This window comes from Primulina tabacum, chromosome 11, assembly GCF_025594145.1.
Source record: "Primulina tabacum isolate GXHZ01 chromosome 11, ASM2559414v2, whole genome shotgun sequence".
Taxonomy (NCBI): domain Eukaryota; kingdom Viridiplantae; phylum Streptophyta; class Magnoliopsida; order Lamiales; family Gesneriaceae; genus Primulina; species Primulina tabacum.
Window position 1 is genome coordinate 1,518,925 of NC_134560.1, and position 51,411 is coordinate 1,570,335.

At 34.6% G+C, this 51,411-nt stretch overlaps 7 protein-coding genes across 13 annotated transcripts; 5 read left to right on the forward strand and 2 right to left on the reverse strand.

The window, feature by feature from the left end:
* The first annotated feature begins 1,625 nt into the window (after positions 1 to 1,625).
* On the forward strand, positions 1,626 to 3,212 carry LOC142518423 (uncharacterized). 2 transcript variants are annotated; one of them, XM_075621208.1, is made up of 3 exons: positions 1,626 to 2,002; positions 2,115 to 2,188; positions 2,377 to 3,212. In XM_075621208.1, exon 3 carries the CDS (start codon positions 2,390 to 2,392, stop codon positions 2,954 to 2,956), a length of 567 nt encoding a protein of 188 aa, XP_075477323.1. In that variant the 5' UTR covers positions 1,626 to 2,002; positions 2,115 to 2,188; positions 2,377 to 2,389; the 3' UTR covers positions 2,957 to 3,212. The 2 variants fall into 2 exon arrangements, with proteins under 2 accessions (XP_075477323.1, XP_075477322.1); XM_075621207.1 differs by lacking the exon at positions 2,115 to 2,188 and having other exon boundaries at positions 1,628 to 2,002.
* Positions 3,213 to 8,134: 4,922 nt separating this feature from the next.
* On the forward strand, positions 8,135 to 13,294 carry LOC142517722 (arogenate dehydratase/prephenate dehydratase 1, chloroplastic-like). 2 transcript variants are annotated; one of them, XM_075620112.1, is made up of 11 exons: positions 8,135 to 8,866; positions 9,597 to 9,664; positions 9,746 to 9,838; positions 9,927 to 10,127; positions 10,530 to 10,622; positions 10,684 to 10,779; positions 11,335 to 11,412; positions 11,480 to 11,569; positions 11,665 to 11,732; positions 12,302 to 12,383; positions 12,977 to 13,294. In XM_075620112.1, exons 1-11 carry the CDS (start codon positions 8,608 to 8,610, stop codon positions 13,031 to 13,033), a joined length of 1,185 nt encoding a protein of 394 aa, XP_075476227.1. In that variant the 5' UTR covers positions 8,135 to 8,607; the 3' UTR covers positions 13,034 to 13,294. The 2 variants fall into 2 exon arrangements, with proteins under 2 accessions (XP_075476227.1, XP_075476228.1); XM_075620113.1 differs by having other exon boundaries at positions 8,136 to 8,866; positions 10,542 to 10,622.
* Positions 13,295 to 13,984: 690 nt separating this feature from the next.
* On the forward strand, positions 13,985 to 16,715 carry LOC142517721 (glucan endo-1,3-beta-glucosidase 1-like). Its single transcript, XM_075620110.1, has 4 exons — positions 13,985 to 14,417; positions 14,525 to 15,805; positions 16,272 to 16,299; positions 16,418 to 16,715. The coding sequence occupies exons 1-4, from the start codon at positions 14,351 to 14,353 to the stop codon at positions 16,566 to 16,568; spliced, it is 1,527 nt and encodes a 508-aa protein (XP_075476225.1). The 5' UTR covers positions 13,985 to 14,350; the 3' UTR covers positions 16,569 to 16,715.
* A 1,101-nt stretch (positions 16,716 to 17,816) lies between these two features.
* On the forward strand, positions 17,817 to 20,977 carry LOC142519052 (uncharacterized). The gene is made up of 4 exons (XM_075621944.1): positions 17,817 to 18,665; positions 19,582 to 19,742; positions 19,830 to 19,940; positions 20,166 to 20,977. Exons 1-4 carry the CDS (start codon positions 18,020 to 18,022, stop codon positions 20,757 to 20,759), a joined length of 1,512 nt encoding a protein of 503 aa, XP_075478059.1. The 5' UTR covers positions 17,817 to 18,019; the 3' UTR covers positions 20,760 to 20,977.
* Positions 20,978 to 25,183: 4,206 nt separating this feature from the next.
* Positions 25,184 to 30,175, forward strand: LOC142518916 (uncharacterized). 2 transcript variants are annotated; one of them, XM_075621774.1, is made up of 6 exons: positions 25,184 to 25,679; positions 26,257 to 26,913; positions 28,433 to 28,891; positions 29,171 to 29,343; positions 29,453 to 29,636; positions 29,882 to 30,175. In XM_075621774.1, exons 1-6 carry the CDS (start codon positions 25,284 to 25,286, stop codon positions 29,972 to 29,974), a joined length of 1,962 nt encoding a protein of 653 aa, XP_075477889.1. In that variant the 5' UTR covers positions 25,184 to 25,283; the 3' UTR covers positions 29,975 to 30,175. The 2 variants fall into 2 exon arrangements, with proteins under 2 accessions (XP_075477889.1, XP_075477890.1); XM_075621775.1 differs by having other exon boundaries at positions 25,185 to 25,679; positions 26,257 to 26,895.
* Positions 30,081 to 32,597, reverse strand: LOC142518918 (uncharacterized). Of its 4 annotated transcripts, none has more exons than XM_075621777.1 (7): positions 32,168 to 32,597; positions 31,610 to 32,002; positions 31,386 to 31,505; positions 31,144 to 31,302; positions 30,875 to 31,047; positions 30,431 to 30,536; positions 30,081 to 30,294 (listed from the first exon to the last, which is right to left on the reverse strand). In XM_075621777.1, exons 2-7 carry the CDS (start codon positions 31,853 to 31,855, stop codon positions 30,265 to 30,267), a joined length of 834 nt encoding a protein of 277 aa, XP_075477892.1. In that variant the 5' UTR covers positions 31,856 to 32,002; positions 32,168 to 32,597; the 3' UTR covers positions 30,081 to 30,264. The 4 variants fall into 4 exon arrangements, with proteins under 4 accessions (XP_075477892.1, XP_075477894.1, XP_075477893.1 ...); XM_075621779.1 differs by having other exon boundaries at positions 32,436 to 32,596; XM_075621778.1 differs by having other exon boundaries at positions 32,296 to 32,596.
* Positions 32,598 to 41,112: 8,515 nt separating this feature from the next.
* On the reverse strand, positions 41,113 to 43,777 carry LOC142518952 (putative WRKY transcription factor 31). Its single transcript, XM_075621815.1, has 6 exons — positions 43,226 to 43,777; positions 42,990 to 43,091; positions 42,748 to 42,912; positions 42,332 to 42,655; positions 42,116 to 42,229; positions 41,113 to 42,009 (listed from the first exon to the last, which is right to left on the reverse strand). The coding sequence occupies exons 1-6, from the start codon at positions 43,541 to 43,543 to the stop codon at positions 41,317 to 41,319; spliced, it is 1,716 nt and encodes a 571-aa protein (XP_075477930.1). The 5' UTR covers positions 43,544 to 43,777; the 3' UTR covers positions 41,113 to 41,316.
* Between the last annotated feature and the right edge of the window lie 7,634 nt (positions 43,778 to 51,411).

Consider the following 51,411-nt stretch of genomic DNA (forward strand, 5'->3'; position numbering starts at 1 on the left):
TTGTTGTGATTTACAGGGTCATCTCAGCAATAATTCCAAGAACCCAGGACAGGGGAGCATTCAAGAACAAGGCATAAGAAGTTGACTCACAGTTTGATCTAACCAATAAAACACACAAACCCAAATCTCGATGTGCATGCGTTTTAAATTTTTATCCATTCTATCTTTGAGTAACTTTTAGTGGCTTCGCCTCTCGAACTCTTGGATATGTGTAATATAATTAGGAATATATAACCTTCAATGTTAGGGGTTCTCGAGAAGTACTCGTTGACAGCTGTAGGACTGTGGAAGTGGCTATTTTAGGAGTAGCTCTTTTATGTTTTGACCAATGAATGCGCGGGGAGGGGATTTGATCTGTCAACTCTTAGTTTACAAGGGGAAAAAAAAAAGAAGCCACGCCATCCACACTAGAAAGTGTTGGCTGTCGGCTGATTCGAAACAAACACCTGTATATGTAAATTTTAAACTAAAGAATTCGATTTCACGACTTTTTCTCAAAATCCACGGTGAAAATGAACACAGCACACTTTTATGTGGATGGTAATGACTGAACTTTCACATAGCCGCATAGGCGTTCTCGATAAAGTTGAGTGTTTATCTACTACCTACACTGTAATATATGCTGATACCCTCGGGATAGCCCGGGTTGTGCCCGAGTCATGGACGATTCTTGTGTCCGGAGCATGGACGACTCAGGATACTAAATGGATGGCCAGAATCAGGACAAGTCGGCAGGAAGGGTTCATCAGGAGCCGGGCGGGTGAATGCCCGTGACGCCTCCTTCCCGGGCCACCGGACGCCCGGGCTCTCGTTCAAGCTCCCGGGAACTTTCTACCCGGACCACCTCGATATGAGCACCACACTCGAGTATACTAGCAGAATAGGATGTGGGCGACTGTCCCATATCTGACACCAGGCCGATGGGTTGACAAAATCAGATGGGCTGGATGTGACCAGTATGAGATTTGACATGTCAAAATATAGGGTGTGCTCAGCCGTCCTACTATAATTAGTAGGTAGCACGGAGAACGAGGTCATCACTACTTCTCCTACTATAAATATCAGGTTCTCTCTTTACATTTACATTCATTCATTCACATCAATATCGCAACCATCACTTGGTTACATTGGTTCTTGTCTTGAATCATTCACTGACTTAAGCATCGGAGTGGCTACGCCGGACACCCCTCCGGCGCCCATTCACGTAGGTTACCTTCTTGAGTGCAGAAATCCTCTCCGCCCGGGGAAGAAGCTTCTGGTTCAGATATCTACATTACTCTTATTTCCTTCATCATTTTGATAGCAGATCCGATGGAACACACGACCCTGCTCATTCATTTTACCCGGATCGCATCAGTATCTGCTTTTAATACAGGCGTACTGCCCGAATGAGTGTCATCATAGCTTGGACAAGGTTTACAGAAATCAGTGAGGTTAGCTGGGATCAATCGTTTTCTTCCACATTTCCCAATCAAAATCCAGCCTTTTATGAAACTTCTGAGGAACTTTTTGTCTATTTATTTATTTATATAATAAACAACCCATACACCCACAAATATATATCAATATATATCATGTGTGCGTATAAATTTAAAACCACTTTCGGAAAATCTTTATAACTATGACATCTTCTATTTTTTAACCAGAAGGGGAAAAATGGGATCTTGACATGTTTGTTTTTATGAGTTCATTCATAAAGTCCCAAGGAGAACAGTGACCCCAACTTACTCTCTCTCCTTTATCTCAATCACATACTTTCTGTGGGCGTTTTGGACTTTATTCCCGTACAAGAAAAAACCCACCTTTCAGATTCAACCCATATTTGCAGATAAGAGTGAATAAATCCACAGAGCGGTCGTATTGAAACGCATATTATCATTTTAGAAGGCCATTACTTTTAATTTGTTTTGGCCATTTTCTTTGCAGTTCCTGCTTTGAGGGCCAAGGAGAGTTAAAGCCTCTGTCGCGTATATCCCTCAGGATTTTGTCTTTTTCCCGTCAGGTGCTGCGACAGACTCGTTTTTTAAGTTCTTGATATTTGTATTTTTCTTTGGAAGTTTGCATTTGTTACAGGGAATTTTACACGATTTATTCCCACTTTTTGCCTTTTGGAGGGCTAACCAATCACAGTGCAAATTTGAGATAAAAATTGCGCAAAGACGTGTTCTTTTCGAGTTATTAACCAAAGGTGTGATTGATTGTTCCTCATCATATCCTCTTTACGCTTGCACCCCCACCGTCTTGTTTCTCTCATATAAAGTGAAAGACTGAAATAAACGGCCTGCTTTTTTGTCTATATATAATTACTGGATTTGTTGATTCGAGTTGCGCGCATTTGAGGATTTCGCTCCCACTGTTTGGCACTGGTCTTTGCAGCTGTAGCGGCGGCATGGCAGACTTGTATGGTGGTAGAAAGCCATTATTTAAAGATGAAGACCTTCAAGAAGAGGAGGTGTGGCCTCTGGTGGAAGCAAGAGAAGATTCGAACTCAAAACCCCGAAAGAACCATTTTTCCGGTTCTTCATCATCAAATGCATGGCGCAGCGCCGCTCCGCGGGCCATCAGAAGGGCCGACGACGGCGGATCCTCTACAGCGTGGACCGAGCCTCAGCAGTCATCGGCTCCTGTGGACATTCCGGACTGGTCCAAGATTTCGAAGAGAATGTCTAACAAGAACTTGTGGGATGATGCATCTGGTTCACATGACAATGATAACGATGATGATTATATGGAAAGGAAGAATCGCCATGGTTTAGTTTTTGATGCAGATAATTATGATGATGATGATGAAGAGGGTAATGAAATGGTCCCACCACATGAATATTTGGCAAGAAGGCTTGCTAGTACTCAGATTGCTTCATTCTCCATGTGTGAAGGTGTTGGAAGAACTCTCAAAGGAAGAGATCTCAGCAAATTAAGGAATGCCATTTTAACCAAAACTGGATTTCTGGGATGAGTTTATTCATAACTTTTTAAAAATATGAAATTTTGCAAAAGATATCCCTGTTTTACAGTATTATCCTTCATTAGCCTTGCATGATCAATCTTTGTCAACAGTAGCGAGTGAAAATGTGAAATGTTTCTACCCTTCTAAAGTATTTTTAGTGAATATTTTATAATCATTCACTCAATTGTTCCAGAGCATAATTTTCTGTTGTCAGACTGGCCCTCTCCTTTTTGGGATTTTTGTTTCCCTTGGTGGTGGTAATGTAAAATGTGTTGCATATGATATATATATATATATATATATTTAAGGCACTGAGATTTGTATGGAAGATTTTTGTTCTGGGCTTCTGTCTGTGTTTCGAACTACATTATGTCATCATTCTTCCATTACCATACTGTCTGATAAAAATTATGTTGCTTTGCCTATGGCTTGTGGGTTCTGTTATGTTTGTGTTTCTTTTTTGGTTTTACAGTTAAAAGATCAACGATGATATATATTACTAGAGAAAACATTATTGCGGCTAGACTTCAAAACGTGATTGGAAAAATTTTCACATTAAGAATGATAAATAATTTTTCCAAGACAAATACAAAGTTGTTCCATGAATTCCCGACGTCCTGTAGTGTCCTGCTCTATTTTAATTTCTAATCACAAACGCGCGGCTAAACCTCGATGTTTAATATAGTTATTAATGGCAAATAGTCAAATATGAATTGGATTATTTTTTGTCCAAATTCAATGATCTTGGTCCTCATACAGTCATTTTTTTAAAGTAGTCTACGACAGTTTAACTATTACATGGAATTGCATGTTGTAAGTGCTTGATGTGATGAAATTCAATAAATTTGGAAAGATAAAATCTTCTGTCTCAGGAGGATTATTCTCTTTATAATTTGAGCCATGCTATTTGCCGATGCAAATTAATGCAAATCCTTTTTGTGAAGCCTTCCAAAGACAGAAGATTATTTCGCAGCCGCATTGTGTTAGTTTTGATATATATTTGCTATCTTGCGTTGTGTATTGGTCATGTTTAGAAAGTCCAGGCCCAACCTTTTATATAAGCGTAAGCGCACAAGAAATGATAAGATGGACCAGAAAATATGAGTCTAAGAAAAAATGGTATGCGACGGGTCTGCTTTTTCCCTATTCAGTTTTGCTATTGGATTGCTTGTACGTACGGTGCTTAGGAACAGAATAAAGGGTATCTCTCTGGAAAAGATGGTTGCTCTTTTGAAGTGACAATAACAAAAAGATGTATTCTTTCACGTACCTCCAACGCTTTCTTCAAAAGTTTAGGTAGAGATGAGTAAATGCATCGAGGAAGTTTCTTTACTTCCTTTTGTTTTCTTTGTATTTTTGAATCTGTTCACATAAATGAAACAACCATAGTGGAAGAAAATAGATATGTAGGGAAGTAAAGTATAGCGACTTGCGATTTACAACTTTGCGAACTGGTACGTAGCTACCGTAAATGCTCTACTGGGGCAGAATTACTGGTGCACTAGGTTTGTGGTAAAAATGAAAAATAAAAAATTCCTCCATTCTTGAAATGAGGCGTCTGCCCTGATCGCGCTGCTGGGTTTGCTCTATCAAATGTGATTATAGGCAGATCAGAATGTACCTTCTTCATCTGTTGTACGTAACTATGCGACATGAAGCCGATTGTGAGGTGTTTACCTGTGACATTCAGGAAATAAATGTTAATATCATATAGAAGCTAGTTATAGTTAAAGAAAAACAAACCATTAACTTAAATAGTCCCAGGATTTGAATTCCAATGTATCTGCACAGGCATCCTGATTTTGTGAACGTGATATTGGCACGGCTCAATCAAATAACCGAGCTCTACATTGCTAGAACAACGGCTTTCTAATTGAACTGGACCAATATCTCGTATTAGTATACCATAAGGCTTCTGTCACTCTACCATTCTCTGTCTTGTCTGGCTTATAGATACCTCATTCCAAATGGTATCGATCATCATCTCATAGACAACAGAATACACAAAACACAGGCCATCGATTTTCAACCAAATGAACATTGGATTATCAGTTAAATATAATCGGTGATTACACAAAGAACTAAACTTTTATAAAGTCACTCCATGAAATGCAGCCGCTATATATAGGAGGAGAGACGGAAATAGAACTAAGTTGAAATGAGTGCATTGGGTGGGGTTGTTATTTACAGAACAGAAGTAAGCAGGCATTGAATTTGCCAACAACCCAAGAACAAAAAGGAGGGTATATTTACTCAAAAGCTAAGTAACCAAGAAAAAGCTCACTGGAGCTAATCTGTAGCCTCCATGAATTTGCATTTATGAGGTGCTGAAAAGTCTTGCTAGCACCTGCATTTAAATTTCCAATGGCAATAGTATTTCCTCTGTTTTCTTGGTTTTAAAGGTCTCATCTTTATCTAAACAACACCGAATTGTTTCTGTGAAAGACAACGTTGTATCTACAATTGAACCATTTAATTCAAGAGAGAGTGTACGCGAACCATTTCATTGATTCATTCCATCCTAGATGAATTGTCACCTTCTACACATTTTTACACCTTCAATCCCAGTGGGTTTGTATCTGATACTGCTACATAACCATCTATCTGGTTTTTACACCCCCACTTTGTACTGCTTTCACGGGAAAATATAGTGAACTGTGAAAAGCATTAAATTGGCTTTGCCCCACATTTCATACCTAAACTCAATTAGCATTTATTCATTTATCACACACTAGCCCGACATTGAAAATTGCATAATTTATTATATGTATACCGAATATTTGATGTATTAAAATGTTATATTTAACTAGTCCGTGGTGCCACACATGCCAAATAAATAATATTGTGATCTGTAAAAAATTAGAAGAAAATAATTTTTACAAAAAATTTAAAGTTATTGATTTTTTAAATTCAAATATTAAAAGAAATGATGAATATATATTATCTATTCTATTCCTTAATGGATAAATATTACTATTTATGGAAGGAAAAAAATGAAAAGGTAAACTAGTACATAAAGATAACTTTCTACCTAAAATTACATCAAATTATTCTAAAAATCCGTGTGCGGAGAAATAATACATTTGTGTCAAAGAAAAGAAGATGAATTTAGTTGCAGTGTGAGAATCTATGCGGTCTACAAGATGAGACAACAAGCTTTAAATCTCTTTTTTTTTTTAAATATAAAATAAAATATACAAAACATTAAAAGTAATGGATTTGTATTTTATCTTATTCTCACCCTATTTATTACATTCAATTGTTTTTTTATTTATAGAAAACAAATTCATAGAGAAGAATCTACAATGTCTTTGATCACACGACAACCAAATAAATAAATTGTCATTAGATTGTTAGAACGTCGATTCCAACTAAAGATTTTTGCGAACTAAAATATGTACGACACTGTTGACACATCTTCGTATATGTTGTAATGATAAAAATTACATTCAAATTGTTGACCATTAATTAAAATCTGTAAACCGTCGCACACCATCTACTTGTAAATTAAGTTTTTACATATAATAAAATTTTATATATATAATAAATTTTATGTGAAATATAATGAGATTTGGGGTGATTTTTATTTAAAGTTAACATTTCATTTTTTATTTAAAGTTAATAAATGTTTGTCACTCCTTAATCTCATATATGTACTCTAAATTTTCTTTTCGTTTCTCTTAAATATAATATAGTTTCTATATTTAATATTATTTTACCTGCTCTTTTACCAATATACATCTATTTAATTTTCTCTTTAATTACTAATTTGTTCATTTAAAGGATAAAATAAGAAATTTATTTTTGACATTTATTTTTTGGTAAATTTCATTATCTATGTGAAAAACACACAAAATCTTAAATTCATATACATGATATAGAAAGAATATTTTACACACATTTTTTGTGTAAGCCTGTGGTAGTGAATTTTATTTTTATTTATTAATAGTCATTTAATTAAGCAAACGTTTGCGAGCATAATTTAAATTTCATGGTTTTACGTATAATACCATTAACTAAAGAAAACTTATAAAGAAATATAAAATAATATTTAAAATACGAAGTTGACAGAAAATGTATTTTAGAACATTGAAAAAAAAAACATATCAAAAGACTGAAATATTTTAAATCTCTCTTTTTTTATATTTTACTAGTCATTGTATACATACAGATATGTCTACGGAGTATAAAAAAAATTCAATAAATTTTTATAAAACTATAGAAAGATATAATCGATTGAGACCATATATTTCATACATTAAACACAAATTATTAAGGAAACTGAAAACTTGAACAACCTTTTATTTCTTACAAGATCATGTGACGTTAATGGGTAGTTGATGGTTCAATTATCGGACAATCACTCCTTAACTAAAAAATATATTATATAGATTTATTTGAATTAAAAAAAAATTACTTTTTATCTTCAAATTTTATATATGTAAATAGATATTACAAATATTTAGACATTTTATATTTTATTATGTCCTTGTCATTATTAAAATACAGGGATATTCCATAAGGTCATGCATTGTTAATCAGGCTGCATTTCCACCCTTTTGATAGAGTGTTAAATCATAAATTAGTATTATAATTTAATTTTCTCGAAAATTAACAAAATTATGTATAGCAATTTATCAACTTCAGGGGAAATTGATTATTTGTGATGTGTGTGTTTTTTTTCGAATATGTCTCTTGTGAGACGGTCTCACGAATATTTATCTGTTAAACGGGTCCACTCTATCGATAATCACAATAAAAAGTAATACTCTTACCATAAAAAGTAATATTTTTTCATGGACGACCCAAATGAGAGATCCGTCTCACAAAATACTACTATCCGTGAGACCGTCTCACACAAGTTTTTGTCTTTTTTTTTGCGATTTTATTTATATTATCAAATTTTAATATTGATTCATTATATTTATTATTATTATTATTATTTTAATAAGTTATATTCATGTGATATCAATGAAACGCTGACGTAACAATTTTTTTTTCATAAAAAATAATTAAAATAATTAAAAATAAGATATCAAATACTGTAATTTGATAAGAAAGAATTAAATATTCATGATAATTTTTTTGTTTTTAGTTGACTCGTTTTTTTAAAATTAAATATGTTTCTTTCTCTAGTATAATATAATTCCCCGACTATGATTATTATTGAAAAAGAGAGAAATAAGACAACAGTAGGGTCTCAGAGCTTGGGCCTCGCGATGGCCACGACGCTGCCAGATGATCACCAACCATCTCATCCCTTCCTTACTCCGCCGCACCCTTCTGCTTCAAGATACCCACCTCTATTGTCCATCCCCATGTCCATCCGCCAACACTTGAGCTGGCGGAAATGATACATCGATGCTCACGAGGAGTATAAAACGTGTAACCAACACTGTTTACCTACTCCTCTTTTCTTTTCCTGCCCGCTTTTCAAGATTTCCCAACAAATCATTCAATGTTCTTGTTGCGGGGAATTCGAGAAACCGAACTTTTCTGACTACATTTCCATTGAACAATTCAAAACCCATCTGAGAAGAGAAATTTCTTTACAATCCCGTCAAGACTCTGTTAGTTCTGTTGGTTATTTTCTGTTTTTCTCATGAATTTTGTTCATTCACACACAACACTTTGGATTGGGTTCAGGACCGCGAAAGTACATGGCTTTGAAGGCTGCGCCGATTGTTTGTGGTTGTAATAGCGAGAAGTCTACCACGTGCCCTCAAATAGGCGTTTCGTATTCCTTGCATAGGCAGTCTACTTTCTTGAATTTGAGGAGTCAGAGGAAATGGGAATGTTTGTCTCACAGGGCAATCACCCCCGTGGAAGGTGAGATTCCCTCAACTCCTGCGGCTGTTGAAGGGGCCACTGAAGTTTCCGTCGCTGTGGGATTTCACCATGATTTAAATTATCTTCCAAGTAAGTGCATCCCTTTTTATGTGAAAATAGTATCTTGAGCATAGGTTTGTTGGATTCGTTTGAAAACCTCATTCTTGTCATTGGCGGAGGTATCCGATTGGTATTTTGTGTAGATTTCGAATTAATTAGTGGAAAACATGTGACTTCCACGAAATTTATCAATGTTTTGGGTAAGTTTGGCATTGTAATGTTGGATGGATCTATTTTTCCACTAACTTCTGGTTTGTAATGTTTATCTGATTGTAGTTGTAATATTGATTTTCAAACTGTGTGGTACCAGGCCTGTGGATTTTGTTTATGTGTCAAGAGGAAATATGCTGCTTGGACTGCTTTTTGCTCGTAGTATTTAGCAGACATTACCCTGCCCGTTACTGACATGCTTTGATTGCCATTGGGATGTTCGGTTGCTGATTCTAATCATATTCATGCGCACATAATAGAGAAGACCAAGCGAAATGATTCCACGACAATAATGACATTGACATTTTATTTTTAAAATTAAACAAAGAAGTTATTTCCTTCTCGAGCCAGATTGATCCTCATTTTTGGGAATATTTTATTAAGGGTGATGATTATTGAAGTCTAGGATTATGTGAACTGTCTTTATACCTATTCAATATAGAAATGCCACAACCATCACATGTTCCAGGTTGATTTTGTTCTACATTGATGACCATTTGGGTTATACTGTTTCTTTGCATGCACTATATGAATTATGTTTCAAATGCAGAACCTTTGTCTGCTAGTAAAGCTCTTTCTTCTTCTAGTGATGGATCAAAAGTTCGTGTTGCATATCAGGTAATGTTAGCTATAATTCAATCCATAACTTGCTTGGATTTGTAGTCTTTTATTCTTTGAAAGATCTACTTTCTTAAATAGGGGATTCCAGGAGCATACAGTGAGGCTGCTGCATTAAAAGCATATCCGAAGTGCGAGACTGTTCCTTGCGACCAATTTGAGGCTGCATTCATGGTTATGATGCTTTTCAACTTATCATTTTACTTCCTTACAATCAAGTAACTTTCCTCTTGCCTTCACGTTGCTGAGTTCTATTTCATAGGCAGTTGAACTGTGGTTGGTCGACAAAGCAGTTCTTCCTATTGAGAATTCTGTTGGTGGTAGCATCCATCGGAACTATGACTTGTTGCTTCGGCATCGGCTTCACATTGTCGGGGAAGTTCGGTTAGTTGTCAATCATTCCCTTCTAGGCTTGCCTGGGGTCAGAAAGGAGGAGCTAAAGTGCGTCTTGAGTCATCCACAGGTGATAATTTCTTCATTTTTTCTACATTCATGAATTCATGTGCTTTATCTGCATTGTACTACTCTTCAAAATCTTTGGTTGGGTGCAAACAAGTCAAGTGCGGTAATGGATTCCAAGATTAACTGGAGTTATTTCATCACTCGGTTTTATGTGAAGATAAAAATGTTTCAAGTAGGCAATGTAATAGAAAAAACCATAAATTTAAATAGCTTTAACAAATTAAGTTTCTTAAGCTGATAGAGAAAGTCTGACTCTTGTATCGTGCAAGGAAAATTTTTTCTTTGTTTTTTTTCCTGATTTACATTCGATACCATGAGCCATCTGTTTCCTGGAAATTTAAGCAAAAAGTTGTTAGATGTTGTTTCAGGCCCTTGATCAGTGTGAGATGTAAAAAGTTGTTAGATGTTGTTTCAGGCCCTTGATCAGTGTGAGATGTATCTGAACAAGTTGGGTGTAACCAGACTTAGCACAGATGATACCGCCGGTGCTGCTCAGGTACTCTTTTGAGATTTGTTTGTTTGCAAATTTATTTGATTCTGCATTGACACGATGACAGATTATAGCGTCCGAAGGTTTTAGAGAGACTGGAGCTATTGCAAGTTCTCGAGCCGCAGAAATCTATGGACTGAATGTTCTCTCTGAAAGAATACAGGTGAAGTTTTGGTTTAGAATCTTGTCGAACAGGCCCTTTAATCGAGTCATGTCATGGTTTGTTTTCAGAATTCTATTCAACACTTTTGAACTTTGGTCTCTGAACCCAAAATGGTATGATGCACTTTTAAAAAAAATTGTATGACATGCCATCAAGGAGTTTGATCGAAACATTAATTGGTCGTGTATTGGCCTATGATATATATGCATATGAGCACACTGTTAATGTATTGCTTTTTGAAATCAAAATGACTGCTTTGTTTGATATTACTTGTTTGTTTCCTTATGGAATCTTCTGCCAAAGGGTGCATGGCACATGAATTGTTTGATTGGGATTGAAAGAATCATGATGATGGTGATGAAATAATGAGATTTAATTTAATCATGAGTTGCTGATATTCAAAGCGAAACTCGGTCTTTAGATGAAATTTTGATGAGCACACGCCCACTGCATTTGTTCTTCCTTCTCCCGCTCTTTTATTTCTTCCTATAAAAATAATAGATGATTATGCCAAAAATTATCCAGTAAGAGTTATTTACGTGATCTGCCAAACAGGATCATTCAGACAACATTACTCGTTTTCTAATACTTGCAAGGGAACCTACAATCCCTGGAACAGATCGACCTTATAAGGTATTATTTCTTTAATCAGCCTCTGACTCTCTGTTGGTTGATCAAACATTTCAGTCTTTCTTTATAGACTAGCATTGTGTTTACTCTGGACGAAGGACCTGGAGTTCTATTCAAAGCCTTGACAGTCTTTGCTTTGAGGGGTATTGATTTGTCAAAGGTAAATTGTAGGTGTGATTTTCTTTGCAGTCCTTGTGCCTTTTTCCTGTTTATTAAATTATGATAATTGCATTTGATTTTAACTATAATCTACAGATTGAGAGCCGGCCACAGAAAAGACGGCCTTTGAGGGTCGTTGATGACTCTAACAGGGGGAGTGCCACGTGAGTACCACTTTATTTATTTAAGTAAAAACTCTTATTAAGTCATGTATATGATTGCACACTTAATGCTAGAAAATTGTCTGGTCAGCTTCCCGAGCTCTTTAAGATGATTACTAATTTCTAATAAGGATCTTGGTTGGTTGATGTTAACTCGGCGCTTAAAATTGGTTTATATTCTTTTTATTTGTCCACACATGATCTTGGTTGGTTGTGTTTGACAAATAAAAATTTCAAATTATCTTTTGCAAATGTTTTTAATCCCCAAACCATGCTATTTTTTTTATTCCTTCTGTTGCTATGTCTAGCTGGGATCGGCTGAACGTATGTTTATTCCTCATTGCATATTCCATTTTCGGATATAATTCTCTTGTATAAACGCGTTAAATATTTTTCTCATCCTAAAGAACGACTAATGAATATCATCAGAGCTATATATTACACAATATACTCTGTAATCCTTGTAATTCATTTTCGACATTCAAATCACTTTCGTATTTCCGTAGTGGATTGTTTCCTTTCTAAAACTTAACATCATTCTCCACGTAGACATGACAAAATCCTAATTGCAGATACTTTGACTACCTCTTTTACATTGATTTTGAAGCTTCAATGGCTGAACCTCGCGCCCAGTACGCACTTGGCCATCTTCAGGTCTGTATTACGTGTTGTTCGTGATTTGCATTACATGCATTTAACTTGGTTGAATATAAGATTGGTAAACAAAGAAAACGTTATGGTGGCATTTCTTTGTTGGTAAACTGCGTAATCCAAGGCTTTCTGCGCTTGCTATTCTTTATGTTCATATTAGGGGTTTAAACCAGTTGAATCGAGTAGAATATAAAAAAATTAAGGTTCGAATTAGATAGCTCGAACTCGACTCACTCAATGTTTGAGAAGTTTACATTTTTTTGCTCGAATTGGAACTCGAGCTCGAGTTCGGATTCAACTTAAGATACAAACATGTTTGAAAGCTATTTGAACCAACACTCGAAAATAAATACTCACTGTCAAAACATCAAGCCAGATATTCGAATTCGGGTTCGGCTCGAAGACAGTTAGAGTGTTTTTTAGTTCAGCTTGGAATTCTATAATTTCATATATTAATAAACTATTCATCAACCTAACTCGAAAAATTCGCGAGCTAGCTCGATTCGTTTACACATCAGTCCACTTACACGAAATAGTTTTCCAGTACTATCTAAATGCTAAAAAGACCCGTGTGTTTTTGTTGTTTCATGATGTAGGAGTTTGCAAGGTTTCTTCGAGTTCTTGGCTGTTTTCCGGTAGATACAGACCCATGAAAAATCAGCAAAGTTATTCACTTTTAACTTCGCAGAACCGCCACATTTCTAATGATGGATCACAAGACGAACATTGCGTTATTGTTTTACCTTGATGACTATCAACGCGATCGTTTCAGTTTGGACCTGTAATTTCTGTACTTTGCTTAGTAGAATAACGTCCATTCTACGTTTCTTATGCTACTGAATCACTACTTCAAAGTTCAAATGTGATACCTATAGTCCTTGAAAAGAGTAAGCGAAATGTGTGACTTCATAATGTTTTTTTTCTTCCAATTATGTTGCTATGTCAGCCATATTACCATATCGATTGAATTTATCAAACTTTAGGAATGACACCCATGATAGGAAAAATTTGTTCTGGGTAATCTACAATTGGCGTGATATCATAAAATATATTGGGAAGCAAATCTTTGGGAGTTTGAAATCTTGGACATTTCTGTGAAGGTAACGTGCAATATATGTTGATTGAGTTTCTAAGTAACAATCACTAAACTATTATGATACTTTTTGGTCCACGCATAAATTTTTTTTTTTGCTAAGTCACAAAGCATTTTGTTGGCAAAATAAAACCAACCCCATTCCTTAAATAAGACTCTTTCAATTCCTCCACCAAAATCCTTGGTCGAACAAAGTCTCAATTATAATAACCTCTCACTGGACCATTGCACCAATTTGCTATATAGTTCAAAAAGATAGGTGAGCAGTGCAAGATTCTGTAGAAAGGGCCTTGTTGCCTTTTCGCGGTTAAGACAAAATAATCTCAAGGATACAGCCTGGAAGTCTTTTATAAGGAGAGATCCCCACCATAAGCTGACACCTGAACTCTAGAAAAAGTGTCCGCCTTCATATACAAGTATATATACAAATAAAATGGAATCCAAATAATGACTTATATATTATATTCATATTAAACACTTGTTTCCTTATGTTCGTTTTGATCTGTTTGACCTCGCATTTACTTTGCAGGGACTGTTGGAACTTTCTATACCAGAACCCACCAAAAAGTAATTTCCATAATGTGGATCAAGAATTTTATTGTCGGTTCAGGAGGACATTATAGTCATTTGGGACTTCAGCTCACTGTCCAAACTGCAAATCTAGCCTACTCAATACTAAAGTCACTTTCTTTCACCAATTCTCATCAATGCTTTTTATTATATTTTATGCTTTGAGCCGTATAGTTTGCCAACTCAAAACTACCATGCTTTATTTTTAGTTTATAGAAATTTCAAATCTGTAGAAATTTGCAAACTAAATGCCGTTAGTCTTGGCTGGTAGTACAGAACCAGAAGATGATTCAAGAAACCATTTTTAATGGAAAATCCTAAGTTCTTCTTCTTCTTTGTTCTTCTGAGCATTCTACGTTTTCTACTTTTCTCAGGTAAGATGATTTTTTGATTCAAAGTTCAATTCAAGAGACTTATTTTCTTTCGTTATATTGTACATAAATAAAGCTCATGGATGTGTATTTTTTTGTCCTGTGCGCAGAAATTAATGCGCAGCAAAGCAAAGATGAGCCATATATAGGAGTTAACATCGGCACAGATGTGTCAAATTTGCTATCGGCTACAGATTTAGTGGCATTTTTGCAGTCGCAAAAGATTACTCATGTCAGGCTCTATGATGCCGACGCCGAAATCCTCAAGGCGCTTGCTAATACCAAGATTAGGGTCATTGTCAGTGTGCCCAATAGCCAGCTTCTTGCCATTGGCTCCTCCAACGCCACTGCCGCCACCTGGATTGGCTCCAATGTAGCAGCGTACTACCCTGAAACTCTGATCACCGGCGTGGCAGTTGGGGATGAAATCTTCACCACCGTTCCTAGTTCAACACCTTTGCTCATGCCAGCAATTGAGTCACTCTACAGTGCTCTCGTGGCTGCAAATCTGCATACCCAAATCAAGATTTCAACTCCCAATTCTGCTTCCATAATTATTGACCCTTTCCCACCTTCCCAGGCCTATTTTAATCAGAGCTTGGGCCCTGTTATTACCCAGTTGCTGCAGTTCTTGTCCAGGACACAGTCACCTTTGATGATGAATTTGTATCCTTACTATGTGTTTATGCAGAATAAAGGGGTTGTTCCTTTAGATAATTCCCTTTTCAAGCCATTAACACCCTCCGAAGAAATGGTTGATCCTAACACATTGCTGCACTACACCAATGTGTTTGATGCCATGCTTGATTCTGTGTATTTTTCTATGAAGAATCTCAATGTTACTGATGTGGTCGTTCTTGTTTCCGAGACTGGGTGGCCTTCGAGGGGAGACTCAAAGGAGCCTTATGCTACAATTGATAATGCGGATATGTATATTTCAAATTTGATTAAGCATTTTATAGATCGTAGTGGGACGCCTTTGCACCCCGAAATTTCTTCTAATGTGTACATATATGAATTGTTCAACGAGGACTTGAGGTCACCCCCGGTATCTGAGGCCAGTTGGGGGTTGTTTTACGCGAATGCAACGCCGGTTTACTTGCTTCATGTGTCGGGAAGTGGCACATTTTTGGCTAATGATACAACAAATCAAACTTATTGTATTGCCACTGATGGTTTGGATGTAAAGATCTTGCAAACGGCTTTAGATTGGTCCTGTGGACTGGGGAGGGCGAATTGCTCGGAAATCCAACCAGGGGAGAGTTGTTACCAGCCTAATAATGTTAAGAACCATGCTTCATATGCATTTGATAGCTATTATCAAAAGGAAGGGAAGTCCCCTGGATCTTGTGATTTCAAGGGTGCTGCCACGATTACAACTACTGATCCTAGTAAGTAAATTCACTTTAAAATTGCTGATATATTTACTTGTTTCAATGAAGAAATTCAGGGCATTGTCTCTATTTGGTGCGTATTTTCGATTAATGATTCATTTAGTATTAAGCCGAGATTTAGTGTTTGTTAATAAGCTTGTTTCATCCATGACAAAAAATATCGTTTAATTTCTAAGACTTCGTCGACTAAGCTTGCACGGCCAAGATTTTGACGATGTTCCAATTCAGGAGAAAAACATTATCTCATTTGAAACCGAGGGAAGGAAAAACAGTGAGGCAAATTCTTTTGTACACTGATTGTGCAAATTATAATGTGGATTCTGTTGTTTTCACATGTTCTATAATTATAGAAAGTTTGTCGCGAAGCAGCCACGTGTGGCTCCACATGTTCTGTATGCTCTCCCAGCTCTGATAAACTATAACCTGAACCATTTTCCTTTTTATTTGTGGGGATGATTTGCAGGTCACGGGAATTGTATATTTCCTGGAAGGTATGCATGATTCGTGTTACTTTATTCGTACTCTATTGTCTATTTTATTTCCCATTTCCCAATGAAAATGAGTTGGATTTGAATCCACCCAAGTGATTTCTTCTTTTAATGGATGCAGCAAAATGATAAGCAATAAGACTAGCCAGGTTGTGAACTCAACACAAGCAAGCAGTGGTAATGGAGTGAGATTTATTGCCTTTCGTTTCAAGATTTTGCATCTGATATGGGCCTTCACTTCTTGCCTGTTTTATTATTCATTCGTTTCATGATAATGTGTATACGTATTACCAAATAAACTTCTGGTTTAAAGGAAATAATTTTTAGTTTTGCTAGTCGTCGTTGGACTGCTATTTTTGGTGTTACTGTACAAATTATGTCGGAACTTGTGAATCATTCATTGGACGGGGAAACTATTTCGTCATTGTACCAATATATACAACTAATAAAAAAAATAATGTATGAAGATAATTTCTACTAAAGAAATAGTTGCAAATAATTTAATTTTCACTAAAAAAAATTTGTGAGAAGGTCTCGCGAGTTAATTTGTGAGATATACATCTTATTTGTTTCATCGATGAAAAAATATTATTTTTATATAAAAAATATTACTTATTATTGTAAATATGAATATAATTAGACCGTTTCATGGGTAAAGATACGTGTGAACATAGCTACTATAATTTTTATGTCTAAATTATTACTTATAGATAGAGTTGAACTTGTGAAGAACATACTAATTGATTTTATACAAGATAATTTCTACTAAAAAAATAGTTGCGAATAATTTGATTTTATACTTGGATAAGGATACTTCAGCTTGCTTGTTGACTATTCATAAACGATGAATACATCATATATCTATCAGTTTATCACAATTAGAAAAAAGGTCAAACCAAACAGGAGATTAAATAATTTAATTCTAGATTCGTCGATGGATACACGAGTTCCATGTTATAGAGAATAGTTTTTTTTGTAGTATATACTAAATCACATGCAAATTTACAAAAAAATTCATTTCAGATCATCTCACGGTTATTGAGACGGATTTCTATTTTATGTCGAGTATAAAAACTGTTTTGGTCCAACTTCATTATCCAAATATCAAATTAGATATATAACTTAGAAAATTACTCATTCTTTCCTGTTGTTTATTGACAAAATGATCAAAAAATAACATAAACATACACACGATCACGTTTTTTGCTTCCTCTACACGTAATCCATGTTTCTTTCTATTGTTATTCTTCTTCTGATTTTCTTTCGAATGAAATTTTTTTATTTGTAACAAGTTGTCGTGTTATTTTTTCATCTTTACGTTGTTGTGTTATGTCTAAAAATAACATCATGTTATTTGCCGTTAATAAAAAAATTTGACTGCATAGCAAAGATGGCAGTTTTAGATTTAATGTTTGGTGAGTTGAGCAATGTTTGTTTCATCAAGTTCGAAATTTGGATTTTGTTAGCATTTGAAATTCTTCAATTAGTTTATTATTACAAATCACCTAAACAATTAATAGTCGACCATAAAGTGAAGAGTAAATGGAAGTTTGAACACAGAAGGAATAGGGAAACATAAGTTTCTCTCGAAAAGCGGCAACCATCACCGGTGGTTTCGATTTCAAAATCGTACTACTTTCATTGCTTAACGTAGTAAATCCAATCGTCTTCCTCTCCCATCTCCATCGTAATCGCCGAAACCTTTCAAAAAACCCTATATTTGATGATAAAAACAATGTCTTGGACGTGCTCCAAGTGCACATTCAAGAACCCAGCTTCCCGGAAGTCACACTGTCAAATCTGTCTCACCCCAATACCACAGTCTCTATTGTCATCGTTATCGTGTTCATCAAAACCTAAGTGGTCATGCGCCGGCTGCACCTTCTTGAACCCGTATGGCAGCACAACCTGCGAAATTTGCGGCACCAGGGTTTCAGCTTCTCTGTTGTCCACTCTCGAAGTCGACGACGATGATCTTGATCATGGTCTTTTGGGTTCTTCCATTGGCAGCGTCTTCTTGCCCTTGAAAAGTTGTAACGGTATCAAGAAAGGAAAGAATGAGAATGCTTCTTTCGGTAACGATGACACTGGTTGCTCTGGTCAGTCAAAAGATGACATTTTTTCGCCTTCGCTGCGTAGCGATATTGGTGGTTTGGGAAGTAGGGAGAGCCCATTTGTGGAAATTGGTGTTAATAGGGGCGGTAACTCTGGAGATAAAAAAGTTATCTTGCCAGTAGTTCGCCCTTGCAGTAATAAGCGGAAAGATCGGGAAGGCTCAAGTGCGGATGGTGGTTGGGGTAATGCGGGTGGTTCTTCTGGGTTTAGGGCCGTGAAACCTGCAAATGAGGCATTGGAAGTAGAATTATCTGGTATGTTCTAGAACTTTTTTATGATTCTTAATCTCCTGTCTTGCTCTTTCGCTAGGAGTCTTATTCATCCGCCATTTCCTTTTTGAAGGTTTTATTAAATCGTTTGAATTTCACATCGCATTATGTTATTAAATGACGATGTCGATTCTGTTTTTAAAGTTTGATAGAGTGAACGTATTCGGTTTAAAATGCATGCATATTGGAGTGTCTATGTTCAGTTAATCCGAGTTAAAGCAGCGACATTCACGCAGTGATCCATTGTATGTATGCAACGTACTTTGTGCAAGTTGAGAAGAATTGGATCTCACCACTACAGAAACATGAGGAATCTGTAGCATTTGGAATCTCACGTGTCTCGAGACACATGTAAATGGAATTAACATAATGAATATGCGACATTTCTCATGGAGGATATCATTTTGGCACCTATATAATGAGGCTTGCAGGTCTCAAATTTTGTAATTGGTTCTAAGTAACACACAAAACAACTGAAAGAATAAACTGAGGGAACCTGGTGTGCAGAAATATTTTCTATCAGTGAATCTACAGTTAAAAATATAATGTTGGAAGGTTATTTACTAATTCAGCTTTTATCTTTGTATGTTATTATGAAGGAATTTGGTTTTGTTGTGTATTCTTTTTGAAAATATAGTTGGAAGTTGGAACTATGCCCTTTTTGTCAAACCAGAGCATGAAATGTAGCAACTGAATAATTCTTCTGATTTCGCTGCTCCCTTTTGATAAATTGTGTTGAAATTTCATTGATATTATTAATTCATTGGATGCAAAAAAAATTGTTTGCTGCTCTTGCATTGGCCTCGCTCTGCAGAAGTCTCTAATTTGTTGATCGTGTTGCTTCTTCCATTTTCCCTTGTATTGCTAGAATTTGGAATTATAACATAACAATTCTGTACAGCAGTGCTTGTTTCTGGTGGGACTCATCTGGCTTCAGAATCTAAAACATGGAAGATTTTGAGTTATAATGTTTGGTTTCATGAAGATCTTGAGATGCACGAGAGGATGAAAGCGCTGGGCAACCTTATTGAACTGCACTCACCGGATATTATATGTTTTCAGGTTTTCTTTCCTTAATAATTATTTTTATTTCTTAAAATCCCATTATTTTTCATGTTTGTCACCGGTTGTGCCTAAGTACTTCTACAGGAGGTTACCCCCAGTTTCTATGGAATTTTCCAGCAATCGAGTTGGTGGAAGGAGTACCGGTGCTCAATTTCAAATGATATGGAGTTTCCAGGACCATATTTCTGCATGCAGGTGATCCAAAGAAGAAATTATTAAATAATGTATAGGCAGGGAACTCTACTTTGATTTTTGATGATGTTTCATGTTTCATATAGTCATAAATTCTCAATTGCCAAAATTATTTTGTGTTGTTCGCGCGTTGGATCCATATCACCAGGAACCATTTGGACTAAAAATTTCAGTTTTCCGCTCATCACACTCTCAATTGAGGCACTTACAGCGATAAATCTTTTGCAGTTATGTAAACTGACTGTTAAATCCTATAGCTGCAAACCATTCCGAAACTCCATCATGGGGCGGGAACTTTGTGTTGCGAAGGTTGAAGTGCTGCCAGATGTAGCACTGGTTGTTGCTACAAGCCACTTAGAAAGCCCTTGCCCAAGCCCGCCAAAATGGGATCAGATGTTCAGCAAAGAACGTGTCGATCAAGCCAAGGAAGCTGTTAAATTTCTTGATGAAAATCTAAACGTAATCTTTTGTGGGGACATGAACTGGGATGATAAATTGGATGGTGGGTTCCCTTTAGCTGATGACTGGATAGATGCCTGGACAGAGCTACGGCCTGGAGAAATTGGATGGACATATGACACAAAATCAAACAAGATGTTGAGTGGTAACAGAACTCTGCAAAAACGGTTGGATCGATTTGTTTGTAAGTTGAAAGATTTCAAGGTTAAGGAAATTGAAATGATAGGGATGGATGCTATTGAAGGTCTGTCGCATATCAAGGAAAAGAGAGTGAAAGGGCAGGTCACTAAGTTGGTGCTTCCTGTTTTACCCAGTGATCACTACGGACTTCTGTTAACAATATGTCACAACATATCTCAGTGATCCAACTAAGAACTTGGTGCTTCATCAGAATCGATGTCATGACTTCTTTTGTGCCTTTTTACTTTCTCTCTTATTGCTTCCGTGCTTGCTGCAAAATATTGTGCCTAGAACTGAACCAATGAAGGGCTATTTGTACTTCTGTGAGCATTTTGTTGACTGTTTTCTGCAGTCCTTCTTCAAGGGAATGAAGTGATTGTTTATAAAATGTCATTTTTCTGTCTAAGTTATTATGATACATGGACTTGAGTTAAATTGTGAAGGAGTCAGCCCAGACTCTTGACATTCACCTGCCCCTCCGAAACTGATGGACCGAACAGATATTCATCAGTACTAGTTTCAGTGTTTTAAATTTGTTGGTGGTGAATTGTTCAACGATCTGAATAGCTAGTAAAAAAAATTAAGCCTACAACAGCTTGCTTCTTTTTTAACTTTCACAAATCATCCAAGTGACCAAGTGTTTGAGCGGTTAAGCACTGCCGACTGCGTACAGATAATGGAAAGAGAATAAAAAATTTGATATTTGCACTCGGGGTCTCATATGAAATTAAGCGTTTTTGCTTGTATGATGTACATTTTCAGTTCTTTCTATTAACTCTGTTGTGTTGGTGGAGCTTCCAGCCTCATATAGTCATAAAGAATTCCACAAATGCATCTCCATCCCTCGCTTGGTTAAGAGATATGCAGCTGTCACCTTCAATTAAAAGAGGCGCGGAAATATCAGCACTGTAAAGCTGATAGAGCCCATGAATTCCTTGTCTGCAAACTGCATTATCTGCTCCTAAATTCAGCAACTGCAATACGAGCTGTTTGCCATTCATTTGGTTAGCATGCACCTGCAAACACCAGTTTTGATCGCGGAGTTTAAGTAAATTTGATCAATCGTTATATGCAGTCTTCTTTTAAAAAATAACAATAATAACGGGTGCTAGCTCTAGGGATGGCAAGACCTCTAAGTCAGAACGGGCGGCTGATGCTATAGACAATCTCAACTTGTAAATTCCACTAGCTACCGAGTTGAGGTCAAATCTGCGGCCCTCCTGTATAACAACATGAATCATGCTAAATTTCCCCATGGTTTTTGAAGTTTGAACTTGCATTACTATTTAAGACAATCCTGAGTACTTTTATGTTGATTTTGTGAAGATAGAGAAGACGTAGGATGCCTATCCGTGTATCTATCCCACATTCCATATTGCCTGAATTTTAACCATAGGTAAATAGAAGAACTAAGACCTTGGCTATGTACTGATTTAGTAAACAACACATGCGGCAATTTTCAACGACAGGATCATCAAATTAGATTATTATAAGGTTTATGATTTGTTTGATGTGCAAAATGTTGGATTGACACAGGAAATGGATTAAATGCATTGGTTGAATGCTATCATTGAGCAGCTTTGTGAGTTGATAAATTTGACAATGTAAACATTTTGTTAAATTCAAAGTACACGTTTCAAGTTTGACGGACGTCGTGTTTTTATACGCGTTTTCACACAGACGAATAGAGCTCTTTCCCCTCATTCTGAAATCATTCTTTCATCGAGTTCTATCTCATCTTATAGTATTTGAGTACTTAGTTCTATAATATTTGTGAGATGTTTGTTCTCATATATTAAGAGGGTATATGTTCTCTTTTGGAAACACAGTGAGTGGTTGTACATCATAAAATATTATAGTGGAATTCTTTTCATCTTGCCCGTGATTTTTACCCTGATAATTTTTTGATGGGATTTCCACGTAAATCTCGGTGTCCATTTTTACACCTTTGGTAGCACAACATGCAGGAATAGAAGTAACCAAAAACTAACAGTTCAAGTTTGGGAAAAAAAGTAAAAAAATTTCATTCTCATGTATTTACCTGCAGATATATTAAAGAGATCTTCTTTCAGTCAATGTAACCTGTAACCCAGCCACGAAGACCATACACTCCTGGTATGACATTTTTAATTGTAAAATTTCCATCCACGTCTGTTTGTGTCCAAAATTTTGCATAAATTGTCTATGATTAGAAATCGGAACCTCGTAGTGCCAGAGAAGAACTTAATTTGGTAAGAACCTCGCTTTCAGTTTGCCATGAGCCTTCAGTTCTCGCAGCTGATAGTCCAATGTATGCAGACTTAGCAGGAAGCACGGAAGCTGAGATATATCTAGTTTATTGGGAAGAAACCGATAAGCTGCTATACACTTTCTCATTGTAGGAAACAATCTCAAATTATTATGTTTTGCGTAATCTTCTACACTTTAAGAATCTATGTTCTCTAAGTGTAACTTGGTTACCTGTCTTGGAGAAAGAATCGCCCTGCAGCTGAACCGCGCTCTTTGTAAGTGAGGTGATATGGCGAGGAGACAAAACTCATATGGCCATAATGACTCTTCAGCTAACCTCTAAGGATGGTACAAGCAAGATAAAACTTCAGTGCGCTGGGGAATAATAAGCACTCATCAATCACATGGATAATAACAAGCTTTTTTAATAGTATGAAGTCATAGGTGCCAAAAGTCTCACAATTTCTCAATCTGCATATTCTCATATTTTCCTCACCTTTTTTTTTTTTTTTTTTGGGTTTAAAAAGAAACATATTTGTGCAGGTGTGCCTGCTTCTTTGCATCTAGCCATAAGTTGCATGCTTTGGACACATCCGTGGTTGCGTTGAGGTATACAAAGAATGGACCAAAGGCTTTTCTCCAAGTCACCCTCTTCAAAGTGAGCTATCATGTCATTCCCAATGTGGTGACTTCTGAGGATCTTCTGCTTCATCAAATTTTAAGATTTACGATTGACTTTTTTTGTGCATTTTGTTTGTTAATGAATGGCGGAAGACTTCATGGCTATTGATTGCTTAACTCAATGGAGTACATGTGTGGGTAAATGATTATCACTATCACTTCCGCTCAAATCTCTCATGATGAAATAGTTGAGATAAAATATGGGTGAGATAATATCTTGATTTGCTTTCGGATGAGATCATTTGATTTGTGATCAAATGTAACTCGATTTATATTATGTTAATTTGACTAAATTAATAAAGTGCGAATTTTAAATTCTTCTAAAATAAATTAGGTCAGACAATAGATGAAAATTTTCAAATATTGTCGTAAATTATTCTAGAAAATATATTTAGAGACTGAGATTGGAAATAAAAATAATCTTATTTTATTATTCGGTTGAATTGACAACAAATATTACAAAACACCTAATATGATACTTTATTTTATTTTTAATTTCTTAAATTGTGATATTTAATTAATGTCTCAATATATCACTAAAAACATGTCAGTAATGTTATTTTTCCAATGAAAATGGACATTGAGAGCATGTAAATTCTATGTGCTCTTTTACAAATTTGTCTAATATTTTATTTATAATATAATTTGATTAGTTTGATTTATTTCAACTTTATTCATATAACGAAAAATTAAAAAAAAATGGAAATTACTTTCTACTCCGATAATCATTATACATTTTTTAACCAAGAAAACTTTTATAATAATATGAATTATAATGATAATTTATTAACATTTGATATTAAAATTATAATATATTATATTTTTTAACAGTAGTATTACATATTATTTTATTTATATACGTGTTTTACTACACATATTTATTTGAGTTATATTATTTTAAAATTTTATTTCACATAAAATTATTAATCATCAATATAAATTTACAAATGATACATTATGATATAAAATTAACTAATTATAATATGTATTCTAAAAACACACAAAGAAAGTTAAACAAAATTCGCAAGAGGTTAAAAATGAGCAAAAAAAAAATATTTTTGTTAGTTTGAAAAAGTTATCTTTATGTTATAATAATGTGAATTAAAAAATGTCATATAAATAAGAGGATATATATGATTTATTGTCGTGATGTATATGTATTTGTTGTGTTTTGATATATTTAGATTGATAATTACTCGTAAACATGATGTTATTCAAACGATTTTAAACATTATCTAAATTTCGTGATTATTTTTTTTAATTATTAATCACTCACGTGCATAACACGTGAACATTCTTTGTTAATATAAAGATACCATAATTCTTTCGAGGCGCATTAGTTATTTTCCAGGTTTTTCATGATAATATATTGGATTAAAATATAATATAACCATAAAAAATTTAATGTGTTGTAATTAAAAATATTTTGAGGAAAGAAAAGATTACAAAGTTTGGTTTTATTATTTAAAAATGAAATTTGGATCGATTTTTTATTTTTTTTTTCCTGGAAAAAATAAATAGCCGAACATACCCACGTCTCCCTATGAAAAAGAGAAAAAAATTCAAAACTCGAAAAGGGCTTCTCAAATTTTCATTTAGCATTTCGTAACTTAATGATTGCTTGTATGCTCAGTCCATGGAGCATCAAAGCCCAAAAGCATAGACCAATACAGTCCATTTTATAATCGGCCCACTAATTGTATTCCCTTGGATTTCATCCGTGCGTAAACACGCAGTCATATCTCAGTCCGTTTTCCCCCACACCTGAACGAGCACTTGCTTGAGATTCTACCGGCAATGGCGGACGTGGTGCAATTCAAGCTAGAGCGCATGCTAGACGAGCTAGATGATCTAGAGCGGCGGGGATTGTTCAGCCGCCGAGAGATAGCTGAGATTGTTAAGCGCCGCCGCAAGTTCGAGTACCGTCTCAAAAGACCGAGCCCCCTCAAGCAAGATTTCTTAGCATACATCGACTACGAAAAGAATCTCGAATCCCTCCGCCTCCTTCGTAAAAAATCTTTTTCAAATAATTCCGGCGGTAAAAAATCGAAGAAGTCAGTCTCCGATTACGCTGGGGTCTCCAGAATTTTAGAAACTTATCGGCTTGCCACGAACCGGTTTAAGGGAGACATTGAACTTTGGTTTCAATATTTGGAGTTTTGCAGAGCGCGTGGCAACGGGAGAATGAAGAAGGTATTTTTTTTGTGTGTGCTAAAGAAGGTATTGCTTTTATATTGACTGTTTTTGTTCTCATTTTTTAGATGTTGAAATTAGATTAGTTTGTATCGAGCTCATTTTTATGGTTGATGCAATTTTTACAATTTCGCTTAGCTTAGGTATGTTTCCTAACTTCTATGTATAATTTCAAAACATTTTATTGGCACTTAAACTAAGTCTAGCAAAACTACCTTAATATGGTGACTTCTGTTCTTACATCTGGATTCTTGGAAAACTACCTTAATATGGTCACTTTTGTTCTTAGATCTTGGATTTCAGTAGGGAAGTGTATGGAGCTTTGCATTTTTTTTCTAATCGCGAAAAGAAAATAAAGATCTAATTTTTCATCAAAAAATTTATTCGACACCAGGATATTGGGTTGAAGACTTGCGTTAGCATGAAAAAAACAATTAAATTGGTTTCTTTAGGTACGTAGAGTGTATAGATAAAAATCACGCATTGGTATCATAAATTGATTTGGCTCCATTTGTTCTCCTTTCGGTGCCTGTACTTGAACCTGACACATACAATTTCCCATCTTATGGTTGTATAGGCTCTGGCTCAACTAGTTAGGTTTCATCCGAAAGTGCCTGGTGTTTGGATATATGCTGCTGCTTGGGAATTCGATCAGAATCTGAATGTTGCAGCTGCTCGTTCTCTAATGCAAAATGGTTTGAGAGCATGCCCTACTTCAGAGGACTTGTGGATAGAGTACATTCGTATGGAACTCACATATCTGAACAAGTTAAAAGCCCGAAAGGTTGCATTAGGAGAGGATGAGGGGACCCTGACTCGTGATCAGAGAGGTGTTGATGAGAAACAGTGGAGAGATGATAACAAGGAATTGTTTATGGCTTTGAATGAGCCAGGGGAAGATGATAAAATGTCTGCTCTCCAAGAGCGTGAATCTATGGGGAAGGTTGATTTGTTTAGGGAGCATGGATTGAACATTCTACAAACTGTTTATAGTGCTGCAATCCTCGCTCTGCCAACAGCTGTTAGTCTCAGAACTCGGTTACTAGAGATACTAGAAGCCATAGATCTGCCTCTTTCAGATGATACACGAAAGAAAATACTCGATGACATGAAAAAGGAATTTGCAAAAGAACCGCAGTACTGGGATTGGCTTGCAAGGGTTGAAATAGGTGACATCAAAGGAATAAATCCTGAACAGCTGGGAAAGGCGATCCAGGTTGACCAGTTTAATATCGTAATTCCCTTTACCATGCATTATTTTGTGCCAACAACTTAGGTGGAAATTTGATCTCGAGTTAAGAGGTTTTTGACAATGAACTAATATGTTTATGTGGTAAGCATGCTGTGAATCTTAACATCTTAGTTGATCATTCCTCTCTCCTATCCAAGGGATGTGAATACAGCAATCCATTAGTAACTTCCCTCGATTCAAATTAATGCATTGTAAAGGGGGGAACAAAATACTTTGCTACATTTAGTACTCCAATCCGTGCTACCTGTTTGCTCAAACAAATCCCATTTGCACGACTTTTTATAAACAAAATGTAATAAATCACAGACAAAATATTTTATTCATCTTTTCTTAAAAAAATAAATAAATTGTTTTAATTGTTTATCGTATTTGAGATATTTGTCAGTAATTTATTGTATTGTGTTTATATATAATATTTTGTGCTTTTAGTTTTTTAAAATTTGTGCAAACTTAGATAGTTCGGATATAGTGTAGCACGGTTTGGAGCACCAAGTGCAGTAGAAGATTTAGTCCCGTAAAAGGGACCCTTTCTCCATGATTATTTAATTGATATGACTATGCGTACACTTCATATATTATCCCATTTGGACTTTCTGCAATTAGTGACCAGGATTAGGCTTTGGATCCACTGGGTCTCCAACAGCTGCCACCGTGGATGTGTTTTATGTTTATCTTTTGTTAGTTTCAATATCTGTAGTAGGTAGTTATATTGCAAGATTAAAACATTATTTCTTGTCTTTGTTTTTTCCAAGACTTAATTGCTTTGAGACGTGTTATGGATGACATATTGGAAAATTTGTCATCATTTTTGTTCTAAATTTTAGGTAATTTATTTTGAGGCCATACTTTTTAATTTTGAAATATTTATCGTATTAAATAAAGATTGTTTCCATTTTGTTAGAATATACACGTGAATATAATCTCAGGTGCTATGATTATTTTCCTTTTCTTTCATAATTATTTATTTTTAAAAAATTAATTCTCCTCACAAATTAGATTCCTGGCCAACCAATCATACTGTAAAAATTTGATAGGTTTGAGCTGAAATTATTTGATTAGGGCGTCCTAAAATGATTAGATGTACTCAATTCGTGAAGTTGTTCCAAAGTATCATAACAGCCAGGTATTAATACTTGTTGGCCAATTGTGAAATTTTTCTTGGCAGCTGGTTTCAAAGTACGTTGTACGCCAAGCTGCCACTGGCAAATAATCAACCAGCAATCTTCATGCCACAGAAGATTTTATTGACAGATTGAATCTTGAATTTGTACTTTTGGACTTCAAATGCCTTATTATAATGCAAGGCTCGTAGATAATAGTTCCCACATGGCACTAGGCCCCCAATTCACAGAATGGGTATGCTTGAAATGAAGTACAAATCAAACCTGTTTATTGTGATACTGGTTAACTGATTTGTGTTTTTGTTTGATACAGTGGGACATTATGAATTTGTGGTATGAAGTTGCATTTGAGACTCACCTTTCATGTGTGGTATTTCTAGGTTTACGAGGAGGGTTTGAAATTTCTACCATCAGCTTCGATGTTCAATGTTTATGTAAAATTCCTCATGGATGCAGCCAGTGACGAAGGGGGCGATGGAGAAACGAACGCTTTCTTGACCAAGCATGGTCATGCTATTAAAGTTGTTTCACATCTTGAAACAGTATTTGAGAAGGCTGAGAACCTTTGCTGCTTGACAGAGGATCTTGCTTGCCTGCATGTTTCATTCTTATTGCAGCTGAGAAAATTGGATGAAGCTAAAAGGCTGGTTGAAAGACTTTGCTCCGGAAAATTTTCAAATGCGGTGCATTTATGGACCTTGCGTCTGTCCATAAAAATGAGACATATTCAGGGCGTGACTCTCTCTCCTAACAAGGCTGATCAACCATATATCTTTGAACTCCTCAGCAATGTTTTGATAAAAGTTAGCATTTTAGAAGCAGAAAACATCTGGCTTATGGTATGCAGAAATTTTGATACCTTATTCCTTCTGTGTAATTACAAGCACTGCACTAAACTCTTATCTATTTATATGCTGACTCTTTGTCTCAAATTAATGCCCTTTTTGCATTTTTAAGCAAGCTAGTAATGCTGCCAATTGATTGTTGCTGAGTAGTTTCTTGAACCTCCTCCGATTTTACAGTCTGCCGTGATGGTGATTTGTATGCTTGGTAAAACTTTGAGGAAGAAAAAGGGATTTCTCGACTTGGTAACTAGGTTTTCCTTTGGTGATTTGCAGGGACTAAAATATTTTGCAAACCAGAGACATTATTTTGACAAGCTTGTGGATACTGCAGTGCTTTCATTGGCCAAATATGGCGGAAACGATTTTGGGTTTTCTCTCTCATCAATAATTGTAAATTATATTCTTCAAAGGGATGGAGTTGATAGCTCGAGACTTATGTATAAGCGGTGGGTACATATATGTATGCATGCATCATAAGTATTTCATATGTTGACCTACCCGTGATAGACTTTTGCACTGATGCATATGATCTTTTATCCTTTTTCTGGACTGCAGATTTCTTGCCCTACCGCATCCTGGACTTGCCATATACAGAAAATGTATTGAGCTAGAAATGAATCTTGCATCTGCTGGGGATAAAGCAGGTCTTTCAAATGCTCGGAAATTGTATGAATCTGCACTTACAACTTACCACCAAGACACAAGCCTGTGGCAAGACTATCATTCCATGGAGTTGAAGGTAAAAAATGAAAACCTCTTTATTTGGTGGTCTGTGAAATCATTTTAGCCAATCTTAACCCTTGGGAGCTAACCTTTATCTACTGTCCGTGCATCAAATTATTGGATGAAACAATGACACTCCACTATCAACCTTAATTATTGTTTTTATTATATGCGTCCTCGTGGCCGGACATTGATCTTTCTTAATTTTAGGTTCTCTTGTTTATTACCATGTATATTCTTATTGCTATCTTTGTATTCCAGATGGGAACATCAGAAACTGCGGCGGCTGTCCATTGGCAGGCTATGAAAGTGCTAAAAAATGGTTTTTCGCTTGTTACTTCTACAACTCTCTGATCAAATTTGTAATCTCTGTTCATTTTTTTGCTGATTGATGTTTCGGCACTAGTTTTGGATTGTGTAGTACTAGGATCCGGAGACGTGAGTTATTTGAAGAGTATAATTGTATACTAATTTCTGCCATGCATTAATATACATTTCAGAGATGCATACAGAGTCAACGAATTCTGTATTACACGAGGCACAAATTAATGGATATTCTAGGCATAAATCTTGTCCTGTGTTTCGTGTGAATGAAGGGAAGAGTGACGAAGTGAAATGCTGATGTTGGATGCACCATCACGATATTATACTCTTGGCCATTGTGGACTCACGACCTGCATGAAAAGCTCATTTCAATACTCTTTTTTTTTTTTGGAAATCGATTGTATTTCGAATCAACCACCACCGCCCAAGAAATAGCCAAGAATAATTCTCAAATATTTTCAGGAAATCAAAACACAGAAAACTGACCTCAAGGGTGCTAAATACTAGTCTCATACGGCTAGCGACAACTGATGGCTCTTCTGCGTTCCCCGTTACTGCCATTTGTTCCAGTTGGAGAGTCTTCACAGGAAGCCTAAAGTTATAAAGGTAAACAGTATCCATTATTTCAGGATTTGGAATTTCAGCTTTGCTGGTCCAAAACCGAAGCTTTATCTACATAAAATGTTAAAGCATATCTATTGAGCTATCAAGCAATATGAGAGTATTGTGATAAGCAATCACGTAACATGAAATGCGCACATACAAGGAAAAATCGTTCATACTCCGTGATGTATGATTTATCAATAGTTTTTGGACCAATATGGATAAGGTATTGGGCAAATCATATAGAAAGATAAGCGGGGATTGAACATCAACTTTTTTAACAAAAAATTGAAAGAATAAGATTGAAAAAAGCCAACAGTATCTTACCAAGCCATTCCTCTCATGTAGTATGCATTCGCTATGATTGCACAGAAACCCTTCCATTGGAGCAGCATCTTATCAGACACTGAAGGCGTGGATGACCATCGAACTACAGTTGGTTGTGGTGTACAAAGAATTGTTATAAACACAATGCCCAGCCATAAGATGCATTCATCAATCTGCACAAATGAATTGATAGTAAAAAACAAAAATATATATTGGTTCGTGGAACCCTCTGAAAAAGTAATCACTTGCTCAAATATAAGATGACTAACTTCTTGGGAGATAATCTTGTATTTTAAGCTTGTACTGCCTCCATAAGCCTGCATTGCTTCAATTTCGACACCAGATTCCTTCATATCAGTAAGTTCTTTCCTCAAGCCCTCATCAGTGCATCCCAATGCATAAGAATTAACACCAGCGATAATGAACTCCTAGAAATCATTCGATAAGTGAATAAGCAAGGAGAAACAACGTATTTATAAGAAACCAGACAAGCAAAAAATATAGGACATACTTTTAGGTTGTCACCTCCTCCACGCTCAACAAAACTACGGTATCGCCTTAACAAGCTGATTGCAATGTTGCGTGATGAGCGATACTCATTTTCAGGTGAAATGGAATCTTGGGAACGGCACTAGAAGAAAAATATATATTTCAAAAAGATTGAAGAGAAAAGTAATTTCTTGTCCTATGATTGTGTTCTGTGCTTGTCCACTCCACTAAGAAGATAATGCTTACCAGCCATCTCTTTGAAGTAACTTGGTGTGAGAAGCGTTGGATTTTGAATTGATTAACAAAATTCTTAGAAAAAGAGCAGATCTTCTGTTTTCTATGGCAAAGGCTCCTAGATGGAACTATAGAACTGACATTATGAATCAATGAACTAATATGTATTACATTGTAAGAAATAGTCTCTTGTAGCACATTCATATCCAACTGAGAGTGGCAACTGCTAAAGGCTCCAGGTACGTGAAATACCGACATGGTTGAACCAAGAGATTTAAAAGCTAAGTAAACTGTAAAAGTGCAACTGACAAATAACTGAAACCGATACTGTGAGCAAAAATATGGGCTATTCAACCATCCTCCATGGAATTTAGCCGCGAAGTTTGATTGTGCTTCATATCATCACTGCAGTCCAGGAATCACGCAGCAAATTATAAAACAGAGATTTAGCAAAAAACTATCAAAAAAGCAGTAGTGACTGGAGCAGACCAAATACTAAGTTTAGTGACGACTCAATAAATTTGGAGCTGAAGTTTCAAAATAATAGAATTTATGTAAACCCTTTCATACCTTTTCTTAATTTCAACTGTTTTTATCGTTTGAAGAAGCAAAACAAAGCACGAAATATAAGATAAGATTACAAAAACCACGATCGTATCCAATCCTAACAAGCAGGAAGAAAGTATGTTTCGACTAACCTCATCGGGGCTTCGATTATATCAAGAACCAAACTGATATTAACAAAAAACAGAGAAACAGGAGTTCGCAACAAGGTAAAAGAAAATCAAAGAACCGTGCAAATATCGTGCATACAAATATATCGAGAAACAAAACCCACTTGGATATGAGGATATATGTAAGTAATCAGTGTGGGAAATTTAAGGGGGCCACGAATTTCATGAATGGTTCTAGAGGTTGCCGCATAGGATCGCAGAAAACGAACAATTCCGGGCGTTGATTTTTTTTCTTTTGGCTTATGACGCTGCGAGTTCAGAAATGCCAAGGCAATGACATGCTAGATGACGTCATGTGGATAAATTTAAAGCCTCGGACATGCCAATTGGGCCTTCAGCCCATAGATCCGGTCCATGTCTAAGTGAGGTCTAGCTCAAGTCAGAACCCAATATTGTAGCAACTTTTATGGGCCTGTGTTATGCTCGAGTGGAGTGTGTAACTATTTTAAATAGTCAAACCGAACATTTAACGGGAAATTGGAATTCAGTCCCCAACCGTCGATTTTTTTTGTGTTCAATCTCTGGGTATTTTTTTAGTACCACATTTCCACATGAAGTGTACCACATTTTGTATGACATAGTACCACAATTTTGTGGGTAGGGAGTGAACCCAAAGAAATGTTTTGATTGAGGATTTTTTACCAACTTCCCCAACATTTAAATATTATTCAAACTAATTAAACACATTCATATAAAGTGATCGGGATATTGGTCCAATCAAATAGAAGTCTTTCCCCAACGAAAATGAGTAAACTTTTGTGTAATCATGAAACATACAATGCATTAACAATTATTTTTCTTGTTGATTTAACATACATATTGTGTCTTCTTTGTGGCTATTTTTTATGACATGGATAAAAACGTGGATATTTTTTGTGTATTGAATATATTCAAGATTAACGAACTACTGATCATTGGTCTATTCTTTATGTCCTTGCAATGATTTTTATCGTTGATTTAGCATTTTCGACATGTTTACTATGTATATATATTCTATTCTTCTGAATTTTGTGTTCTCTGAGAGGTCTCCGATTACCACTTTTTCTTAATCGTTATTGGAGTAAGCGTCAAATTGTATCCATTTCTGTCATTCATCTGAATTAGCCTATTTCAGAATCGTTATTTAGAGTGAGCGTGAAATTGTGTTCTTGTTGTAATAAGGCTACGTTTGGTTTGGAAGATAAAATAATGAAATGATTAAGAGAGAAATGATAAAAAAAAATGATTGAAGTAGATAATGATAAAATAATATTATGTTTGGTATGATTGTTAAGAATGAGATAAATAATAATTTTTTGATGAATTGACGAAATTGCCCTTCCAGTTTTGTGACGGCGGACGGCTGCGGAGTTGGTCGACGGTGGTTGGTCGGCCAGCCGACGGCGGCAGCGGCGGCGGTCCGGCTATCAACTGGCGGTCGATCGGCAGGAGGTGGCGGCGGGCGGTCGGCGTCGACAGTCACTAACGGCGGTGGTCGGCGGCGGGAGGTGGTGGTCGGACGACGGTCAGTGGAGGGAAATGGTTGTGAGTTTGAATTTAGGAGAATGGTAAAATTGGAAAAATAGGCTGGATTAAGAGTGTGATAAATAATCCTAGGGGGTGAGGAGTGATTATTTTATCACACTTAATACAACATAATCATTCACAGGAGGGATTGACTTGGTTAAATAAAAAGCGTACCAAACATGTGATTAGGTAAGTTAAAACAAAATAAACCTACCTAATCAAATGTACCAAACACTGCCTCAGAGTATCCATTAGATTATGGAAGAAAGGCTTCCACATTCAACGGCTGATTCTCCCATTGGACTAGGCAGCCGTTCACAATATTTGGCCACCAACTCTTACCATACATGGGTTGCATTTCCAACAGAGATCTCTTTGAAACCAAGTCCCAATATTCCACCAAACTTGGCCACCAAAGATGTAACACTTGGTTCTCTTGTTGCCTCGATAAATTCAACATGCAAATTTCCCAAAAAAAAACAGATTTTACAGTAAAATTTAGTAACCAGAGATCCAAAGATAAGAAAGCTAAACATCAGAATCAAAATCCAATCAAAGCGGAGAAAAATTTAAACCCAAACCTATTACTCTATGACCCAACAACTCTTTGGGCACTTAAAATGGGTCAGACAAGAAACTTCGAACAGGCTAGAAAGCAATATAGGTCCATAAAAGCTCAGGCCCGTTATCAGAGCGGGCATTCCGAGGAGCAATGTCCAAGTCAAAGTCCAAGAGACTTTAGTACGGCGTACGGGTGGTGCGGCCCACACTTTCATATTTTTTTTATACAATTCCCAGGTCTCTGATTGGTGGCACGGTCACGACTTTGAGGTGCACGGAAGTCAAAGGCGTATCTCACTTAAGTGACAGCCTAGCACCTTGTTATCTTCACAATCTCCACCAAACTATAATTTAAAAGCCATTTCCATTCAACTACGGAATACCACCTACTCCCTCGATTACAATTCTTTGAAACAACTCATCTTAGCCATGTTGTATGCACTACTACTCTTCATAAATGTTTTGTTTTTTTAGGGCTGATCAAAATTTTCCAAAAACCGCCCGAACCGACCATACCGCACCACACCACGCCGTTGTATCTCATTTTTTATAAATAACAGCAATTAAAAAAAAAAGAGGAAACCGCCCTGCCCCCACCGTGCGGTTATAATTTTGGACCAAAATTGCACTGCACTGCACCGTCCCTTTATTTACAATTTTATTTACCTAGGGTTATTATTTATTAACAAACACAAGGTATTCTTATTCGCTAGATTTCTCATTTGTGCCGCCGCCTTCCCTCTTCCAAGTTCCAACTCTTCTTCAGGAAAAAATTTCTCCTCTTTCTATCTTGTTTATTTATTTACTACTTCTCTTTATACAAATATTCTTCCACATGATTGTGTAACCATGAGCCATAATGAAACATCAAGCACCCTAGAAGATGAGAATATGTCAAATATGGTAAATTTTAGTTTATATTTCTACTTCTAGTTTTTTCATTTAATTCTTTATTTTAAACTTGATTTTGGAAATGTGATTTTGTTTTTTAATTATCGTTCAGATTTTTTAGCAATCTTCATCCATAACCCATTTCGTTTTAAGCTAGGTTTTTTATTTATGCTGTAAATATCAAATTAGTTTTAAATTCATATCCAATAAAATTACCGTGTGTATATTATGAATGAGAGCAAATGGAATTCTCACACTAATTGTGGCATTCACTTGTAATTTAGTCTAGATTCAAGTTGTATTACAACAAAGAAATAAGAAGCAAATTAGAATAGTCAAGAATTTCAATGTGAAATGCATTTATGGGCCTCTTGCGTGAGGAATAAGTTGCAAATATTTTATAGCAATTTTCCTACTGAAATTAAAAATATTTCAGACAGTAATTTGCACACAAAAATTAAAGATTAAATTTAATTGAATTTGTATATATTTTTTAACAGGAGGATGCGAGAACTTCGAATGAAATTTCAACTTTGCAAATTCAAGCCCAAACAATGGCTCTAAATAAGGAGCAAGAGCAAGCTTCAAATATTGATCAATCAGGTGATGTCCCTCCACATATCAATTCATGTGTCACAGAAGAAGTAGATAAAAACTTTCACAAAAAACCACCTAAAAAAAAAGGAAAGCACAAGCAGTTGGTATCGTTACCAAAGAGGGTTCAAATATTAGCTCTGAAATATGGGGTCATTTCACGAGATTAAAAGATAGTAATCCACCGAGAGCCGCATGTAATTATTGTAGTAAAAGTTATGCTGCTCATCCAAAATTAAATGGAACAACTAGTATGTGGGCACATTTAGAGTCTTCATGCAAGAAGTATCCATACAAATTGGATAAGTCGCAAAAGACTTTGCAAGATTATAAGAATCTGAGTGAAAGTTTTATAAATAAAGGAAAGACCTTGAATGTTCAAGAAATTAGGACAAGTCTTGTAAAAATGATAATCATTGATGAGTTACCTTTTAGAATTGTGGAGGGTGAAGGATTTAAATTGTTTTGTGAAGCTATGGAACCAAGATTTGAAGTATCATCTAGGCATACTATTGCTAGAGATTGCATGAAACTTTTTCTTGATGAAAATAAAAAATGAAAAGGATTTTGAAAACCCAAAGAGTATGCTTGACTACTGATACATGGACATCAATACAAAATTTGAATTACATGTGTCTCACTGCCCATTGGATATCTAGTGATTGGAAATTGGAAAAGAGAATAATAAACTTTTGCATCGTTGAGAATCATAAAGGAGAAACAATTGCGAAACAAATTGAAGAATGCTTGATTCATTGGGGTATTGATAAATTTTCCACGATTACAGTAGACAATGCTACCTCTAATGATAGAGCAATCAATCACTTGAAAAGAAAATGCAAGTGGAAAGATAGTATCTTGAATAATGATTACATGCATGTAAGGTGTTGTGCTCACATTGTTAATTTGATTGTCAAAGAGGGATTGGAAGAGCAAAATGAGGCAATTATGAGAATTAGAAATGCTGTTAAGTATGTCAGATCTTCTCCGGCAAGGCTAAATGCTTTCAAGAAGTTTGTGGAAAAAGAAAAAATTGTTTCTAAAAGCCTTGTTTGTTTAGATGTTGAAACACGGTGGAATTCAACTTATATGATGCTTGAAGCTGCTGAGAAATTTGAAAAGGCTTTTGAAAGGTTTGGGGATGAAGATCAAAAATACATAAACTACTTTGATTGTTATGAATTGAATCAAGATGAGAATACGGATGGTAAAAAAGGAAAAGGGAAGGTAATTGGTCCTCCATTGGAGATTGACTGGATTGTTGCAAGAAACTTTGTTAAGTTTCTGAAAATTTTTTATAATGTGACTTTAAAGTTTTCTGGTTCATCATATGTCACTTCAAATATTTTTTTCCGTGAGCTTGCAATTATGCATGTTGGTTTGTCCAATATGATTAATAAGGGAGATTATCATATGATTTCTATGACAATTCGAATGAAAGAAAAGCTTAACAAGTATTGGGGAAGTATTGATAAGGTCAATTGGTATTTTGAATTGGTGGAAAGTGAACACTCCAAAATATCCTATTCTTTCTAATATTGCAAGAGATGTGCTAGCTATACCAGTATCTACCATTGCTTCAGAATCTACTTTTAGTACAAGTGGTCGTGTGATTGATCCATTTAGGAGTTCTTTATCTCCAAAAATGGTAGAGGCTCTTATATGCAGTCAAGATTGGTTACGTGGTACAACTTCTTTAGTTGATCTTCGCACAACAATAGAGGATGATGCCGAATTATTTGAAAAACTACAAAAAGGTTAGTACTTTCTATTTTTATTTATTATTAATTATTGTTTCAAGTGCTTGTTAGTTTTATTATCAATGTTTTATTTATTTCTCAGAATTGGAGGGATCGAGTCGTAAAATAGAAGAAGATGATGATTAATTTTGAAGAAGTATTTTCAAAAGGTTAATTTTAATAAGCATTATTGTTTTAATTTTCTTATGCTTATATTTTATTTCTTTAACAGTTGGATACTCTAATTCTTTTCTCCTGCAGTTGGATGAGTTTTAGAGCAAGATCATATATTTGCTACTTCCATATCTAGTGTTTAAAGTTTGAAAGTGACAAATGATAGGGATATTGCAACTACAGATATGATTTTTGGAAGAAAATATCATGTTCAATTGTTGTGATTGTATGGTTAAAAAAAAAACCATATGATTAATTGTTTGTGGGTGTTTTTGTTATGTTTGAACATATTAGAATTGTTTAACTTTATTTTGTCTCTTACTGTTATTTTATCTAGTTTTATTTTTTTTCATTATTGTTTTCTTTAATTATTTTAAATTTAAATAATTTGAATATTTGTTTTATATTTCCATTCTATTAATCATTCACAAAAACACCGCAAACCGACCGCAACCGCTCAAGACCACTCAAAACCGCGAAATCGATTTTACATATAAAACCGCAATAAAAAAAATAATGTATAACCGAACCGCAAATGACAATTCGGTTTGAATTTCTTACAAAAAACAGCAAAACCGCACCGTGATCACCCCTAGTTTTTTTAGTCAATTCTTGCGTGAATGCTTTCTAAAAAAATTTAATTCACTTATTATTAAAATAGTTTGAAATCAATTTTTTTTAATGTTGTATGAATTTTTGAATTTTGAAATCGATTTTGTGATTTTTAATCTATAGTTTATGTCGATTATTGTAATATTCAATAATAATGGAAGGTGATCAAAAAAATTATAACGTCATATAATTCTTAAATATTTGAACAGTACTTATTGCATGATAAAAAAATAAAATTAAGATTATCTCTATAATTTATCAAAACATTTTATGATACAATTGATAAAATAAATTTTTTATTTAAAATTTAAATTTTGCTGTATTTATTTACAACACGATAGTATTGATATAATACTGATACCCCAGAAGAGCCATCTATGACCCGAGACACTAAATGGATTGCCCAAATCATGGTAAGTTTGCTGAAGGAGCTTATAAGTAGACAGACAGGTGAGTGCTCAAGAAGTCATTCACCCGGGCAACCAGAGACCCGAGCTCTTGGATGAATTCTACCCGGGATGCCTTGGTAATAGTACTGCACTCGAGTGCGAGAGTAGGTGATATCTTATCCCGATAAGCGTGCTTGACAGAATCATATCGATTTGACGTGATGGAAAGGACATATCGGCGTGACATGAACTTGATAATAGATGACTATATGTGGTAAGTAGACATTGAAAATAAGACTATCGTTATCTTTCTTCCTATAAATAGCAGGTTTTTTTTTTTTTTTTTTTGCATTAAATAGACACATATATACACTAGTGGCATTGTTTTTCTAAAAACCTACATTGGTTTTCTTCATTTTCCACCTTCTGACTTAAGCATCGGAGTAGCCACATCGGACACCTCTTCGACGCTCATTCACATGTTTGTCTTCTTGTTTATAGGACATCATTGCAACCCTACTCCATAGAGATACTCTCAATTTGGGATATATCTTGCGGCTCACTTTTCCCTCATCAACTTCTTATCAGATTCAGTGGATTACCCGACCCAACTTGCCCTATTCACCTGGATCATATCAAATACAATGACACCTTTAAAATTTTCGAATATACACACAAACTCACACATTACATATCAATCCAAACACAAGGTTATTGATTTAAAACAATGACACATTTGTTGAATTTACGAACATTAAAAGAAACCCACACACACACACATATATATGGATTGAACTTATTTTAAATAAAATATATTTGGATTAATAGATAAAAATAATATTTAAAACTAAATATGTTATTTATGTCAAATAATTTTTAGTTCAAATAAATCAACAAAAAATAATAAGATATAATTAAAGATATAAACCTGCATAATTACACCACAGAGTTTAAAATATCTATAAAAATCTACATGAGCCCATGTAATTTTTTTGCCAATATGCGAGATTATATTAAACTCGATAAAAATCTATTACATCCAACAAAGTCAATTATTTAAAAAATCTATTAAATCTCTTAATTGAATACATTTCATTTAGACACAATTTGATTCGAATGATGGAGAATTTATAATATATGGATAATAAATACATATGTGTCAAACTATTCCAAAAAAACTATCATTTGATCAAATAGTGTCCTAATATAAAATATGATGCAACCAAAAACTCACTTCAAGTTGTAAGAAAATCTTCAACAACTTGAGTGTTTTATATCATGAGAATTTGTAGAGAGTATGCGTATTTATTGCCAGAATATCTGAATCCATTAGTATCAATCAAACTAGGTATTTATTGAAAAGAAGTAAATGATACTTTGTTTTCAGTATCCAGCTGTTACTCATGGCGAGATGTTGCCAATGCCATGCTTCTTGATACTGTCAAACCTGATAACTCATACTACTTTCAGCCTAATCACATCACTCTTGCGTACGCTGAAAGACCTGCCAATTATTATCGAAACATAACGTCTCATACCTGTGAACTCGAAGATAACACTTATATTGAGTGATGACCCGAGTAGCTCCGAGACTCCGAACACAACGGGGGTATCAAGAATTGAGAGGAGTCAAGACTACATGAATTTGAGTGGTCTTCTGATATTGCTCAGGTCGAAAACAGGACCGTGGAAGGAAGCAAAGTAGTGCTATTCCAATGGTATATTTTTATCTTTTAGTATTAGTATATGATTGCATCGAATTTTGGGAATTGAATCAAATAATTTAATGACAATTGATGTTTATCAATAATTTTAAACAATTTTTTTAATTAATTTTTGCATTGGGAATGGTCCCGCTCCAATAATCTCGATCGAATATTGCTAGCTTCTGCTCGAAGAGTCAACAAACGCAAGAAAGTACCAGATCACATTGTTTAAACTATTATCGACGGTGATTCTCTCTAAATTATATTATATTATCGATCAAAAATTTCGAAGGCTACGAAGTCTCCTCCAATCTGAGATCACATCAGCTCTCTATCTTACGATGTACGTGTCAAAATTTTATGGCCGGAGTTGTTGACCTCTCAAATCAGAATATACCATCTCAAACCTTTGATTTTTTCCACAACTGGGCCTTTGATCGGTTCTACAAGTCTCCAATTGTCTGCTTCTCAGTTGTTTTTTTACAATTATTATAACGATAACCATATTAAGGAAAATTGTGACAGATAATCCAAGAAACAGATCACTGGTTTTTGTCTTATGCTTTATTTACGTGTATATATATGAATAAATAAAAAAATTATTTAGATCAGCTGTGTTCTAATCTTACTTTCACTGGTAGAAGTACAACAAAATGGAACTTAAACAATATGGACATGTTAACTTCATGATATGGGACCCGGAAAATGAAAGAAAAGAAACAATCAAGAAAACTATCTGGTTCAAGTGTGACGAAAAATGGAATCATAATTAACAAGAAAATGAAGTGGAACCGTGGAAGAACGTTTCGACAACTAGTTCCCAGGAAAACTGCCGCTGGTTTTGTTGATATTGCCTTTATTTACGTTGTCGGGGGTGGAAGTGCTGTTATGCGGATGAGAACCGGCCATAATGGAGGTGATGGCGGCGGCAAGGGAGGCCATGAAATTAGGATCGGTGGTAATAGCCGCCGTGGCTGCGCTGAGGGTGTCCGCAAAAGAAGGGTGGTGCGGCGGCTGGTGAAGCTGCGGATGTTGCGACGTTGAACCCGTTAATTGAGCTGCGGCTTCGTTAATGTGATCCCAAGACATCTGGAGACCCGAAAACTTGGACTGATTGTAAAGGACATGACCATAAACCTGAGGAATCGATGATGGATTTGGAACCGGTACAAAATTTTGTGGGGGCACAGGAAATGGGACCTGGAAATGTGGTGAGGGTCTTTCAAATAGTAATGGGTTTGAATTTTGTGTGAGATCGAGTGTGATTGTGGGAAATGGAGCAGAAGCTGATATTGTAGCCAAGTTGGATGAACATGGGAGAACCGTTCTTGCTAAGAAATTGGGATTCATTAACCCGTCGGCACTGGGCATAGACCCTGAAAGGAGCATGTTTGCGGCGGCGGAGGTGGTGAACGCCATGGCCATGGCGGCCGGAGGTAGCGGGTGGTTGTGTGTTCCTTCATAGGTTGTGATCAAGATTGTTAGGTCCTCGGCACATCTTTGAACCTGTAATTGTCGTAGCATGCGAGAAATGATTAATTATGCGATGCTTAGAAAAATGTATGAAGAAAAATAAACAATCAGAACTCCACCGAAGAAAGTGAGTACATACTTGTTTGCGCACTGGACAACCGACTGCCATTGTGCACCGATAATAAGCTCGGGGACATGGGTTCCCTTTGGCCATCTTTTGTCCGTACTTCCTCCATTGGCATCCATCCGAAATCTGTTAATATCACACAAAAACAAACCCAAAATTAGCATAATTATGATTGTATAAAATTCGTAACTATTATTTCAAATAACAGAATACTACTAGTTTAGTTACCATGGGAGCTTCTGATCGTGCTCGAACTGAAACACGAACTTTACGCATGGTAGCCTCAGTAGATTGATCAGCGGACTTAACAGGATTCAATTTAGGATGCTTGTTAGGACCCAATCCTTCAGATTCCATGCTCCCTTCCCGCGCAATCCTTTTGTTCCTCGATAATTCCATGTTGTTGTTAGGGGATCCTGAAACAGTTCTTTCTTCTGATGAAGAGTTGGATTGTTCCTCCACCGACTGATTAGCGGGGGTTAAGCCCAAGAACTGTCGTGAAACTCTTCCATTTTCCTCTTCTTTTTCTTCAGTACTTTTTATGTCTACAATCTAATTTGAAGCATGTAATCGTGTAAAATCAGTTTAATCATCGATACAAGGAAACATTTATGAGATAATTAGAAATTTGACTAATTGACTACCTCGTGTTCTTGCGTACTATCAGTTCTTGAAATCTGTTGCTGCTGCATCAAAGTCACAAGATGCATCTGCATTGCTGTGTAGTTGTTGCTCACTTGAGTAAGCATCCCTCTCAACCTCTGATTTTCAGCGTTCATTCTTTCCAGTTCAACTTGAAGTTGTGCCAGCTAATTAAACAAAATCAAACCATTTTATCATGTATTCGACTAGAAGCACCGAAAACTACATTTCCTTGATTGATTACCTCATTCTTGGCTCGCTTATCATCAGCACGTTCGGAATATACGCCATCATCCACAGTTGATTGATCACTTCTTGTGTTAACGGTTACAAGTTGCAAACCAGTCTGTATTCAGCAGAAACCAGGAAAAAAAATCAATCGATCAACAATCTAAACCGAGAGCAAGCTTCCAGAAAATTAATTTCATCACATATATTAATTAGATTTCAACTTTATACACATAGATATATATGGCTCACATTTACATCAGATTCCCTGCGTGTATTTGCTTCAACATGTGGAACTTCGTTCTTAATAGTGGCGTTCGTATCATTAGCCGGCTTACTTTTCTCCGAGAAGAAGTCTACTACACCTAAGACCACCTTTTGTTGGCTGCCGGTGGGTTGCAAGGGCACTGCTTCAAGCTCTTCTTTTCCACTCGAATTTACCGGAAACATAATCAATCCCTTGTTCTTATTTGTCAACATCGGACTCAGGTTAAATCCAAAAATCGATTTGCTCCCAAAAAAACCAACTTGATCGGATTTATCAAGGGCAAGTCCCCATCCTTTGTCCATAAATAACAAAGCCCGAGATTGAATCAAGAAGAAATATATCAAGAACCAAATCTAAACAACTCCTTCAATAAACTCAGTGAAAAGCATGGCTATCTGAATTGCTTATGTAATAATATTGAAAAAAGCAAGAGGTGAAGGATCGAGAGTCTCAGAAGTCTTTTACGAATACAAAGCGCAAGCGTATATAAAAGAGGTTGGGAGGTGGAAAAGTCTTCGAAGACCAGAAACTTTTGAAGATTTAATGTGACTCTTGAAGTTAAAGGGGGGAAGACTTTAAGGGTATTTGATGAATTGACGTAAGGTAATGCGTCAGTGTAATTGGTTGCCAGATGGCGCCGTAGCCCAGATCTTAGACTTGGATAAATTCTCGTGAAAATGAAGAGGTTTCGTCCAAATCCCGCAAATACTAAGTTGGACTGGTTCATACAAGAAAATTAAAGAGTAGTGTTAATTAGGGGATGGAGGCTACCGTATGTGCTAATACAGATCCGCAGCCCGAGCTATGCGGCGGGTTCCACGTGAGGAAAATGAATAGCATGATGCAGAAAGTCAATGAAATTGACGGCCGACCTAGTGCTTCTAAGTGTGACCACCGGGTTAGGCAGTGATCAAATCTCATCCCTAAAAACTTTTCACACAAAACTCGAATAATACATGGTTCACTATACTTTTATCTATAATATAATTATAATTATATATGAACTATCAACCATCAAAACATTATTACATATAATCCGATACATCTAATTTTCATATGATGTTCACTTATTATGTTACTTACATACTTACCAATACGCGAATATCACCTCATTTATGGACACACGCAATCAACGAGCTGCATGGCAAAACTCAATAAATATATATAAAAATATAGTTTTGAAGTGAAAAGGTATCGGTGGGGACAATTTGGGCGTGCGGGTTTGGGGTAGGCGGGGGAGAAGAAAAAGAGGGAAGATAGGGCTTGATTTTTGATGCAAAGGGCAAGTGGGAAAAGGTAAAATAGGCAGTAGGGGGGACCGCCTAATTCATTATAGCGCATTTTTTGAGACTTCTCATGCTTACACCGTGACATCCTTGAAAATGTTCTAGTAATCTATAATCCGTGGATAAAGTGTAATCCCAAGTCGTAATCCATCAATGAATCAGTGGTCTAATTTCTCTTACTTTCGTGTAATATATGTATGCCGCAATTTCAACTACTACGTATATCTTTCTTTATTAAGCTAATCTTACATATGGCATACTATTGTTTAGTTTGAAACGGCATCAAAATTGTTTTGTGTAGTATTCACATATATTTTAAAAAATAATTATGGAATTTTTATTTATACAGTTTTGCAAATTTGTAATTTTCTTTTTTATTTATTCAAAATAAAACATGTTTTCATTTCGTTTGTTGTATTCAGCAATGTCGAATTTTGACGAATATATTATCGGATTTTAGAAAAAATAAAATTTTAGGAAATAAATTAGTATCACTAATACTAATGATAAATTTGTGTCATGCATGGAATATTTTGGCACTGGAAGAAAAAATCTTTAAAAAAATCTATAAATATTTTTTAAACATTTGCAAGCACTATCTTATTAAATTTATTAGTTTTTTTTTTTAAAAAAAAAAGAAAAAAAACTACTTGATAGATAAGATCTAGCTAAATGAAATCAAATTCTATACTATTAACTAAAAACTAAATTTTGTTAATTTTTTTTATAATTTTGAAAATATTCTTAAACTTTATATTTCACATTTTTCTTTATCTTCTCTCTTACAATTTCAATTTCAAAAATTAATAATTTTCATTTTAATTTTTTTTTAAATATACTACCTTCCAAGCATTGGGTTGCAGCACATTGTGTGCATTGCAACCCAATAATTTTAATAAAAGACAAAAATTTGTATGAGACAGTCTCACTGGTCGTATTTTGTGAGATGTATCTCTTATTTGGGTCATCCATGAAAAAGTATTTTTTTTATGCTAAGAGTATTACTTTTTATTGTGAATATCGGTATGGTTGACATGTCTCACAGATAAATATTCATGAGATCGTCTCAAAAGAGACCTATTTTTAATAAAATTAGAGAGTATATAGACGTACATCACAATTTTCAGCTTCTAATTGACACGTCAAGTCGTATGTATTCTTCAACAAGCATAAACCCCCTAAACTCAATTCAAAAATTAAAATTGTTGAACCATGTTCTGATATATCTATTACTATATATTAAGTTTTAGTACTACATTAAAGTTCCACTCGTTTCATGTTCATTTGAATAAACCAGTGGCAGTTTTATAATTAATTTAAAATTTAGTTTTTGCATTGTTTCATTGTGGTTGGTTATTATTACTTTCATTATTATCATCATCAATTCGGTGGCGGATGCAAGGGATGGCAGGCCTGTTTTGGCCCAAACTAGACAGATTTCTTAATAAAAACAATTTTTCTCCGCTATGTTTATAATCCAAATGAATTTTAGTCTAGGTATTGGTCCAAAATCTATTCTCGTTTATAATTTTTTTTATTATGTTATAAAATAGGTGAAATTGAATTATTATATTTTATGTATACTATCAATTTTATTCATACAGACTTTTCAAAAAATTTAATCACCCCTTAATCAATTTTTGTCTCCGATTGTTATTATCGTTAACACAAAAACTTCCGTTAGAAGGTCTAACAGATTAATTTTATGAGACAAATTTTCTATTTGAGTAATCCACGAATATTTATTATTTTTATGTCAAAAACATTAATTTTTATTATAAATATGGACATGATTGACTCGTCTCACGAATAAAAATATTTAAAAATATCTCAATAGAGATACCTACTATATATTAATAATTGTTGTAAATGGCCGACACGGACACGGATTGAAAAGGTAAAAGGGGAAACATAAGTCTCACATATAATTTTTCAAATGTTTGAAGTTACTTTTCGCTTGATATTCCGATATTGCGTTAATACAATTTTGAACTCGTACAGCTCTTATATATTTCTTTCTTCTTTCGTACGCGTAACTTGCAAATTTCAATATTTCCACCGCAATGGAACCGTGGACAAAAATTTGTGTGAGATGGTCTCGCTCTCACTGGTCATATTTTGTGAGATTCATCTCTTATTTGGGTTATCTATGAAAAAATATTACTTTTTATGCTAAGAATATATCGGTAGGATTGACCCGTCTCACAGATAAATATTCGTGAGACCATATCACAAGAGACTTACTCTTTTATCATTGTGAAAAAGATTCAGTTCACAAATATATTAATATTCGTGTGAATCTGACTTCAGTTAAAAATTGATAATAAAACATAAAAAGTTGATAGAAAGTAGAAACGTGGGTAAGTTTAATATTTCCACAAGTATTCACATTTAAAATAAGACTATCATCGAAAAGAAGAACTATCAACAAAACGTGTTTTTCCAATTAATCGACGAAGCCTTTTACTTTTGCTTTTGGAAGAAAAAGAAAATTAAAGTTGTGTTTTATTTGTTTGTACGTGGAATCGATAATAATTCAAATACATGCATGTAAACACAAGCTGGCCTACCCGACTACTTGTCCATGCAACAAATTCTCAATTGATGATTTCAATTTTGTCATTTTGTGAATTAGTTAATATATATATATACTTATTTATGTATGTACACTACATTTATATGACCGGTTATTATATACGATCGTCTCACAAATCTTTATTTATAAGATTAATGAATTTAATTCATATCTAGAATGACAAATCTTTATCATAAAACGAGTGAATTTAATTTATAGTTAGAATTAAAAATAATGCTTTTAAAATAAAAGATAATATTTTTGTATTAGTTGAGTTAGATCATGTTGATAATCAATATCATAACATTGATATGTGAAACGACGTTTGCATAGGAGTTGACAGTTGTTGTGCATATATGGTAATTATTAAAATGTTAGCAGAGATTAATAAAAATTATTTTCAAAAAATTAAAAGGTTGGTCGGAATATGCCATTTGGAGGTGAAAGCAGATGATAGTCCTGTGTTTATTCTATATACTAGAGTAAATTTTTTTTAAAATTTTGCTACACAAAAAATAAAAAATCAATTTTCTTATTTATAAATTATTCTAATGTTCATATTCCTTCTATATTACATGCGTTAATTCTTAGCTTTACTTTTTTGATGCAGTGAAATAATTTTATTAAACGAAAATATCGATTTTTATTTTGAATTTATATATAAAACAACAAATTTATTAACAAAAAAGAAAATTCGGAGCAAATATTTATAGTTTTTTTAAAATTTAATTAATAATGCAGGAGCAATTACGTGGAATGTGCGGTTTGATCAGACCACTACAAATAAGTTAATACGACTCACTTTTTCAAAATTTTAAATATAAAAAAACTTACTAGAACGATCTCACAAATCAATTTTTTCGAGATAAATTTTTTATGCGATCCAATTCATGAACCAAATGTTATTTTTTATGCTAAAAATATTATTATTCATGATGATTATGGATTAGGTCAACTCATATATCACAATTATCAATAAGACAGACTCAAAAAATACTTATTCTTTTAATTTTTTTTTATTATGTTTTTTTTTTTTTGGGTCAAGGGAATTGATGGAGAAGTTCTCAAGTCTCCCTAAAGTTTCGACGCAATATCTCTAATTTCAAAGACCATTTAAGACCAGCTCCATATTTGGCCTTAATTTGAACTTTTTCCTTCTTGGTTGTTAAATCTTTTAACTTTCACTTCACCCCATATCATGCAATCAATCTTCAGATTTTACGATTGCAGTGAAATCTTTGATTTTAACCGACCAAAACAATTATTAAATAAATGCTGACTCGAACACATATTGAATTTAATTTGTCATAAAATGTTAATTTTTATCTTTTATATTTCTCTTTTTCGCAATTTAGATGGTTTATATTTTTTTAAAAAATGGTTTGACTAATGACTAGCATTAATTACCCTATTCAATGTTGATTATGTTAGTCAAACAATGTTTAGGCCAGATCTGATTGTCACTTAATCAATAAGAACGAGCTAGGAAAATATAGATAATAAATCGAAATTGTCACTAATCTTATATGGCTGAATATATTTGAAAAAAAAAAAACCTCAGAAAATAGTGAATAGCAAGTTTACACTAAGCACCACCTTATATTTATATACGGCATGGTTTGGTACACACGATTGGATAAACATGTGATATATAATATAAAGATAAGTTAAGATAAATAAGATGTAGGATATTATAATATTTAATATTTGGTATGATTTTAATAAGAGTGATTAAATTTATATAGTAGATTGTAATGACAAAATTAACCTTATCATAATAAATTTTATAATTTCTTGCTTGAGTTCATATTTCTTATCTGTTCATGCGCCGACAGTGCTTACATGATTTATTTATTTTTACATAATTTTATATATTATATAATATGATAATTGAGCCCTTGATTTTGTGAGTCAAGTCAAATATTAATTTTTAAGGTTAATCGACTGATACTAATAATTTTATTGAGATTTATAAAAATCATTTATATAATTATCTCGAGTTCATTTATATAATTATCATATTATATAATATATAAAAATAAATAAAAATATTTATTTGATTTTAATTTCTACCTACTAGGCACTAGCAGATATTTATAAAAATCATTTATATAATTATCATCTAGTGATACTAATTTAGAACTTGATCATATATATGATTTAGGATTTTTATATATTGGGGGCAACTAAATCATTTGTGGTGTTTTTTTATCATCAAATTAAAATTATCACATTTCCTAAAAGGGATATTTTATCCTTGTACAAAATAATTTAACACGATATCATGGGATTTCTAAAAAAGTATCAAACGTTCAGTACAAGAGCAATTAAATTTAAAAAATTAGCATCAATTTTTTTGTTTTTTTTTTGTTTTTGAATAGATACTCCATGTGAGAAGGAATACAATCTCATCATGTAGTCATTATTGACTTCATGAAACTTTCTATTTTCCAACATATACCTAATCTATAATTGATCTAGCAATTTATTTACCAAATTAAATGTATGAACGCAGATTCTCGTTAGATCCCATAAAATTATTACTATTATTAAATAAAAACTGAGGGAATGAGATTTGAAATTTGAGGAAGTATTATGAATTACTTTCACACACAGCATCAAAACGCCAACATCGCTTTATGGGAGAAATATTCTAAAAATTTAATTTTAATTCATAAATAAGTATTTGAAATACATATGAGAGATGTATTCAATACATAAGGCTCGAGGATCTTTTCCTCCTAGCATAAGCTAAACGTAATCTAAATATACTTTTTATAATTTTAAAGAACTCATTTTGTTATTTAAAATGGACTTGGAAGCATGTCCTATTATATATATGTCTAAATCAAATTAAGAAAAGTTCTTACAACCCCGCACTTGGAAGAAGAAGTAGAAAAAAAAATAAATATCGTGATAATTTTATTGTTCGTCGTCGTAGTAAACAAACGAGAAAATATAATTTCTTTTTTTATCTTTATAAAAAAGAAATAGGAGTTATCTGTGATAAGTTAATAAAAAAAAATTTCTTTTGTAGCCAATAATCTATTAATAAAAATAAAAAACTTAATAAAAAAGCAGAAAAAGAAATAATAGTAACTTGATCCCCTTCATCTACCATTGTGTCCACAATCAAGCCCCTCAAATAGAGATTCTTTCTTTCGACCATATTTCGATTTTTAATACTATATATATATAAGGACCGCTACTACAAAGAATATTACACCTTTGTCGTGAAAATATATCGATTGCTCGTTGAACGCTCGAATTGCGTGAAAGTAGGATGCTCAAAATTCGTTTTTCGTTGAAAACAAGCGATAATACATATTTAAACTATTTGGGGAAGCGATAATAATACATAATCGCAGTTGACTTCATAAGTTCATATAGTATATAAAGTGATCAGCTGCTCTCCTTTACCATCATTCTTATACACAGCAACATAAAAAGAAAAGAAGCTCCAATATTTTTTTTTGAAAAAAACAATTTTCTTATTTGCAGAATCCAGTGCAATTTCACCTTGATCTTATTCACTTGCATGTGGATCCCAGTCAGTTCTCAGACTTTTCAGCTTCCTATTAAACCCCCATACGATCATTTCCAGAACACCCATTTTCAAGAATCCCCACTATGCGAGCTTGATCTTCAGGTATCACGGTTTCAAGATGTGGGATTTGCAGTAGAAACGAAGGAGAACCAGTTGTCGAGAATGAACAATTGTGCTCAATCTGCTTGATGGAATTTGAAAAGGAGGAATTGGTAAACGAGTTGCCAAGATGTGTTTGCATGGAGAAATGGCTGGACATATGTGAACATTTTCTTTTTAATTATGGCTTTGACTTGTGCTGTTATACATTCAACTTCTTTCATTTTAACGGCGCTGATCGGGAGGCTCTTGCGGCCAGCAAAATAGAACAGAAGCAGTATTCTTGCTTTTATTTTCCTACTTTAACCCAAATTTAATTTTTATAAAAATAAAATTCGTATTTCCTCCTCCTCTCCTCGTCATGTATGTATAGCATTAATTGTGCATTAAAAAATCGTTCTACTACCGATTGGGTTTTCGATGTCTAAAGGTATTTTCTAAATTTATAATATTTCACGTATAAACTGTAATGGTTGGATTTACTCTCGGATAGTTGGAGCTAAACCCATTTAGAATATCCCAAATGGCAATGGAAGAGACCAGAGAGAGTATTGGTGTTGTTTTCCGTGAAACCCTTATAAATTTGATAAAATTTAAGACAATAACTTTAAAAAATTCCATACATCAAGTACGTTTATCAATTGAAATATGTTGATATTAGCA

Excerpts from the sequence above, each read along its gene's own strand:
- LOC142517722 (XM_075620112.1), top strand. The coding sequence starts at position 8,608 with ATGGCTTTGAAGGCTGCGCCGATTGTTTGTGGTTGTAATAGCGAGAAG. Across the intron at positions 11,413-11,479 it reads GAACAGATCGACCTTATAAG|ACTAGCATTGTGTTTACTCT; the intron begins GTATTATTTCTT and ends CTTTCTTTATAG. Across the intron at positions 11,570-11,664 it reads GGGGTATTGATTTGTCAAAG|ATTGAGAGCCGGCCACAGAA; the intron begins GTAAATTGTAGG and ends TATAATCTACAG.
- LOC142519052 (XM_075621944.1), top strand. The coding sequence starts at position 18,020 with ATGATAAAAACAATGTCTTGGACGTGCTCCAAGTGCACATTCAAGAAC. Across the intron at positions 19,743-19,829 it reads CGGATATTATATGTTTTCAG|GAGGTTACCCCCAGTTTCTA; the intron begins GTTTTCTTTCCT and ends GTACTTCTACAG. Across the intron at positions 19,941-20,165 it reads GACCATATTTCTGCATGCAG|TTATGTAAACTGACTGTTAA; the intron begins GTGATCCAAAGA and ends AATCTTTTGCAG.
- LOC142518423 (XM_075621208.1), top strand. The coding sequence starts at position 2,390 with ATGGCAGACTTGTATGGTGGTAGAAAGCCATTATTTAAAGATGAAGAC.
- LOC142517721 (XM_075620110.1), top strand. The coding sequence starts at position 14,351 with ATGGAAAATCCTAAGTTCTTCTTCTTCTTTGTTCTTCTGAGCATTCTA. Across the intron at positions 14,418-14,524 it reads ACGTTTTCTACTTTTCTCAG|AAATTAATGCGCAGCAAAGC; the intron begins GTAAGATGATTT and ends TCCTGTGCGCAG. Across the intron at positions 15,806-16,271 it reads GATTACAACTACTGATCCTA|GTCACGGGAATTGTATATTT; the intron begins GTAAGTAAATTC and ends GATGATTTGCAG.
- LOC142518916 (XM_075621774.1), top strand. The coding sequence starts at position 25,284 with ATGGCGGACGTGGTGCAATTCAAGCTAGAGCGCATGCTAGACGAGCTA. Across the intron at positions 25,680-26,256 it reads GCAACGGGAGAATGAAGAAG|GCTCTGGCTCAACTAGTTAG; the intron begins GTATTTTTTTTG and ends ATGGTTGTATAG. Across the intron at positions 29,344-29,452 it reads TCGAGACTTATGTATAAGCG|ATTTCTTGCCCTACCGCATC; the intron begins GTGGGTACATAT and ends TCTGGACTGCAG.
- LOC142518918 (XM_075621777.1), bottom strand. The coding sequence starts at position 31,855 with ATGTCGGTATTTCACGTACCTGGAGCCTTTAGCAGTTGCCACTCTCAG. Across the intron at positions 31,506-31,609 it reads TTACTTCAAAGAGATGGCTG|TGCCGTTCCCAAGATTCCAT; the intron begins GTAAGCATTATC and ends TTTTTCTTCTAG. Across the intron at positions 31,048-31,143 it reads ACAAGATTATCTCCCAAGAA|ATTGATGAATGCATCTTATG; the intron begins GTTAGTCATCTT and ends TCATTTGTGCAG.
- LOC142518952 (XM_075621815.1), bottom strand. The coding sequence starts at position 43,543 with ATGGACAAAGGATGGGGACTTGCCCTTGATAAATCCGATCAAGTTGGT. Across the intron at positions 43,092-43,225 it reads GCAGGGAATCTGATGTAAAT|ACTGGTTTGCAACTTGTAAC; the intron begins GTGAGCCATATA and ends TGCTGAATACAG. Across the intron at positions 42,230-42,331 it reads CACGATCAGAAGCTCCCATG|ATTTCGGATGGATGCCAATG; the intron begins GTAACTAAACTA and ends TGATATTAACAG.